General features: G+C 43.2%; 1 long non-coding RNA gene and 1 other non-coding gene across 2 annotated transcripts; one reads left to right on the forward strand and one right to left on the reverse strand.

Moving 5' to 3' along the window:
- Window positions 1–42598: 42598 nt before the first annotated feature.
- Window positions 42599–43205, reverse strand: LOC126425209 (uncharacterized). The gene is made up of 3 exons (XR_007576270.1): window positions 43125–43205; window positions 42858–42969; window positions 42599–42751 (listed from the first exon to the last, which is right to left on the reverse strand). It is a non-coding gene; the product is annotated as an uncharacterized LOC126425209 (long non-coding RNA).
- Window positions 43206–46435: 3230 nt separating this feature from the next.
- Window positions 46436–46508, forward strand: Trnaa-cgc (transfer RNA alanine (anticodon CGC)). Its single transcript has one exon. It is a non-coding gene; the product is annotated as a tRNA-Ala (tRNA).
- Window positions 46509–72089: the final 25581 nt, after the last annotated feature.

The following is a 72089-nucleotide window of genomic DNA, read 5'->3' on the forward strand; positions in this document are numbered from 1 at the left end:
TCGGCCTGCAAGGCCTTCGTCGGAGATAGAACACACACACACACACACGCTCGCACGCACGCACATTCACGTAAATGGAACTCAGACACTTGTGCTTATCTGCCTCTCAGCATCTCCGCTACATCGTGGGGAGCAACTATCATTTTCATAATATTGTTACATTCTATCCTGCATTCTCCATTGTTGAAATCTTTTGTTTGTTTGTAGGTAGATGTTTGCAGTCCTGGCACGATATCCCTTGGTGACATGTGAAAAATTGTCTCATACGGTAACATTCGTATGGGATACTAAGATGACCAAATTTTTCAAAGAATTTCCATTGTAGTGAATATCGAAAATAAATAATCTTGATGAAAAATTAATACTAATACTTTTATTGTCTTTCAATCACATTTTGCAATACGAAACGAAAAAACTATAAAATTAAGTACTAGTGCCTACATGAAATCTTTGCAAAAGTCACGAAATTTAATATTAATGTTTCAAATCAAGTAGTTTCTAAACTTGACATGTGTTATCTCAAATATCTTGATATACTTGCAAAGAAATGGAAAAAATTACAATTTTTCTACACAAATTTTACATATTTTTGTGCAGCCATGTAAGCAATTGGGTTTATCACATTTCACACACTTGCATGCCGTACTTCCGTTCAATGTGTAGGGACAATAACGACAGTTTTTTTGTCTTGTAGCTTGTCACTTGTTTTTCTTTTTGTTGGGCTCCTATCTGTGTGCTTTCCACCCAAAATACCTAAAATAATTTTCCTGACATCATCCGGTTAGTTTGGAATCTGGATCCTTCTCTGCATATGACGTCTGATTAAGTTCATTCCTATGTTCTTCATGAACTCTAATCTTGACATCGTACCTTTATGAAGATACATAATATAGGCATTTGCGCAGCTCACAGGTATTAGGAGGTAAAATACTGCCAGTGGCCATCTCCTTGTTCCCCAGTTAGCTGAGTGGTTGCTTCACTTCATGTCTAGAGCGACTACACCACATTCAGTGGCATTGTAGAAAGTGATAATTTCTGGTTTGTTGCTACTTTCATCAGTATACGTAGTGTGGTGAATTGAAGAAAGCGCTAAAACTGCCTTAAAGTATTTTGTAAGAAAATATAACAGTGTAAGATCTCTAGTAAAACCATAAATACTGGAGCCCCCTTCTTTCTTTGGGTCGGGAAGAATCTCTTTTGGAACTTCTCTTGTGTTGGATTTTAGAGTTCCAACATGTGTCAGCCTGTTTTTCAGTAGACACTTACACAATTCAATGGAGGAAAACTACGCATTCTACACATTTTTTCGTGTGAAGCTTATTTTTCGAGTTATTCTGGTTTGTCAACTTAAAATTTACACCCTGTATATCCTTTATACTGCAGGACACTTAATACGTTGCCAGATGTAAACTCACCATCTTGTAAGAGATCAGTAAATAATCGTGAGAGCACGTCATATTTAGTAAAAACAGGCTTACGTCGGTAAATAAAAGATGAGCATATGTTCTTAAAACGTAATGATAGTGAAATCCAACTGATCACTGAAATGACAGATTGTGATAGATATTAGACTAGTACAGATAAATATCTTCAGACTATACATAGTTATCTTTGGGGTGATACTGTGGACCATCATCTTTGCAATAAACGTACTTACGTCATATCGTCAACAACTGTGAGTTAACCTACATTAAGTTGTAAGAGGAACTAAAGTCTAATAGGAACAAAACGGAATACAATTCAGTGAATCAGACACAATAATATAGTAAGTGCCATTGACAATACATAAACAATAGGAGCTAAGAAGGCTAGGGGGGGGGGGGGGGAGGGCAGGAAGGGGTAAATAGATGCTGCTAGAAGAAACATGGGAGAGATACAGGAATATACAGTTTTAAATCAAGACTTACAAAATTAAGAAAATTAAGATGGTTAACAGTGTACTGAGGAGAGAGGGAGAGAGGTGTGTTTTTCAATCCAACACAGGGGGATGGGGGGGGGGGCGGCAATGTCAAAGGACAATAGTGGGGTGGAAAAGTAGGTACGGATGTGTTAGGTTTGGTATGTGTATTGGAGTGGGGGCTGAATAAAAAGACACTAGGGATCGGAGTGCATATTGGACTAAATGTTGAAGCAGGAAAAAATCGAAATGAGAGCGAAGAGGTAGGAGAAATATGGGGTGGTGGAGGGGGGTAGAGCGGCAAGAAACTTCAACAGACCTCAAGCAAGTCAGAAAATTCTTATAGTCACTCTGTATTCAATCCTCTCGCTCTTGTCATCGACGTTGCCTCAAAGTAAGAGACAGGAGTGACAAGAGACTGTGATGTATAATGACAAAGCACTGAGGAAAGGAGGGAGGCGGGGGACTTGGTGGGGTAGGATAGTAATCCATTAGTTCAGGTTGGTATAGTAACACTGTCAGATAAGGCTTCATCCTACGGTCTGACACTTCTGACGACTGTTGTAGGGTTTTTGCCTTCAGTCCGATCTGAAAAGGCCTTACGTCGCCTCTCAGTGAACGTCCTGCTGTGGTACTGGAGTGCACATTGCAGCCTTGAGCGACGATGAACTGCAGTCAGCATGGGCGCATCACGCAGGAGCCTGCTGCAGACCCATATGCAGCAATGCCTGCTAAACAGTAGCTGAGGTGGCACTGTTGGTGGCCCCTTAGTTCCTATGGGCGGTCAGTTCCTCAGCAGTTGCCCATCTCTTCACCACTACATACTTCAGCAGCCGTCATTCACTCCTGTCATCTGTGCCCCATGGTGCACAACACTTGCCTCGATGCTGGTTTGGATAGCGCCATTATGCCAAGCACAGTGTACTGGGTGCTCAAAAAGTCGGTATAAATTTGAAAACTTAATAAACCACGACTAATGTTGATAGAGAGGTAAAAATTGACACAAATGCTTGGAATGACATGGGGTTTTATTAGAACAAAAAAAAAAGTGTTGCTAGATGCGTGAAAGATCTCTTGCGTGCGTCGTTTGGTGATGATAGTGTGCTCAGCCGCCACTTTGGTCATGCATGGCCTCCCAGGTCCCCAAACATCAGTCCGTGCGATTATTGGCTTTGGGGTTACTTACAGTCGCAAGTGTGTTGTGATCGACCGACATCTCTAGGAATGCTGAAAGACAACATCCGACGCCAATGACTCACCATAACTCCGGACATCCTTTACAGTGCTGTTCACAACATTATTCATCGACTACAGCTATTGTTGAGGAATGATAGTGGATACATTGAGCATTTCCTGTAAAGAACATCATCTTTGCTTTGTCTTACTTTGTTATGCTAATTATCGCTATTCTGATCAGACGAAGCGCCATCTGTCGGAAATTTTTTGAACGTTTGTATTTTTTTGGTTCTAATAAAACCCCATGTCATTCCAAGCATGTGTGTCAATTTGTACCTTTCTTTCTACATTATTCCGTGATTTATTCAGTTTTCAAATTTATACTGACTTTTTGATCACCCGGTACTTTAAGCATGGCGTCACGAAAAGAGTTTACAAATTTAGTCGTTTGGAAATGATTCCCCAGTTTCCCCGAGAGCCAATGATCGTCTGATAAATTGCTCCATTTCCACAATACGAGAACGACTGCAATGTTTTCAGCATCCCCCGACAAGCTTTATATACCCTCCACTGCCAGTACTGCCACATGCCTACTGTGAGTGGTTACTGAACGTTAACGTCAAACAAAGGCTGTGTTCACATTAATGGGACTGGACTGTGTGTATGTAATTCTCAAAATTGTTTCTGTAGTGAAGGGATGTACCATTTTTGAGATTTTATTTGACTCTGAGCACTATGGGACTTAGCTTCTGAGGTCATCAGTCTCCTAGAACTTAGAGCTACTTAGAGCTAATCTAAGGACATCACACACATCCATGCCCGAGGCAGGATTCGAACCTGCGACCGTAGCGGTCATGCGGTTCCAGACTGTAGCGCCTAGAACCGCTCGGCCACTCCGGCTGGCGATATTTTATTTCTTAGAGCTTAAACGATAAGCAACAAAATTGTTTAAATAACACACCTTAGACAGTATGAAGTTGTTTTTTGCATCTTACTTAAGGAATGAAGATTCTGAGAAAGTGAAACGTCCCCTTTGAAAAATTAGTGAACTACTGTGCTGATAAACCTCTTACGTTATTTGATTTTCAAACAGCTGAGTAAAACTGAACGTACTCAGACATTTCTCTCTTTACTTATTCTGATCATCACTAAACTGACACACAATATTTTTAGCGCAACGCAATCTGCCTTTCAATAATCCCTACAAAAGAATGGCCCTGACTAACAATTACCCATACCTTTCATGAATCACTTCGTTACTCGAACTACTGCAGTAAAGCGAGCGCCAAAACTGCCAGCTAAATAAAAGATTCTATTGAAGGCACTAACTACTGATAGGCATAGTTAGCAAATGAAAGATTTGGAACAAACAATGTATTTACCTTAATAATGTTCAAAAGTCATCATATATATCCGTTCATGATAGACAGTATTGCAACTTCTCTTTCTGATGGACACATGTCCAGATCGTCCGCTCTTAAAATTCTGCATCTTTCTCCCCACATCCACCACTGTTGGCGGCTCACCTCCAACTGCGCAATGCTACGCGCTGTTCTCATCCAACTGCCCAACACTACAATAGCAAATATTCCAACAATGCAAATCAGCCACAGACTGCACACAGCACAGTCAGTGATTTTTATACAGAGTGCTATGTGGCGTTACCAACATAAAAACCTAAACAGCCTACTTACAAAAGATAAAGACACTTAACTTTCTAAACATGTGCAAGCGGAACGAATTAGAAGTTCATTCTGTAATTAGTGCCATTATATATTTTTTTCGTTATTGTTATTTAAACACCTTACATAATGTGGGCTGGCAGCAGCATACTACGCTGCTCTTCAGCCTCAAGTTGTACAAATAAAATACAAAGGAGACACAGAAGATACAGAAAAAAGTGATGGGCAAAAACAAAAAAAACAGTAGACACAGAAACAAATAACACGAAGCCATTCACACTCGACGAAAAAACACTAAAAACTGTCGGCACTGCGCACAGACACTGACGACTTGAACAGTACAGGTGAACGAAGGAGCATGATGGCAAAAAACACTAAACCACAAACACAATGGCACACACACGAGAAACTGATGGCGATGCTCTCCGGCACGCGAATGTCCACTGAATGTGTGCGAGTCCGGGGACTTGACAAGTGTGGAAGAAGGGGGTGGGGGAGGGAGAGGGGAGAGCAAAGATGCCAATGGCAGAGGAGACGGTAGGAGTAATGAAGGTATGGGGGTAAGGTAGGCCTGGGGGAGGAGGGTGGAGAGACGGAGGAGGGGAGAGTAGGGAGAGAGAAGGGAGATAGAAGGGAGAGAGGGTGCCCATAGGAAAAAACACAGGAAGAGCAAGGGAGTATCAAAGGAGGGGTAGATGAAGGGGTAGATGGAGGGGTGGAGGGCATCATCAGGGAGGGGGAGCTGGGGGAAGCCACCTTGGGAGAGGGTATCGAGACTGGAGAGATGGAGAGCAGGTGGGACGTGGAAATACAGGCACGGCAGTGGATGGGGGTGGGACAGGATGGGAGAGACAAGCGTGTGAGGAGGATCGAGTTTACAGGAGGTGTAGAGGATCCATATCCGTTCGAGGAAAAGGAGGAGGTGGGGGAATGGAATAAGGTCGTACAGGATCCGCGTGGGGGAGGGGAGACGGATGCGATAGGTGAGGCGAAGAGCATGGCGTTCTAGGATCTGAAGGGATTTGTAAAAGATAGGGGGAGCGGAGATTCAGGCAGGGTGGGTGTAGCAAAGGATAGGGTAGGTCGGATGAGGTATTTATAGGTATGGAGGGTAGTGGAGGGATCCAGACCCCAAGTACAGCCAGAAAGGAGCTTGAGGAGATGGAGTCGGGAGCGTGCTTTGGCTTGGATTGTTCATAGGTGGGGGGTCCAGGAGAGGCGACGGTCAAGGGTGACGCCAAGGTACTTAAGCCATTATATTATTTATATCATTATTAAATATATCCTGGAGCTTAAAGATAGTCTAACTTCAAGAAAATATTCCACATCTCATTTGTTACATCAGTGTTTGCAGGCATTGCAGTTGAAGTTTTCCACTCCTTTCCCCACCCTTGCTCATTTTGCATGAATATACATTTCACATTTCTTGCGTCTGACCATTTCATCCAGTTGCTCTTCCTCCTCCCAGCTGCTCTTCCTCGCAGTTCTCACTATTGGGGGGGTGGAGGGAGGCGGGGGGGGGGGGGGGAGGGGGGGGGGCGCAGCACACAGTCACTGCGTCTGAGCTCCCTTCACCGTTATGTTCCACATTTTCTGAGTAAGCTTTTGTGCACTCTGGAAGCCACTCTGATCTGCTCTGAAATTCCTAATGGCGTTTAAGTTGCATTCATCCCATAGGCTCTCAAGCAAGTCAGAAAATTCTTATAGTCGTTCTCTATTGAATCCACTGACTCTTGCCATCGACGTTGCCTCTGACTATTGGTATACTTTCCGATGCCTCTACATAAATGTATAGAACCACTTTTTGCCTGTCATGGCTTCTTCTGAGCTGAAATTAGGGAGCAACACGTTTCGTTCTTCCATGTCGACTGCATGTGTTCTTCAAAACTAAGAAAATTTTCTTCAAATTCGGTTTTAACTTCTTTGGAAACCACCTTGTTGTTGTTGTGGTCTTCAGTCCTGAGACTGGTTTGATGCAGCTCTCCGTGCTACCCTATCCTGTGCAAGCTTCTTCATCTCTCAGTACTTACTGCAACCTACATCCTTCTGAATGTGCTTAGTGTATTCATCTCTTGGTCTCCCTCTACGATTTTTACTCTCCACGCTGCCCTCCAATGCTAAATTTGTGATCCCTTGATGCCTCAGAACATGTCCTACTAACTGGTCTCTTTCTTTTGTCAAGTTGTGCCACGAACTCCTCTTCTCCCCAATTCTATTTAAAACCTCCTCCTTTCTACTAGCCCTCGACAAGGTTTCAAGTAGGTGACAAGACGAGAAAACCACCTTACTGTGGGGAAAAACTTTCATATTCCCGTTTGCATTTTGTTTTTATTTTCAGCAAAGCGCTTAGATGCGGTACGTTGTATATGTGGGCTCTTTCATTTAACCCACGATTCCAATTTAAATATGCTGTTACAGCTAAACGTGGTTCATTTCAGTACCACTTCCTGTGACGAATTTCTGTTGCCACACTGTAATACGAAGTATAGGAAGGTTCTAAAGTAGTTACACCTAACCTTAAATTGTAAAAATGGCATATAGCTTCCAGGAACGCAGTATATCTTCAAGATTCTTTTACAAATGTGCAGTGTGACTACGTTCTGTAACACGACAAATGTTTCCTGCCAAATCCTACAAGGGAACTCTTGATCTGTGGTGGCAGCTGCTTGTGTTACCCATTTCCGCTGCTCCTCGACGTTTCCCGGGAACGGAGGAACAAACAATCTGTCTTTAATGTAACCCCACACACAGAAGCCCTTTGTGGTTAAATCAGCAGATCGTGGTGGCCACGATATTGTTCCACACCTCTAATCCAAGTCGGCACATACCTACGGAAATGCGCGAATACTGCACGATGTTACCGTGATGGCGTGCCAGAATACTTCACGATGTTACCGTGATGGCGTGCCATCTTCCTGGTGTGACGCTACAACGCAGTCCTTGCTATTAATTTTTTCGCTTACTTAGCACATGGAACTGTTTGTATACGATGTATTGTCTAGTGCAAATATGTATTGTAATTACTATGTTTAAATTATGTAATATTTAGCACTGGCAAGTCAGGGCATATTTAGTTAACGTTGAAGTATGAGAGATTGTCTTGTCGTGCCGCTGGGCGCGGGAGCGCGCCAGCGGGCAGTAGTAGGAGTGACGCCGTGCTCGGAGTAAGGAGTAAGTCGAGTGCTGCTAGTCCTAGCTGTGTTACATCTAACGGCTAGTGTGTGGACCTAAGTACGATGGGAAAGTAATGGTCGGCATATCTGGAAACATGGCCGGGCAAGTTATTATGGATTAATGGGCATAGTGCTGAAGAAACGAGGACTTAAATGTGAAGCGCACTGTGGGCCCAAGTCGCAACAGTAAAAGCCCGCTGCCACATTGTGTCGCTGCCGTGGACTTCCGCCGATCCACCGACAACGAGGGAAGTAAGATCTACCTAATTTTCGTAGGATAAAATTGTAGAAGGCTTGCCAGTGACTGTGCTTTTCTCTGAAGTTGAACAATTAATAACAAGCACTTTATAATCGAAGTGTTGCAGTTACAGTCCACCCGACAATAACACCAAGTAGGTTCCTTCCAATCCTTAGGTAATTGAACCGAGTGTGTCACGCCATTATCAAGAGAAAATATGTTAATTATCAAATTATTTGCATAGACGGTGAAGAGTAAATTTCAGACTGGTTATCGTAGTTAATTGTTGCACTTAATAAGCTTACGCCAACCGCAGTAACTCAATAATAGACTGAAGTAATAAATTTGATTATTAAGATTTATTTCAATGCATATTCAGCTGAAGTTAGTTCAAGGATATTTCATGAAACTATAAAGCTTATTCCACCTGACAATCCCCCAATTAATGAATTATCATTATTCAAAACATTATTAATCAATTATTGGCAATATATTTCATTATCAGTAGATTAAACTGTGCAAAGCACCTAATTTTAAAGACAGAATAACAGTCCATTATTCAAATTCTCGATAGATAATTATCTCTGTTGTCAGCATTGCACATAGCTGACAAATTATGAACAAAATAATTATCAAAATACTTATTCAAAGTTAACCATTAATGTTTAAGTGTAGTTAGATTGTTATGACATTGTTTTATATGACTACTGAGCCTGACACAGCACTTACGTAAAAGTTCCCGTTCCACCTGCTGCGCCACAAACAGGTAAACTTTATTTTTGACACAATTATTCACGTACTTAACAGTAATGTCGCTCATCAGTTGAGCTGGCGACCGATTTTTTAATTGTTTTTACAACTTAATCATTCCTTTCGGCAATATTTCCACTGGCAAAATTTATTTCCAAATTATTTCCATTAATTCATTTACCGATCGTTATTGAATGAAATTACTCATTCAATAACGATCAAGTTATAACGTCTCCTGTTTCCCGCGGAATAATCATTATTTACTTCGGATTCGGATGCCTTATCCCGCCACGGGTAAAAATTCATAATTCACGGTCATTGACAACTTGTAATTTCGCAAATCCCGGGAAGCAGGGGGCAGGGGGTGTTATACTGGAAAATAAATTCTGTGCCCATACCCTGTTCTAATTGAGGCATTAGATAACGTTCAAGCATGTCCAAGTACAATATGCTAGTTAAAGTTCACTCGGGAAAAGGGAGACTGCCGTCCGTATTCAAATACGTTGGTATTTTAATAGGCATAATATGGCGCTGCGGTCGGCATCGCCTATATAAGACAACAAGTGTCTGGCGCAGTTGTTAGATCGACTACTGCTGCTACAATGGCAGGTTATCAAGATTTAAGTGTGTCTGAACGTTGTGTTACGACGGCGCACCAGCGATGGAACACAGTAGTTACGAGATAGCGATGAAGTGGGGATTTTCCCGTACGACCATTTCACGAGTGCGCCGTGAATATCATGAAACCGGTAAAACATCGAATCTCTGACATCGCTGTGGCTGGAAAAAGATCCTGCAGGACTCGGACCAACGACGATTGAAGAGAACCGTTCGGCGTGACAGAAGTGTAGCCCTTCCGAAAAGTGCTGAAGATTTCAATGCTGGGCCATTATCAAGTGACGGCATGCGAAATCTCATCGATATGGGCTTTGAAAGACGAAGGCCCACTCGTGTACCCTTGACGAAAATAATCTTTACGCCTCGCCTGGGCCCATCAACGGCGACAATGGACTGTTGATGACTGGAAACATGTTGACTGATTGGACGAGTCTCGTTTCATATTGTATCGAGAAGATGGACGTGTACGGGTATGGAGACAAGCTCATGAATTCATGGACTCTGCATGTAAGAAGGGAACTCTTCAGGCTCCTGCAGGCCTCTGTAATGGTGTCGGGCGTGTGCACTTTGAGCTGTATGGAACTCCTGATACGTCTAGATGTGACTCTGACACGTGACACGTACGTAAGCATTCTGTCTGATCACCTGCATCAATGTCCATCGTGCATTCCGGCGGACTTGGGCAACTCCAGCAGGACAATGCGACACCCCAGACGTCCCGAATTGCTAAAGAGTGGCTCCAAGGACACTCCTGTGAGTTTAAACACTTCCGCGGGCCACCAAACTCCCCAGACATGAACATTATTGAGCATATCTGGGATGCTTTGCAACGTGCTGTTTGGAAGAGATCACCATTCCCTCGTACTGTTACGGATTTATGGACAGTGCTGCAGGATTCATGGTGTCAATTTCCTCCAGCACTACTTCAGACATTAGTCGAATCCATACCACGTCGTGTTGCGGCACTTCTGCACGCTCGCGGGTGCACTACACCATATCAGGCAGGTGTACCAGTTCTTTTGGCTCTTCAGCGTATGCTGGCTGAAGTGACGTGGTTCGTCCTATCTATGGCGATTCCTTACTTGAAATGCCTCTGACTGTCGTAGCGGATTTGGATTCATAAACATAAACAAAACCGCTCGCTTCACCGTTATGCGATTCCAGGAGGACTATTGGAATAACTCATTCGTGCATACTGTCTAGAGCGAACGTCGGGAATTAACAGTTTTAGGCGGGAGTACAGATATTTTCTGTACGTTATGTGCCCTTTCCTCAATTAAAGGTTACTTTTGTATGACGAATTTATAAATACCCCGTAAGTATTGAAATAATAATTTAGGATAAAAAAACTTACCAGAAGATTCTCCACATCATTTCTAAATGTTGTGTGGGACTAATAATTACAATGCATGTTTTAAAGCTCATCAGAAAAAAAGGGCAACATCGTCATTTTCTCTCTGTCAGCTTCTTAGTAACAAACAACAACGAATTCAACGTTGTTATGGTGTATATTCACTAAAGAACAAACCATTAGGCGGCCATTTCTATTTTCTCTTCGCCACCTACATAAAAAATTACGTGAAAACTACTACAAAATCAACGCTCTCTTCAAGCTGTTCCTCTAAACACGGAACTCTTAGCTGACAATATGGCTTCAAGAAGCAAATATCTCGATCTGTGCTGAGATGCTGGGGGAGGAACGACATAAGGTAGCTTATTTTCTTTATTTTGGCTGCTATCCTGTTAGCAATTGGCAGAAAAAGTTCAACCCCTACCCTCCACATCCCTCCGTCTCCCCTTCCCTAACCCCCTTCTCGTCCCCCACCCCTCCCCCTCCCTCCCTCCCCAACGGCTCGAGTGCACTTTTTGAACTTCGTGCGCGACCTGGAGGTTTCTGGTGCAATTTCTTTGTCACCTTCCTTTACGTATTGTTCTGCACCATATGACTACTTTTGATGTCAAACTACTTGACTAATTAACTAAATTGATATAAAAAATTGGCAGGAAATAGCTCAATTGGTGTACCTTGTGTCCCCTTAATCTACTGTACTACTTTCGGTATTGTCGTTGAACACAAGCTGTTTCAAATCAGGCCTGTGTTATTCGAGTAGCCCCACTCCATCAAATTGATTGACTAATTAATTAAATTGATATCCTTTTGTGTGGGAGTGTCTGCAATTCGCGATTCACACTCCATCCATCTGGAGTCCCATCATGCATGAAACACACGTTTCTTCTTCTTAACCGTCAGTTATATCACCACATCAGTGTCAAATATTTTGGTCTCATACAGGGTGACAATGATTGAACTGTATGAAACAAAACTGTCATAACATTTAATAGTTTGCGTTCGGACGCTCAAACTACACGAATGGCCTCGGAACTTGATGGGAATTAGTATGCTCATGCATGGTTTCATTTAGCGACGAAACCCACTTTCGTTTGGACGGGGGTGGTGGTGGTTAGTGTTTAACGTCCCGTCGACAACGAAGTCATTAGAGACGGAGCGCAAGCTCGGGTTAGGGAAGGATTGGGAAGGAAATCGGCCGTGCCCTTTCAAAGGAACCATCCCGGTATTTGCCTGAAACGATTTAGGGAAATCACGGAAAACCTAAATTTGGATGGCTGGAGACGGGGTTGAACCGTCGTCCTCCCGAATGCGAGTCCAGTGTGCTAACCACTGCGCCACCTCGCTCGATTCGTTTGGACGTATCCACATTTTACCAATAAGAAACGTTGCCTCTCTCTTTGTTCTCTACCAACCTGTGTATGTTGTGGGAGCAGCGTACCTTACACCGTGCGATATCTAGCGTTCTGTTACAGCCAGTGGATCAAAATGTGTTAATGTCGGTGTAACACCTTACACAGACGTCGAAGCTATATATACAGGGTGAGTCACCTAACATTACCGCTGGATATATTTCGTAATCCACATCAAATACTTACGAATCGATTTCACAAACCGAACGTGAGGAGAGGGGCTAGTGTAATTGGTTAATACAAACCATAAAAAAATGCACGGAAGTATGTTTTGTAACACAAACCTACGTTTTTTTAAATGGAACCCCGTTAGTTTTGTTAGCACATCTGAACACATAAATCAGTGCCGTTCGTTGCATTGTAAAATGTTAATTACATCCGGAGATATTGTAACCTAAAGTTGACGCTTGAGTACCACTCCTCCGCTGTTCGATCGTGTGAATCGGAGAGCACCGTATTACGTAGGGATCCAAAGGGAACGGTGATGGAACTTAGGTACAGAAGAGACTGGAACAGCACATTACGTCCACATGCTAACACCTTTTTAATGGTCTTTTTCACTGATGCACATGTTCATTACTATGAGGAGTGAGGTACACGTACACACGTGGTTTCCGTTTTCAGTTACGGAGTGGAATAGAGTGTGTCCCGACATGTCAGGCCAATAGATGTTCAATGTAGTGGCCATCATTTGCTGCACACAATTGCAATCTCTGGCGTAATGAATGTCGTACACGCCGCAGTACATCTGGTGTAATGTCGCCGCAGGCTGCCACAATACGTTGTTTCATATCCTTCGGGGTTGTAGGCACATCACGGTACACATTCTCCTTTAACGCACCCCACAGAATGAAGTCCAGAGGTGTAAGAGCAGGAGAACGGGCTGGCCAATTTATGCGTCCTCCACGTCCTATGAAACCCCCGTCGAACATCCTGTCAAGGGTCAGCCTAGTCTTAATGGCGGAATGTGCACGTGCACCATCATGCTGATACCACATACGTCGACGCGTTTCCAGTGGGACATTTTCGAGTAACGTTGGCAGATCATTCTGTAGAAACGCGATGTATGTTGCAGCTGTTTGGGCCCCTGCAATGAAGTGAGGACCAATGATGTGGTGGCCAATGATTCCGCACCATTCATTTACAGTCCACGATCGCTGTCGCTCTACCTCTCTGAGCCAGCGAGGATTGTCCACGGGCCAGTAATGCATGTTCCGTAGATTCACTGCCCCGTGGTTTGTGAAACCCGCTTCATCGGTAAACGGGTAGAACTGCAACGCATCCTCTGTTAATGCCCATTGACAGAATTGCACTCGATGATTAAAGTCATCACCATGTAATTGCTGATGTAGCGACACATGAAACGGGTGAAAACGGTGACGATGCAGTATGCGCATGACACTACTTTGACTCAGTCCACCGGCTCTCGCAATGTCCCGTGTACTCATGTGTGGTTTCATGGCAACAGCAGCTAACACACCAGCTGCAGCCGCTTCTCCTGTGACGGGCCTGTTACGGATCCGTTTGCGTGCTACGACCATACCTGTTGCATACAGTTGGCGGTAGATGTTTTGCAATGTGCGGCACGTTGGATGCTCTCTGTCCGGGTACCGTTCTGCATACACCCTGCAGGTTTCAGCTGCATTTCGTCAACACTCGCCATAGATGAGTATCATCTCCGCCTTTTCAGAGTTCGAATACACCATGGTCACAGTTCCTACAACACTACACTATCTCAGACGTCTGGCAACACGGTGTACTATAGTTGGTCTGCGTGCGGAGACGAATGCAGAATAAAAATAGCGCCGGCCGCGGTGGTCTAGCGGTTCTAGGCGCTCAGTCCGGAGCCGCGCGACGGCTACGGTCGCAGGTTCGAATCCTGCCTCGGACATGGATGTGTGTGATGTCCTTAGGTTAGTTAGGTTTAAGTAGTTCTAAGTTCTAGGGGACTGATGACCACCGCAGTTGAGTCCCATAGTGCTCAGAGCCATTTGAACCATTTTGAATAACAATAGCAGCAAGCGCTACATGCGGACACTGCGACAGCTAGACCAAACCACAACAGTGCACTACAGCCACACTCGTAAACACGGTCGTCATCGTAAACATGTCCCTGCAGATGCTGCTCGCCGACCGTGGCCCGTGTTTGTTACAACACGCAACTGAACGTCGGAGGATTCAAGCGTCAACTTTAGGTTACAATATCTCCGGATGTAATTAACATTTTACAATGCAACAAACGGCACTGATTACGTATTTGTTTATATGTTCAGATGTGCTAATAAAACTAACGGGGTTCCATTTTAAAAAACAGTGAAGCAGTATGTGTATATTTAATGTTGTTATCACATATGCTCGATGCCGACACGCAGACGGAATTTGTTTCCGAGATAACAGAACAGAGAGAGATGTTACAATCTTATCGAGTTCTCTACCAGACGATGTTCGCGAAGTCCGATTACAGTGCCGGGTATGGTGCTTAAAAGTTATCTGCTATACGGGGTAAAATAATGAGGAAATAGAGAGAGACGCTTGGGTAACAAATATGAATGCACCCTGAGAGACGTAAGTCTCCTACAGACTGCAGTACGTGTATGTATGTATGTATGTATGTATGTACACTATATAATTGAAAGTATCATTACACCTCCAAAACCATACGGTTTTGGTATTAGGTGACTTTTACTGACACTTGCTGCCAGGTAGTACACATCAGCGACCTCAGCAGTCATTAGACTTCGTGAGAGAGCAGAATAGTGCGATCCGCGGAACTCGCGTACTTCAAATGTGGTCAGGTGATTGGGTGTCGCAAGATTTTCACAGTCCTTAATATCCCTAGGTCCACAGTTTTCGATGTCATAGTGAACTGGAAACATGAAGGGAGACGTACAGCACAAAATCATACCGGCCGACCTTGTCTGTTGACTGAAAGAGACCGCCGACAGTTGAAGAGGGTCGTAAAGTGTAATAAGCAGACATCTATCCAGACTATCACACAGTAATTCCAAATTGCATCATGATCCACTGCAAGTACTGTGACAGTTAGGCGGGATGTGAGAAAACTTGGATTTCATGGTCGAGCGGCTGCTCATAAACCACACATCATGCCGATATTTGCCAAACGACGCTTCGCTTGGTGTAAGGAGCGTAAACATTGGACGAATGAACAGTGGAATAACGTTGTGTGGAGTGACGAATCACGGTACGCAATGTGTCGATTAGATGACAGGGCGTGGATATGGCCAATGGTCAGTGAACGTCATCTGCCAGCGTGTGTAGTGCCAACAGTAAAATTCGGAGGTGGTTGTGTTATGGTGAGGTCGTGTTTTTCATGGAGGGGGTTTGCACCCCATGTTGTTTGACGTGCAACTATCACAGAACAGATCTACGCTGATATTTTAAGCACTTTCTTGCTTCCCGCTGTTTGAAGAGCAATTTGGGGATGGCGATTGCATCTTTCAACACGATCGAGCGCTTGTTCATAATGCACGGCATGTGGCGGAGTGGTTACACGACAATAACATCCCTGTAACGGACTGGCCTGCACAGAGTCCTGACCTGAACCCTACAGAACACATTTGGGATGTTTTCGAACGCCGTGCCAGGCCTCACCGACCGACATCGACACATCTCCTCACAGCAGCACTCCGTGAACAATGGGCTGCCATACCCCAAGAAACCTTCCAGCACATAATTGAACGTAGGCCCGCGAAAGTGGTAGCTGTCATCAAGGCTAAGGGTGGGCCAGCACCGTATTAAATTCCAGCATTACCGATGGAGGGCGCCACGCACTTTAAGTCATTTTCAGCCAGGTGTCCGGGTACTTTTGATTACATAGTTTACAGGTACATGAAAAGCTTTATTGGTAACAGGTACAGCAATAACTGCGCTTTTTTTGACCTAGTCACAAGAAGAATAGAGACACCTGTCATATCAAGGGGTCAGCTTTTGTATTCGTGTATCTTAGAAGTCTGTCAGTGGGACCAGCATGTCTCAGTCGTCTTTAGCTCTTTATCGTTGTCAAAATGCTGATCGGAGGACATGAATCTCTTGAGGTGCAAAAATGGATCAAATGGCTCTGAGCAGTATGGGACATAACATCTTAGGTCATCAGTCCCCTAGAGCTTAGAACTATTTAAACCTAACTAACCTAAGAACATCACACACATCCATACCTGTGGCAGGATTCGAACCTGCGATCGTAGCAGTCCCGCGGTTCCGGACTGCAGCGCCTAGAACCGCACGGCCACCGCGGTCGGCTCTTGAGGTGCAAGGACAGATGGAAATCACTGGGACCAAGAGCAGTACTATATGCGCGATGATCAAACAGCTCAACCAGGTGAGCACTGCTGAGGTACGGTCGCCCACTGCGCTCTTAGTCATGGACACCTCGAAGACCGCCGGAAAGAAGGTTACATCAGCGGCACAGCATCTGTTTGCTCATGATGTTCTGTCCATAGACAGGATAGAGCAGACGATGTGTTTGGACGTGTGCTGTGCTTTGTTCGTTAAGGAACTTTATTAGTGACTGATCTCCGTAGGCGGTGAGAGGACGAATAAGAGACGCCATTTCAGGACACTGCTGCCCCGGTACTGGCACTTGCCCGGCCGGCATTCGATTTTCACGCCATACATGTGTTCCGCATGCACAATTTCCCTGGCAAAATTCGTCAACTTTACAGGAAATAGTATTGAGAAACTTACACTCAGCATGCACCTCGGAGTTCAGAAATGCACCGCAACGCAGTAGCAAAATCCCCATCATTCTTCCAGTTCCTGTATGATGTGAACTGTTCCTAATTTTCCCGATAACACCACCATAGCTGCTCGTACTGTCTTTTCTAGTACCATGTGTAGTTTTTAACTAGATATAGTTAGCGATACTTGAGTGTGCCTGTAGAACCAAGTATGCTATTTATGCAGGGTGAAAGTAACTGTTGGGCCTTGCTCATTCGCCTCGTATAGGGTGCCTTAAGGGATGCTGCGTTCTCGGAATGGTATACATCAATTCAAGCAAATAACATTACTAGTTTTACTTCAACAAAGCAAAAAAATGGTTCAAATGGCACTGAGCACTATGGAACTTAACTTCTTAGGTCATCAGTCCCCTAGAACTTAGAACTACTCAAACCTAACTAACCTAAAGACATCACACACATTCATGGCCGAAGCAGGATTCGAACCTGCGACCGTAGCGGTCGCGCGGTTCCAGACTTAAGCGCCTAGAACCGCTCGGCCACTCCGGCCGGCATCAACAAAGCAGATTGGCAACACTTAACTTTGGAATTACATCTGTGTCGCAAGTCACATGCAAACAGTAATATTCTTCGCTATAGGCAAAGTCCAAACAAGCAACGGATGTCAATCACTAAGCAATCTCTGCTAGGATCTGCTATGTTTCACAGAGGAAGACTGCACTGTAGTTCCTCCTCTAGATTGTCGCACAGATGACAAAATGGTAGATATCGAAATAGACGACAGAAAGATAGAGAAGCAATTAAAATCGCTCAAAAGAGAAAAGGCCGCTGGACCTGATGGGATACCAGTTCGAATTTACACAGAGTACGCAAAGGAACTTGCCCCCCTTCTTGCAGCGGGTACCGTAGGTCTCTAGAAGAGCGTAGCGTTCCAAAGGATTGGAAAAGGGCACAGGTCATCCCCGTTTTCAAGAAGGGACGTCGAGCAGATATGAAGAACTATAGACCTATATTTCTAACGCCCATCAGGTGTAGAATTTTGCAACACTTATTGTGTTCGAGTATAATGAATTTTCTGGAGACTAGAAAACTATTCTGTAGGAATCAGCATGGGTTTCGAAAAAGACGGTCGTGTGAAACCCAGCTCGCGCTATTCGTCCACGAGACTCAGACGGCCATTGACACGGGTTCCCAGGTAGATGCCGTGTTTCTTCCGCAAGGCGTTCGATACGGTTCCCCACAGTCGCTTAATGAACAAAGTAAGAGCATATGGACTATCAGACTAATAGTGTGATTGGATTGAAGAGTTCCTAGATAACAGAACGCACCATGGGATTCTCAATGGAGAGAAGTCTTCTGAAGTAGGAGTGATTTCGGATGTGCCGCAGGGGAGTGTCGTAGGACCGTTGCTATTCGCAATGTACATAAATGACCTTGCGGATGACATCGGATGTTCACTGAGGCTTTTTTCGGATGATGCTATGGTATATCGAGAGGTTGTAACAATGGAAAATTGTACTGAAGTGCAGGAGGATCTGCAGCGAATTGAGGCATGGTGCAGGGAATGGCAATTAAATCTCAATGTAGACAAGTGTAATGTGCTGCGAATACATAGAAAGAAAGATCCCTTATCATTTAGCGCAATATAGGAGATCAGCAACTGGAAGCAGTTAATTCCATAAATTATCTTGGAGTACGCATTGTTGTTGTTGTGGTCTTCAGTCCTGAGACTGGTTTGATGCAGCTCTCCATGCTACTCTATCCTGTGCAAGCTTCTTCATCTCCCAGTACCTACTGCAACCTACATCCTTCTGAATCTGCTTAGTGTATTCATCTCTTGGTCTCCCTCTACGATTTTTACCCTCCACGCTGCCCTCCAATACTAAATTGGTGATCCCTTGATGCCTCAGAACATGTCCTACCAACCGATCCCTTCTTATGCTCAAGTTGTGCCACAAACTTCTCTTCTCCCCAATCCTATTCAATACTTCCTCATTAGTTATGTGATCTACCCATCTAATCTTCAGCATTCTTCTGTAGCTGTAGTACGCATTAGGAGATTTAAAATGGAATGATCATATAAAGTTGATCGTCGGTAAAGCAGATGCCAGACTGAGATTCATTGGAAGAATCCTAAGGAAATGCAATCCGAAAACAAAGGAAGTAGGTTAAAGTACGCTTGTTCGCTCACTGCTTGAATACTGCTCAGCAGTGTGGGATCCGTACCAGATAGGGTTGATAGAAGAGTTAGAGAAGATCCATCGGAGAGCAGTGCGCTTCGTTACAGGATCATTTACTAATCGCGAAAGCTTTACGGAGATGATAGATAAACTCCAGTGTAAGACTCTGCAGGAGAGACGCTGAGTAGCTCGGTACGGGCTTTTGTTGAAGTTTCGAGAACATACCTTCACCGAGGAGTCAAGCAGTATATTGCTCCCTCCTCTCGCGAAGAGACCATGAGGATAAAATCAGAGAGATTAGAGCCCACACAGAGGCATACTGACAGTCCTTCTTTCCACGAGAAATACGAGACTGGAATAGAAGGGTGAACCGATAGAGGTACTCAAGGTACCCTCCGCCACACACACCGTCAGGTGGCTTGCGGAGCATGGATGTAGATGTAGATTAATGTCCGGCCGAGGCTGGCTTATACTCACATTGGCTTGAGGGCGCTCCAGTCCTATTCCGCGCACCATTGACCGACGTCGTTTCACCGCATTATCTGACCTTGTGTTCTGCGAAGTCCTTTCGGCGCATGTGGTTACGCTACAACATTCATCGCCCATAAAGCAATGGACCGTGTGGACGTAACGTCGGGATGGAAGTTGTGGCTGCAGGAGACGCAAAGCCTCCGGCTGTACCATACCATCTTGCCTGTGCTCTGCTCAAACGTCCCCCGGAAAATGACCAGAAGAGTACACCTCCTGCTGCCATGAACAAGATGAAGAAGGTCACGACTGCTGCGGTTTGGGCTGGTCCAGCTCCAGTGGAAGCACGAGAGGAGGTGGAGGAGGCGAAGTCTCTGTCTCCATACGGTCATCCCGCGGTGTCTTGATGACACCCTCTGGCGGTTGCTGTGGCCACGCTGTTGGACCCGTAAATCTGGGGGAAGATAGAGTGATAGATCATAGTGCTCATGACAGAAGCGAAGTTGATTTGGATGGTGGCGCTGCAACCCATCTGGACCTGAAAGAAGATAGATTAAAGTGCCAAGTCGACGGACGATCTCGCCTCGCACCCACCGTCTGCTGCCACAAAAAACGCTGTAAAAGACAATACCATGCGGCGGCAGGCGATACTTGCTGCCTTTATGCGGCGCCGGATGCTGATGAGCAGATGGAGCAGGCGGAGCCGTGTCTGATGGCGCGGCCGTGAAGCAATTCCCCCGCCGATGGTCCATCTCGTGGGTGCGAACGATTTTGTTGTTCTTGTGGTCTTCAGTCCTAAGACTGGTTTGATGCAGCTCTCCATCCTACTCTACCCCGTGCAAGCTTCTTCATCTCCCAGTACCTACTGCAGCCTACATCCTTCTGAATCTGCTTAGTGCATTCATCTCCTGGTCTCCCTCTACGATTTTAACACTCTACGCTGCCCTCCAGAACTAAATTGGTGATCCCTTGATGCTTCAGAACATGTCCTACCAACCGATCCCTTCTTCTAGTCAAGTTGTACCACCAATTCCTCTCCTCCCCAATTCTATTGAATACCTCATCATTAGTTATGTCATCTATCCATCTAATCTTCAGCATTCTTCTGTAGCACCACATTTCGAAATCTTCTAATCTCTTCTTGTCTAAACTATTTATCGTCCATGTTTCACTTCCATACATGGCTACACTCCATACAAATAATTTCAGAAACGACTTCCTGACACTTAAATCTATACTCGATGTTAACAAATTTCTCTTCTTCAGAAATGCTTTCCTTGCCATTGCCCGTCTACATTTTATATCCTCTCTACTTCGACCATCATCAGATATTTTGATCCCCAAATAGCAAAACTCCTTTACTACTTTAAGTGTCTCATTTCCTAATGTAATTCCCTCAGCATCACCCGACCTAAATCGACTACATTCCATTATCCTCGTTTTGCTGTTGTTGATGTTCATCTTATACCCTCCTTTCAAGACACTGTCCATTCCGTTCAACTGCTTTTCCAAGTCCTTTGCTGTCTCTGACAGAATTACAATGTCATCGGCGAACTTCAAAGTACAGCCAAGAAATAGTTGCAATGTTTGATCCCTAGTATACGCGGAGCGAAGTTTGGCCATCTGCTCCTCGAATATTCTGACAAAACGTTCCACTTCGCCGTTTGACGGTGGATGGAAAGGTGCACTAGTTAGGTGCTGCATGCCATTGCATTCACAAATTGTTTCAAATTCGTTTGACGTGAACTATGGGCCGTTGGCTGACACTATTACTTCAGGTAAACCTTCTAGGCAAAAAACCGATGACAACACCTGAATTTTGATTTTATCCATACTGGATGAGACGGCGTGGTTGTGAATGTCAATTTTTAAGGTACATAAGGAAAATTGTCCTGCAAGAATAATTTACTGGATGAGACGGCGTGGTTGTGAATGTCAATTTTTAAGGTACATAAGGAAAATTGTCCTGCAAGAATAATTGTGAATTCTAGAACAGGCCTTTATGCAATATTACTAAAATGCTCGATAAAATTTTAAAAGAATCTTTCGTGTTCGAGGATAAGTTTTGAATCACTAATAATTCAGCTTTGATAAATGAAATTAAGGATAAGCCTATCGCTGACACGGCCCGCCTAGTATCTCTGGACACTAAAAAGCTTTATGCGAACGTGCCGGTAAATGACACCGTTAAGGTGATCAAGGAAAATTTGCTTAAGTACAAAACACTGTCTCAGCAAGAAATAGTCGAATTCATCGAACTGTTAGAATTCGTTCTGAAATATAATTATTTTTCTTTTAACAATAAATTTTATGTACAAAAAGATGGATTGGCTATGATTTCCAGTATATCCGGAACCATAGCAGACATCTTTATAAATCATTTGGAAAAAAGACTCCTCTTTAACCCGAAACATCCCGTGGATAAAGTTGTATATTACGAGCGCTATGTAGATGATACACTGCTTCTTATTGATGGACAAGAAAAAGAAGTTGCAGAAATAGTAAATAAATTTAACGAGTTACAAGGTAAAATTGAATTCACTGTCGAAGAAGAGAAAAATAGTTAACTGCAATTTCTCGACCTAAGTATTAGGAAACAAAATGGTAGGGATGTTTTTTAATATATTTAGGAAACCAACCACAACTGATGTGTTGATACAAAATAATTCCTGCCATCCTAATAGCCAGAAACTTTCTGCTTTTAGATCTTTGATAGATAGAGCCTTTAGAGTCCCTATGAATGGAGAAGACAGAATGACTGAGCTGAACATCGTGAAACAACTAGCCAGAGCTAACGGATATCACCAAAACGTTGTCAATAAATTAATATGACAGACACAGCGCGCGAATGCAAGGAAGAATATCGCAAATAATATTACATGAGTCACAATACCATATTTCGGTGATATTTCCAAAAAGTGGCTAACATTTTCAAACCTTTTAAAATTAATACCGCTTTTCAGACCAATAATACGCTGCGGTTTAAACTAAGAAATAATTTACAGCAGGAATACGATAATTATGAGAGAGCTGGTGTCTATAAAATTCAGTGTAACACGTGCAAGGCAAGCTATGTAGGCCAAACTGGTAAGTCCTTTAAAGTACGTTACAATGAACATATCGATGCTTTCCGCCTTAATAATTTCGAAAAGTCGGCTGCAGCCACGCATATTTCGGAAACGGGACACCCCATGTTGGGAATATATCAGGATGTCGTTATCTTACATAGACAGGACAAAGGCAAAAAGCTGTATCTACTAGAACAGCTGGAAATTACGATCCATAGCGTGGATAATCAGAACACACTGAATGAACAGCTAACTGGTGATACAAATAACTTTTTCAAACATTTCACTGGTTTCTTTTAGTAACTAAATTTTTAGCAATTGGCAAGATACCATCATTTTATGAGGTCCTTGGAACATGTATACGTTATCTGTTTGTATAGACATGTCTGTGACTTCCTTGTTTACTTGCGCGTGAGCTCACTCGCGTTTCAGTGTCGTGTTTGGCTACGTGGTGTGTGGTATCAACGAAGACGCACGGCGGCTTACGACGATAGAGGAGAGAGCCATGTGGTTAGATGTTGAACACCATAGGCGACACCATTTTAGAGTTTTGATGACAATGTGGAGATGCACCTTGGAAGATACGGCTGCAACAAGGGAAGTAGCCACGATGTTTTAATTTTATCCAAAAAAAATGGCTCTTAGCACTATGGGACTCAACATCTTACGTCATAAGTTCCATAGAACTTAGAACTACTTAAACCTAACTGACCTAAGGACATCACACACACCCATGCCCGAGGCAGGATTCGAACCTGCGACCGTAGCAGTCCCGCGGTTCCGGACTGGAGCGCCAGAACCGCATGGCCACCGCGGCCGGCTTTTAATTTTATCATCAATTTTATTGTGCCTGGTGCAGGTTTCATTTTAGCGAGTTTTAACAGGTTCTTTTACTTCTTATTATTGTTCTGATGATGGAGGCTTGACTTCCCAAACGCGTCAATCTTAGTGTTTTACACATAAACAAGTGGTTGAGCCGATATATTTTTTAACATTAACACCTGAATTGTACTACTTGACGTAGTCGATTTCGTTGGCACAGGGAAAGGAAACTTTCTATATGAGTCAATCACAATCAACCAACGAGTGTTCCAAAAAGGTCCTGCAAAGTCTATGTAAACACATTGCCATTGCGATTGCGACTTACGCCAGGTAGAGAAATTTTGTGGCGGAGCGGACTGATTTTCCGCACATGCGTGACACTGTGACGTCATCTGTTCTATTTGAGCGTCCATACCCTGCCAAGTATAGTGTCGACGCGCCAATCGTTTCGTATGAACAATCCCCCAGTGTCCTCGCTGAAGTAACTGCAACACTTTTTTTTGCACAGCTTTAGGGATCAACAACACACGTGACTTTCCACTGTCATTTTGAACAAGAATTACACCCGTCTGTACAGCGAGGCTATGCCGAAGTGCAAAGTATCGGCGCAGTACAGAGTTCTTTATGCTGTTCATGAAATGAGGCCAAGATGTGCGAATATATTTGACCAAAATGTTCAAAGCTGAATCAGCTTCCGTGGCCTGTGCACATTTCCTATAGTTCAGAAGAGAAGATTAAAGCAATTCAGAATCCTGAGCAGCGATGTGACAATAAGATGCAGCAGAAGTGCCAAAATCTGTGTCAGGGCCAATCGGAAGACGTGAAAGTAAGTTGCGTTACCATGTTGAGCTGTCGGACCATAAACTATCTCGTACTGGTATTGAAACAACAAAGCCCATCTTTGCAATTTTTGGGCGGTACGTACAGAACCCGTTTTCGTCGGATGAAACAAGAATTGCAAAGGCATGTGATCCGTTACTAAGTAGAATTTTCTATCACACAAATAATGGTGAAATTTTGTGACGCTACACAAAATAGCCAAAGCCTCTTTCTCAGTTTGTGAATGGTTACACTGAGCTTTCGATGCAAAAGCCGCCTAAGAGGAAGCGTCTACTTGCAATACACCTGCTTTGTCATGATCGAAGGGAACTAAGCATCGATCACTGAGAAATGCATCTTTAAGTTTTTGGAAAACTGCTTGGCACTCATCTGTCCAAACAAAGAGGACATTCTTGCGACGTAAGCGATGCAATGGAGTTACGATTTGTGTAGCAATCAGTATGAACTGAAGATAATAGTTCATTTTCCCTAAAACTGACAGCAATTCAGTGATATCACGAGGAAGTGGCAAGTCTCGTACTAACAAATGTGACTAAAGAGGATGTACCCCTTGGCTGTTTATTACAAGACCAAGATACTGCAACTCAGGTTTAAAAATATCACACTTTTCCAGTCTACACTTCAGCCCTGCTTCATATAACACACGAAACAAAGCACGTAAATTTGCAATATGTTCTTCAGGTGTACGACCTGCTACTACAATATCATCCAAATAGTTTGAACAGTTTGGTACTTCTGCAGTAAGCTGTTCCAAATACCGTCGAAAAATGGTGGGTGCGGAAGCACTGCCAAAAGGTAAACGCCAATATTTAAACAAGCCCAAATAAGTACACACGCTTTTTGAGATTCTTCATCGAGAGGTTTTTGAAGATAACGCGTCGCGCAAATCAATTTTTGAAAAGTATCGTCCAGCACCTAATGTGTCCATGAGCTCCTCTGGGCGTGGCAATGGATAAGTATCAATGACAGTTTGTGGGTTGACTGTAGGCTTAAATTCAGCACAGAAGCGAATGCGACATGAAGGTTATGGGAACAAAACCAGTGGATTTGCCCAGTAACTAGCGCGTATGGGCGCAATAGCTCCGCTAATCTGTAATTCTTAAAGTTCAGCAGCGACTTTGTCCTTTAATGCAATGGGAACAGTTCTGGCTCGGTAATATATCGGCTGAGCATTGTCTTTCAGAGTAATATGTGCAACGAAGTTATTAGCTTTTTCTAAACCTTCAGAAAACAGTGCCGGGAATTCTTTTAGCAAGCTAGCTACATTGTCTTTTGCATTGAATGCAGACTCTGACAACACATTGTCCTGAATGTTAAAGCCAAACAAAAGAATCAAGACCAAATATGTTCTCACACTCGCGTGATTGTAGCGCGATAAGAGTCACTGTTCGCCTATGCGAGCGATACATAGCAGGCGAAGTACACTTTCAGAGAACTGGAATACCTTGTCCATTATTAGCCGTCAGTTACGTGCTAGTTTTCGATAGGCGTAGGGAGCCTAACACTTCATATGTGTGACGATTGATCAATGTGACAGAGACACCGGTGCCCAACTGAAATTTCACACGTTTCCCACAAATAAGTAAGGGAACAAAAAGTTTGTTTGTCTGACGCATCACTGACGAAACCACACGCCTGCTAGTTTTGGTAGAGAAACTTGCAGACTTTGCAGCATTAAAGACATGGGCCTTGTGAATATAATTTTGTGATTGGGCCGAACTCTTACGTTTGTTCTGTTGGAAACATACGCACATGTCCTCTCCTACTACAAGTGTAACACTGAACTTGTCGGGAGGGGCAGTCTTGGCGTTTGTGCCGTGAATAACACCTAGGGCAAGACTTAATTATGTTCATCTGTGTAACCTCCTGTTTAGCGAACTGCTTACACGACGTAGAAAGGTGTTGTTTACTCAGCTTGGCTAGCGCACGGTGCCGGTTCAGAATAGGGCGTTCGCAAGCAAGGAACTCAACCCGACAAATAGTTGGCTGCTCAAATGTACGAGCCGACAAGGGACCGGAATCGTACGGATATAATATTTACACCACCTGCTGAAATGATGGATCGGACTGTTTCAAAATTTGTTTTCTGAGGTACATTGTACACAGTTGCATCTCGCAACACAACATCTGAATATAAAGCACCGCAAACACATTTGAATTAGCATTTCCTTGTAAGACCCTGCAAATCCATTACCTACTCGCAATAAGTTTCTGACCGTTTTTTGTAACGGAAGAATTGATTTCTAGCTGCTACCACATTCAATTGTTGTTCATAATAGTGGGTCTGTCACTACAATATAAGTAAGTTCACTCGCAGTGGCGCTAGGACAAAGTTTTTCAGTTAATGTGAACACTGCACTTCCTACCGTGGATAAAAGATATGGAAGTTTCACAGTACCTGGAACGTTGTGAGTATCCATATGGGCCTTGAGCTGGTGCAGCTACTCGACCCATTCCTTGCCTTGTCCTCTAAACTGTCGAAAAGTTACACTACTCTCCATTAAAATTGCTACACCACGAAGATGACGTCCGACAGACTCGAAATTTAACCGATAGGAAGAAGATGCTGTGATATGCAAATGATTAACTTTTCAAAGCATTCACACAAGGCTGGCGCCGGTGGCGACACCCACAACGTGCTGACATGAGGAATGTATCCAACCAATTTCTCATACACAAACAGCAGTTGACCGGCGTTGCCTGGTGAAGCGTTGTTGTGATACCGCGTATAAGGAGCATAAATGCGTAGCATCACGTTTCCGACTTTGATAAAGGTCGGATTGTAGCCTATCGCGATTGCGGTTTATCGTATCTCGACATTGCTGCTCGCGTTGGTCGAGATGCAATGACTGTTAGCAGAATATGGAATCGGTGGGTTCAGTAGGGTAATATGGAACGCCGTGCTGGATCTCAACGGCCTCGTATCACTAGCAGTCGAGATGACAGGCATCTTATCCGCATGGCTGTAACGGATCGTGCAGCCACGTCTCGATCCCTGAGTCAACAGATGGGGACGTTTGCAAGACAACAACCATCTGCAGGAACAGTTCGATGACGTTTGCGGCAGCATGGACTATCAGCTCGGAGACCATGCTGCAGTTACCCTTGACGCTGCATCACAGACAGGAGAGCCTGCGATGGTGTACTCAACGGCGAACCTGGGTGCACGAATGGCAAAACGTCATTTTTTTGGATGAATCCATGTTCTGTTTACAGCATCATGATGGTCGCATCCGTGTTTGGCGACATCGCGGTTAACGCACATTGGAAGCGTGTATTCGTCTTCGCCATACTGGCGTATCACCTGGCGTGATGGTACGGGGTGCCATTCGTTACACGTCTCGGTCACCTCTTGTTTCCATTGACTGCACTTTCAACAGTGGGCAATACATTTCAGATGTGTTACGACCCGTGGCTCTAGCCTTCATTCGATCCCTGCGAAATCCTACATTTCAGCAGGATAATGCATGACCGCATGTTACAGGTCCTGTACGGGCCTTTCTGGATACAGAAAATGTTCGACTGCTGCCCTAGGCATCACATTATCCAGATCTCTCAGCAATTGAAAACGTCTGGTCAATGGTGGCCGAGCAACTGGCCTGTCGCAATACACCAGTCACTACTCTTGATGAATTGTGGTACCGTGTTGAAGCTGCATGGGCAGCTGTACCTGTACACGCCATCCAAGCTGTGACTCATTGCCCAGGCGTATCGAGCGGTTATTATGGCCAGAGGTGGTTGTTCTGGGTACTGATTTCTCAGGATCTATGCACCCAAATTGCGTGAAAATGTAATGACATGTCAGTTGAAGTATAATATATTTCTCCAACGAATACCCATTTATCATCTGCATTTGTTCTTGGTGTAGCAATTTTAATGGGGAGTACTGTAGTATAGCAGCTGTAGTAGGCAGTGCTTGTTCCTTAGGGCGGGCAGCATTGGCCAGTAGCTGCTGCACTGTGTTGAGTAATGGTGACACCTGCTACATCTGAAACTGATGCAGCAGTATTACCTGTGTGGCATCTAACGCTTGCGGCTGCAGCGCCTCAGCAGGGGTTGGGACAGGTGACGTTGGCATTTTGGAAGACACAAATGTAACAGACAGACAAGAAAAGCAACGCCCACCTGAAAACACTGATTAGCAAAAACGACAAGAAACTGTTAAAGTAATGAGCGTCCCAGAAAAGTAAAGACAAGAGAGAACTAAGGCGCCAGCACAATGTAACAGACAAATTTCCTTGCCCATCAGCACGGAATTCGAAGAATTCTCGTGGCCAGTTGTTGAGCTTGCCCATTCGTCTCGTATAGGGTGACTTAAAGGATGCTGCATTCTCGGAATGCCATACAACAATTCACGCAAATAACATTCGTACTTTTATTTCAATAAAGCAGATTGAAAATACTTAACTTCTGAGTTACATCAGTGTCGCAAATGGCATATTCTTCGCTCTAGACATAGTCTAAACAAGGAATGGATGTGTATAGCTCAGCACTCTCTGCTAGGCCGGTTTTTTTTTCCTTTATTGTATTTTAATTTCCCATCAGGGCAGGCTGGCAGCAGCATATGCGCTGCTCTTCAGCCGAAAGATATAGAACAAACAATAGAAGACATTTAAAAATATACAAAGGAGAAAACATGGTGAACATAGATATAACAAAAGGGGAACATCATGGAAGGCAATAGAGAAAAAAGGGGGCGACTGTAAAATGGAGATAAAAACCACAAAAAAATAGCACACACAAAAAGCCACACACTGGGACAGTTAAAAGAACACAAGGCACAGTATGACCGGAGCATAAAAGTATCGATGGATGGCGTAGCACATAAAAACTGACAGTGACACTAAGTACAAGGCCAGCACACAATTAAAATCACACCTCTTGAGTCACAGGAAAAACAGCACTAAACACAACACTGACGTGGCACACTGACAATGATCAAAATGGAGGATCTGCCAGGTGCAGGGAGATGAGGGAGACCGGACGAAGGGAGGGGAAGGGAGGGGGGAGATAGGTGGGGGGCGCGCTGAAGAGGGCCATGTAGGGAGGGATGTGGGAAGGAAAGAGGCAAGGATGGGGTGCAGGGTCTCAGGGGGGGGGGGGGGCAAGGAGGAAAATCCACTCTGGGGGAAGGAGGGGAAAAAAGGAGGCCCTGGGGAGGGGAGGAACAAGGCCAGGTTATAGTTGGAAGGAAGGGTAGATGTCATGGCGAAGTTCATCATCCAGGAGGGGGAGGCGCTGGAAATTGCCCTGATGAAGGAGATGGAGGGTGTGGAGGTGGAGAGAGAGGGGATACAGGGATAGAGGCGTGACAACGGGTGGGGGGTGGAGAGGAAGGAGGAAACCAGAGGGTGGGGGGATCAAGCCTGCAGACAATGTAAAGGATGCGGAGATGTTGGAGGAACAGGAGGAGGTGGGGGACGGGGATGAGTTCATACAGGAGCCGTGTGGGGGAAGGAAGGCGGATACGGAAGGCAAGACGGAGTGCATGGCGCTCGAGGATTTAGAGGGCCTTATTGCTAGGCCATACAAATACTGCATTAATGTATGGCTGAGACTGGCAGGGGCGGCGCTTATATCGGTTTGAGGGCGCTCCTGTCGCCGTGTGGTGCTATTCTGCGCACCATTGGCCAACGTCGTTTCACCGCCTTCTCTAGTCTTGCGTCCTTCGTCTTCTTTCCGGCGCTTGTGGTTACGCCAGAACAGTAACATAGTCGTTGCAATCGTGTTTTTAATGGCTAGTCGCTTATAAGATGATTACATGTCTCTTCCTAAGGCACACTGGTACCACTAGCAAGAGAAACAAATGGAGCATGTCCATCCATCCCGGAATTTTCGCTCTGTATTGTCTGGTGCCACCAGTTGCAGTTATTGGCGAAAAATTATACCTAGCAGGGGTTTTGTGATACATTCACTGTGATCAACAGGCTTATAAGGTGTTGGGATCTAAAGTTACGGTGGTCAGTGTACCGACATGAGAATGACGATAGTGGTGCTACGTCTTCTCTTCTACAGAGCGCGTTCTTGCTACCCGACATAAAACAGTTGACTGTGCTTGTGCTGAAAATGTTAGCATGTCTGTAACTTCTTTGAATCCTCTTGAAAATAATTATAAATGTGTTTCATGCTCAGACATTGTTGCTGCATAAGCTCTGCATGTAGACCTCTGTTTTGACAGGTGTGTCTGATCTAAGTGTTAGTGACACCTCATCTTCTCCTTTCACAGTTCTTCATTTCTGCTGAAATTTTACAAAAACACGGATTCCTTTTTGTTGTGGCGTAACAAGTGTGCTACGCCACACTGGGAAGGGAGCCGAAAGAAAGGCACGCGTACACACACGCCGACTGGCGTCAAGTCTGGAACAGGATAACTATTGAATGGTAGCAAGAAAAGTACGTAGCTGCTTTATACTTAACTTTTATTCTTTGATGAATACAGCTTTCTTCTTGAGACCTTTATACGATAACTCTCAAACTAGGTAAGGCTAATGGCGCCTTGCTAGGTCGTAGCCATGGACTTAGCAGAAGGCTATTCTAACTGTCTCTCGGCAAATGAGAGGAAGGCTTCGTCCGTATTGTCGCTAGCAATGTCGTCCGTACAACTGGGGCGAGTGCTCTATCGTATATCGAGACCTGCCTTGTGGTGGCGCTAGGTCTGCGATCACACAGTGGCGACACGCGGGTCCGACATGTACTAAATGGACCGCGGCCGATTTAAGCTACCACCTAGCAAGTGTGGTGTCTGGCGGTGACACCACACTTTTTTGTGGTTATATACTACTATCTCATACCTGTACCAGTTTCAGTTCACCGTCTCGCTAGCTATAGTACTACTACAACACCTTACCCATTAATTGAGTTAAAATATAAAGATATCATTGACACGAATCCCATACTCCATTCTTCCACGCCATCACAGGACCAGTCGCTTACAGCAAAGTCCCCATGACGCTTATGTTTCACTCTCCCCGCCACGATGCTGGCTACATCACTTATTGGCATCCAATGGGCGTCTATAGGGAAAAACACGCTTGTAATAATATTTGTAGCCACCACAGCGCAATCATCTCATCTACTGAGTTACGTTAAATGAGAGGGTTATGAAGTAAGAAATAACATACGGTTTGCCATTATAGATATTTTATTTACACCTCGGCTTTGCTGGCGTAAGCTGTCACCGGCACACTGGTTGGCAAAGAGGTTGCAAAGAGATCGACAACAGGCACTGAATCAAGTGCGCATACCAGCAGAGAGGCCAAAGACACTCACAATCAACGCGCCACAAACCCCCTCTCTACCACCAGTATTTAGATCGCCACCGCGGACTGGAGGACCCAGTCAGTCACAGTTCCAGGAAATCACCCAGGCGCAGTCTGTCGCTGACAGTAGCGTTTATAGCGGGACTTATACTTCACCAGCACTGAGGCTAATGTGGACTACTACGAGAGAGCTTGTACCACAACAACTTGAGTAGATATAGAATGTAGGTCCTGGCGCTATGTCTAATATTGACCCTTTTTAGCTCTAAAATGGCTACTTTATTAGACATGTCTCATCGATTTTAAAAACTTGCGTCATTTTCAAGGTAAATTTAGCTTTTCAAGTGAGAATCTCTTATATTTACAAAATTACATTAGCTTTTGTAAATTTGCTTAAAAATTACGAACACAAAGTTTCAGAAGTTTGCACAATTGAAATAAAGTGCAAAACAGCCCTCACTCTGTCCTACACACAACTTCATGTTTCGGACTCCTCTGACCCTATGTAAACGGCGCTGCATAGAAAACTGCCTCTAACTTAAAAGAGTGCTCCTTATTTTGGGTTGCATTAAAGTACATAGGCGAGGATGTTGGATTGTTTAGCCAAATGGCAGCACTCTTTACACATTGTGTTTTCATGATCTCCAGTAATGCGCATTCCCTTTGGTCAATGCTTGTGTGAAGTTTGACTAATGTAGCTATGTACGAAAGTTGGTATTCGAGTGAATGAAATGATTCAGATTAAGTCATTTTCAACAGTTTATTTCGGACGCAAACACGTTATTTCCTTTACATTATTTCATTTGTTTGAAGTGACGAAGTCTAAACAGCATGTAAATGTTAAAGTATACAGTCAAATTACGATTAAAAAGGAATAATTTACGTGAAAAGCGAAGTATATTCCCGTAATTTACGAATGGACGCAACCACAGTACCATCTGTCAGTTAAGCTAGCAACTACTTCCTGCTAATGTGCGAGCAGTACAGCGAGATTATGAAATGAGACAGAGATAAGAGTTGGAGCCTACAGGAAGGCGGAATTTGCACTGCTAGTTATATCATCAGCTGCATTTCCCGCGGCAGCCAATCGAGTGCGTGCTCTCATCGAAGCAAGAGCTCCACTGTTTTGTTCAGGTAAGACCCATACAGTATACAGAAACGTATTCTTACAAACAGATGATTCATTTTCTATTAGTTTTTTGCCCCGTATTGCACTTCAGAAAGAAGTATCAGTGTGCTGGTAGTACTTTTTCTAATTCTTCATTTATTTATTTATCGATAAAAATAATGACATCAAATTTTTAATTTTTTTTATATAATAAATGGAGAAGTTTCAGAAAGCAATTGTGATTGACCTACCTGATATACCTAAATCCAGACAACCAGATTTTTGTCAAAATTGTGCATGGTGGTGTATTGATGGAAATTGATATTATTGCTGTCCTGATAAACAAAGCGCACATAACAATCGTAAATACCGAGAAAAATATTTTATTGTTTAACTAACTACATTAATGAAGATTGATTGCAGTGGTGCAATTCTGTCTACATTTACTGCTTATGAAATGGATCATATAGAGGTATTTGAGGTATCTAACAAACATTACAAAGGTAAACCTTTACCAACGAAGTATTTCATTGCAAAGATAGCAAAGTTGGTGAAACATCTTCCACACAGGGACTCTGCTGTAAGCGACTGATCCTGTGATGATGTGGAAGAATGGAATACAGGACTTACACGATCAGGAACTTTGTAGTTTAACACAAATAACAGATATGGTGCCAAGGTAATCTGAAACAGGTTCTAGACTGTATAAAAAGAGGACACAAAAGGAATTCATGCGTTTGTAAAATATCTGCACAAACGATAAGTTGTGAGTGCAGAAAGTGGTGTCAATTATGCATAGACATACATGGATTTTTTTTTCTTTATTGTAATTTCATTCCCCAGCCCATATGGGGAGGGGAGGGCTGTCAGCGGCACAATCCGCCACTCTTCAGCTGAGAGACTATAGAGTGATTACAAAAGATGAAACAACCTGAAAGACAATGCACCACCTAATTTCCTCACAGAAGTTCGAGGTTTCCTCGAAAATTAATCGCCTCCCAGATAGGTGGATTGGCAGTGAAGAGCCAATTGAATGCCCACCTCGCTCTCCAGACTTGACACATGTCGATTTCGTTCTCTGAGCTTTCACTAAAGACCGTGTGTATGTTCCTTCCCTACCAAACAATTTAGCCGACTTGAAGAATCGAAAATATGGCACTGTTGCACAAGTTAAGCCACGAGTGTGGGAAGAAACTGATTACCGATGGAATAATTGCATCATCACAAACGGTAGTCACATCGAACCAAACTGACACTTGACACTTTATGTGAAACTTGAGGCTGATTGCTACAAAAGACGCGTCTACCGTTTCTGTAATTTATCTCAATTCATCCTGTATAGACAAGTAGCGACACGTACGAAAGTGTGAGGCGTTACAAAAATAAAATGGCGGGACTGGGAGTGAGAAGGTCAGACAGAACTTGTGTTCCGCCACCTTAGCTGGTTGCCCTTACGCCGTTTCCCCACAGCTGGTGCGCAGTTCTGAACCTCAACCTTTTGGATGTGCTTCTGATTCGCTTGATACTAAGTAGCTATAACACAGAAAAACTTTTCCCTTCACTCTCTTATTTTCTCTCTCTCTCTCTCTCTCTGATATTATATCTTTTCCCTGCTAAACAACTCTTCTTCCCAAATAAACTGTTGTATCTCCACAGCTAACCCGATCAATATCCACATCTTCGAGCTTAATCTAACATTGCCAGAATTTAACTACTTATCACAGAAATCCAGTGTGGCTCAACTAATTAACGCTCTGTTAGAGCGATGCCCCAATTCGCACTATAATTTAATCATATGGTAATATAGGCAGCAAATGATTGTATAAACTGAAAATTAACGCTATTGTGTCCGAGGCTAATGGTTCGTGAAGAATTCTGGTAACACCTGAATCTGCTTATTATTCGCATTTACACATTAAACCAATCCCAATTTTACAAAATTAGAGCACAGAAATGTTGGTACAGAAATTTCTATTAATCCAGTGAAGAATTACGTCCGGAATTCTCCCGAGAGATGGTGAATGTTGCTGAGACCGTATGCGGTTACTGTACAGAGGGTGGTCGTAGCGGAACTTTCGCTACTTGAACCATGAAAAACTAGGTACCGCAGGACAATGCCTCTTTGTGAAAGTATGTGTAAAGATATGCAGAAGAGAAACAACAAATAAACCAGTAAAAGAAACACAGTTTACTGTCAATATAAAAGGTTGAAATCTGATCACCTCGATAACCACACAGTTTGAAACGATCGGCCAATGATTCGGTTTTCTCCAAAGGTGTTACGGAGTAACCGAGATAGAGATACACTTTGTGATCAAAAGTATCCAGAAACCTGGGTGAAAAAGATTTACAAGTACGTGGCGCCCTCCATCGGTAATATTGGAATTCACTACGGTGTTGGCCCATCCTTAGCCTTGATGACAGCTTCCACTCTCGCAGGCGTACATTCAATCAGGTGCTGGAAGGTTTCTTGGGGAATGGCAACCCATTCTTCAAGGAATGCTGCTCTGAGGAGAGGTATCGACGTCGGTCGGTGAGACCAGACGAAGTCGGCGTTCCAAAACATCTTATAGGAATCAGGTGAGGACCCGGTGCAGGCCAGACCATTACAGGGATGTTACTGTCGTGTAACCACTCCGCCACAGGCCGTGCATTATGAACAGGTGCTCGATCGTATTGAAAGATTTAATCCCCATCCCCGAATTGCTCTTCAACAGCGGGAAGCAAGAAGGTGGTTAAAATATCAATGTAGGCCTGTGTTGTGATAGTGCCACGCAAAACAATAACGCGTGAGTATCACGACCACACCATAACACCACCGCCTCCGAATTTTACTGTTAGCACTACACACGCTGGCAGACGACGTTCACCGGGCGTTCACCATACCCACTCCATGTCATCGGACCGCCGCATTGTGTACCGTGATTCGTCACTCCACACAACATTTTTCCACTGTTTAATCGTCAATGTTTACGCTCCTTACACCAAGCGAGGCGACCTTTGGCATTTATCGCCGTGATGTGTGGTTTATGAGCAGCTCCTTGACCATGAAATCCAAGTTTTCTCACCTCCCGCCTAACTGCAGTGGATCCTTATTCGGTTTGGAATTACTGTGTGATGGTCTGGACAGATGTCTGACTATTATACGTTAGGACCCTATTCAAATGTCGGCAGTCTCTGTCAGTCAACAGACGAGGTCGGCCTGTACGCTTTTGTGCTATACGTGTCTCTTCACGTTTCCACTTATCACACCGGAAACAGTGGGCCTAGGGATGTTAGGAGTGAGGAGTGTGGAAATCTCGCTTACAGACGTATGACACAAGTGACACCCAATCACCCGACCATGTTCCAAGTCCGTGAGTTCCGTGGAGCGCCCCATTCTGCTCTTTCAGGAAGCCCAGTGACTCCTGAGGTCGCTGGTATGGAGTACCGGGCAGTAGGAGTCAGCACAATGCACCTGATATGGAAAACGTATGTTTTTGGGGGTGTCCGGATACTTTTGATCACATAGTGTACGTCACGAGCAGTGTGAGGTGGAGCTGCATCGTGCATTAGAACAGCTCAGTTCAAAGTACCTTTCTGCCACAGAGCAGGGATCACAATCGACGAAGCAGTTCTTTGCCGGCCCTAGGTGGTCGAGCGGTTCTAGGCGCTTCAAATGGTTCAAATGACTCTGAGCACTATGGGACTTACCGTCTGAGGTAATCAGTCCCCTAAACGTACAACTACTTAAACCTATCTAACCTAAAGACATCACACACATCCATGCCCTTCGCAGGATTCCAACCTGCGGCCGTAGCAGCAGCGCGGTTCCGGACTGAAGCGCCTAGAACCGGTCGGCTACAACGTAGGCGCTTCAGTCTGGAGCCGCGCGACCGCTACGGTCGCAGGTTCGAATCCGGCCTCGGGCATGGATGTGTGTGATGTCCTTAGGTTAGTTAGGTTTAAGTAGTTCTAAGTTCTGGGGCACTGATGACCTCAATTGTTTAGTCCCATAGTGCTCTGAGCCATTTGAACCACTTTTGAAGAGTTCTTCAAAGAAAAATGGACAAATCATCAACTGTTACGTGAAGCCATAGAACATAATGACGAGTTCACAGTACAGGGGAACTCCATCAACATTGATTGAAGTTTTTAGTGATACCATTTGACAATTGTTCGCAGCACTTTTCAAATGGTGCACTATGAACATGTTCAGCTGTTCAGCTGCCGTCACACGGCCTGTGCCACGGTTCAGCCCCCCCCCCCCCCCTTTCCCCGCCGTATATCTCAGGGAGAGAAAAATATAACACAGTCGGATGTTACTCTGTTAAGAAAATGACATTTAAGTCGATATTAAGCAGGTTTGTAACAGAGTCAGGAATGGAACTCTTTATGGCTGCTTAAAAATCACCATTCGTATTCCAAAACATTCGAAATATTCCGTACCCCTACGACTGCTGACCCCCTCCCCCCTTCTCCCTACAAATTATCGTATGGGCGCTCTTGCGCTTGAGATCGTATTAGCCCGGATCAGACGATGTTTACAGCGCTCGGTTGTTATTGTCACGCGTCCGGGACTATCCATGAATTTAAAGGTGCTGACGTCACAGGCTGCGGTGGAGCGTGACATTAAGTCTCACTCCAGATCGTCGTCCGATGAAAAACAAGTTTTAAACAGCACACAACAAAACTCCAACACGAAATTACTCGTCTTAGCAGGAGACAGTATGTTAATGGCAACAGTACACGCTACACGCAGTATTAGATTCGTTTGTTTGCTTGTATGCACATTGAAAGGTGGCTACACTGAGTCACAGCGCCAGAGATTGCGCCAAAGAGTTTTATTCCGCCGCCTCCACTGGCAGTGCTTGTTCAGAAGTTGCTGTGCGAAGTAGTAGTTCTGAAGTTGCCGTCACTAGTTGTGAGCATGTCGTGTGCAGTTGTTCTGATGGGCTAGACAGCCGATGCTGTTCGAATGGGGATGTTGTAATGATCAGAGTGTATTTTCATCAGTATATATGAAGGTAAAAAAAACATTTTTTTTTAATTTCAAGTTTCCTAACTAACAATGTCTCTTGGTCACAGGTTCAGTCAACAAAGCATCTGGCTTGTGCTTATGTATTAGAGTGTAATTCTGGTTTCTATGTGCAATTATAGTATTTCTGTTTTTCTTTAATCACTTCAGTGTAAATGGTCCTTAAAATACCTTGTCTTATTGAGGAAGTACCGTGCCACATGTGTACGTTGAATCACACTTCCACTCACAGAACAGTTACACTTGTGCTTTGTTCTTTCGTAGTTTTTGTTTCGTAGCTTTTATAGTTGCTGGGGACTTAATTATTTAATTGTGTTAACACATCCCCATTCGAACAGCATCGGCTGTCTAGCCCATCAGAACAACTGCACACGACATGCTCACGACTAGTCACGGCAACTTCAGAACTACTACTTCCCACAGCAACTTCTGAACAAGCACTGCCAGTGGAGGCAACGCCACCTAGGAACAAGGCCTCACAGCGCGACTAGTGACGTCACGACTAGGGGTCTGAAATACCGAGCGGCTTGTTAGGCTCTGCGCCACGTATATGAAAACATTAAACAGTTTCCTGGTAGACTACTCATAGTGTTTTATACACAAATCTGTAAACAAACGCTAATCCTTCTCACTGGAGAATAAAATAGTTCAAATTTCGTAAACTATAGCTCCAAAGGTGAAAATACTTTTTCGTAATTTCCGTCACTCGCGTTTTGAAAATGCGAATTTCTAATTCCATAACTCTGACAGCACTATTTTCACAGTGTAAGTCACCTTGCATAATTTAATTGAAAATGAGGTACCGTAATTGGAAAGGCTGACAATGAATCGAAGCAGGTACTCAGGGACTTGTATCTATGTCAAATTCTAGTTTCGTATGATAGATACCTCATTTGGCAGTCATCTACAGTTTTATACTTAAGAAAACATTACCGTACAGAAACTTGTGCAAACTTCACTGAACCTTCTACATACTACTTAGTTTAAGAGATCTGCCAGTAGAAGACTAGGTAGTGTTAAGTTATTAGGTATTATAAATTGACATGGGAACCACACATTAGAATTATTACAAACTCTGACAAACTTGCCCACTGTAAGCCATTGTTTATCAGCTTGAAAACATTAACTGTTATAAACTTGCACATTTACACTGTTCTACTGTATACAAAGACTAACTTAGCAGAATACCAGCTTAGGCAGGATTTACACTCTCATGGAACTGGGGTTTAACTGAAGAATGGGACACCACCCATCAGCTACATGTAATGACACATCTTAAGAACCTGTTATTACTTTTTATTGTACAAACTGATCCATTTATATTCATCCATTCACATACTGATCCCCATCTTTTAATTAAAATACTTGTCATTTGATATACTGATCATTGGCAATGGGTATTACAGCGTTGTAAAAATTTAAAATGTCATCTATAGTGCCATTTGTGAAAGCAGATGAGTGGTATCCCAATCTTCAGTAATGCCAGAACTAGAAATAGTAGGCATCTTCACATACCTTACTGCAGATTATCTAAATCATAGAACAGCAATGTAGTGAGTATGAAGCTGTTTAACAAACTGCCTCTAGAATGGGTAGAAGCTTTATTTGATTTATTCAACCACAAGTAGTACAGTTGGTTATCGGTAAATCCTCCCTACTCACTTGAATGTATGAGTGTAAATATCACAGTGATAACTGCTCAGTGAGTGTACCATAATTTCCTTAATGATTTCAATTTAAGATGTACTACACAAATCGTTTTAGCTTGAATATTTTACTTTATGGAAAATCTGTTGTAACATTGTTTTTTAATTTGTGTAAAGTAATTTTTGTATACATGCTGTATACTTTTTAAACATTTGTAATTTGACTGTCTATTGCTGCAATAGCTAAATGACAATTAAATTCTTTTACTATTCACTATTTAATGTTGTCCCAGAGGAAAAAAAGCACTGCTATTCCAAACTCCAAAAACTTTATCAATTTCTCTCAAATGAAGAATGGCTTAAGTTATGTATTGTCCTCCCCCCCTCCTCCCCGAAATATTGGTTGTATTGACAGACTGGACCTGTTCTGCAGATTAATTTTTACTTATGATGATGGCAGACTAGCATGCTAATACTAGCAATGAATTGTTCTCCTTGTGAGAATAATTAATTTACTGACTGGACAAAAATATATAGAAAAACTTGTCAACCACAGAGCAGGAGCAGCATTAATTATATATTTACTGATGAACAGAAAAGACTATTCCCCTAATTCTCTGAGATTGGGGTTTCACAGAGAATTTGTGGTAACAAAGTAATCTGTAGCAAAGCCTCATGTTTACGGCTGCACCATATCGAAGAGAGCAGAATACATAACATTTACCAACAAGATGTATGGGATACAGTGCATGAAATAAAAACAGAAAATAGAAATAAACATTTATTTCACATCATCTTCCCAAGCCCCCAAACAGTATAATTTAACATTTTTTCAATCTTTTGTACACAGTTACATTTTTAACAGTAGTTTCATCATTTCTCCTCTTGGTGTAATTGTTTAGCAAAACATTTGCACAGCAAAACAGTATGCAATTCATGACTGAATCAATTGGGTGTTTATTTTTACAGTGAAACCCATAAAAAAGATTGCTGGGAATATTGTGGGATGCTACCTTCACAAGTACATTTCTCTGATTTGCCTGTTCTAAAAATAAAATTTCCTGGTCTTTCAGAATTTTCTGTAGAGTTAAATAGACATATGTCACACACACTACTACATCATCTGCAGGATATGTCAACCCTCCTCTGTCTTTTACCATAATCAAATCATCACCACTCTGCTTCATTTCATCTGTAGTAAGGAATACCTTACAATATTCACAATGGTTTTTTTTAATAGCTTGGTTTGAGCAGTAACCTGCTATGTAATGCAACAGTGGCCAAGTTTTCTCATCTATTCCATCAACATCATTTTCATCTACTGCTACATTTAAAAATTCTGGTATTGATGTTTCTTTTAATCCCTGAATTTCAGTATGAATAGAAAAAACATCAGTGGTCTTAATAACAACATCCCCAACTACTTTCGACCGAAGCACAAGGGAAAACATAGACTGTGCCCTTAGTTTTTGTTCAGTTTCAAAAACTTGTCTTAGAGAAACATGATAATTTCCCCCACATAGCTGGCGGTATTTGCTGAACCTGTCTTCTAAACTGTCTGTCTGTACTTTTCCTAACAGCAAATATGATCTGTTTTTCTCAGAAAGCCAGTAGTCACTGAAGTCTATCAAAGCAGCAGTTGTGTGTTTCAAAGCGTTATGTGTCTCCCGAGTAAGTTTTCTTTCATCACTACACTCTTCCCAAGAACATAACCATGAGATGAAGCACTGTAAGAATTCTTGTATGTGACGGGATTTACTAGTCACAGGTTCTTGGAAAATATTTCTTAACCTCTGTCCCTTGAGTAATGTTTTCACATTTACAATATCCCACCAACTATTTATTATTTTTATGAATGTTGCAGTACTTTCCCAGTTGCTAATTGCTTTCTTTGAACCAAATGTGTCCAAAGCAACAACTGTCGTATCACTGAAAATACGTAACACTAACTTGACATTTTGGCGCTCAATTGAGTTAGGAAATAGAGACTTCAAGGTTAAGGAACTGCCATATTGCAATAGTTCATCTTTTTCTATCAAGTGCAATTCTTTCAGTGCTCCAACAGAAGACAAACCTCCCTTCAAACTGTCACTGAAGTCAGGAAAACACAAGATCTGCTCCTTTTGGTTAAACCAGTTATTGCGGATACATTTCAAAATATGGACAGTGTCCACAAAATAATACAATGGGCGATTTGGAGAAGACTGTACAGGGTGATCATACTTTATTTTCACATCTGGAGGAGTAGAAAACTTAGACATTGCTTTCTTATTAATTGCATTATTGTCTGCTACTATACCAACCACCTCAAATCCAATTGCTTCTAATTTAACAATGACTGCTTTAATGTAAGAGAACAGAACATCACCCTGAATAGTATGAACTGGCAGAACAGATACCACATCCTTGCAAGGTGATTCCATAGGCGCTGGTTACACACAAAAATTTTTCAGTGTTAAAGGCACATCCTACAACATTTCCAGCTTTGTAATCAAGCTGAGACTTTAGATGAATTTCATCCATCAACAGGAGCACAGTTTTATCATCTGAGGATAAAGTACCTACTTTATTTGTGATGTAGCTCATAAACTGATGACCCTGTTGCTCAATGACAGGATTTGTTGAGAGTTTACTACAAAGCCTTGAAAGGGTGTTAGGACTAGGCATAGAAAAACTGTCAGTGTTACTCAAAAATTTGTAAGCATGTGGGCTTATAGAATGTACTAATGACCACATTATCATAGAGTTAGTATCATACCTAAATTGAGTTGAACTTCTGCACTTCAAAAATGAAATCTGTTCCTTCAAAAATGTAATTTTACTTTCGTTTCCTGGTAACTTTTCTAAAAAATTTTGCAATAACTGGTCAATTAAAGACAAAATGTTATCTACAGGAGCCTCAGAACTATTATACAGAAGATAAATGTTCTTAAGAACATCACTTACCACCTGTATGTTGTTTACTTTCATGGGAAATTTCATGTTTCCAATACATTTCACTTCAATATCATTATTGAAGACACTGAGTAATAAACCACTGCTTATAACTACGTGGCAAAAAATTCTTGGGTAAGGATTATGCTTTAGTAACATTAGGCTCACACTGTCAGATTTGTTTACCACTACCCAGTCACTGTGCTTTTCACATTCACTCAACTTTGTTTTCATTTGTTCTAAACTATGAACGATATCGCATCAATCATTTTCGCATGTGTGTCCACACTTTCTTGGATAGCAATTTGAAGAGCACGATTTTCTAAACGCCCCCTACGAATTTCTGGATCCTCTCGTACTGCAATTTGATGACTCGACAAGTAAGATGGACATCCAGGCAACTTCGATGGGATTGCATCTGAAAAATTAATAACGAAGTATGAAACCGATCTCACAGCATATAAGTGAAATAAAGATAGTTCTTATGCCACTGTACTTTACTAAGAGCGTGTTTCGTAACTCACCTTTTCTCAAGCGTCGACGATCCAACGGTGCTGTCAAGAGTATACCAGTTTTCGGGTCATACATGCTGGTACTGTTTAAAATATCGTCCTTGTTGAAATGCGGTTCACATATCTAAAAACAAGCATACAGTTCTCTTTAAAACATATAACGAAAATTAATGAGGTATGAGATTATAAATACGTTCTTCTGTTTACTGTATGTTGTTTAGCTGTACTACATTTCAAGTAACTACGACACACTAACCAAACAAATACACTGATACTTACAACAGAGTGCTTACTCGGTGTCCAGTCTTGTCTGTGAACAGCCGATAACCATTTTCGTCTTAAATTCTCGTCAGATGGAAAACAAAATACACTGACTTTAGGTCCATTATCGTAATTGCCCCTGCAATTCAGCATACAACACCTTCGGGGCATCGTAACTGAGTATAGATCAAATAACCACTCGGCACTCACGAACAGCACAAAGTACAATATGGAAACGCTACGAATCACGTGTGTCGGTAGTCGGTACCTAGCTTCTCAGACCCCTACCCGTGACGTCACAGGCTCCTTAGACTCACGATGTGAGGCCTTGTTCCTAGGTGGCGTTGGTGGAGGCGGCGAAATAAAACTCTTTGGCGCAATCTCTGGCGCTGTGACTCAGTGTAGCCACCTTTCAACATTTATCATTTCATTTCGTGCTATGCCCTTCGCACTCAGTTGTCAAATTCGAATGCACACATTTTATTGATTACTTGTATACTAATTTCATTCACGAGCCACGATCCGTGTGCACGGTGTCCATAAATGAAGTTTCAGTTTCAAAACGCTGTAGCAAGAGAACCATTCCTCTGAATGACGTCAAATTGCAACAGCATGTTACTGACGTAGGAGGGAACATCGTGGAACAAAAAAATATAAATAAATAAAAAATAAAAAATCAACGAAAATTTGGCCAGCGGATGGCGCTGTGCTGATCAACAGACGCGGAGCGCGCGGCTGTTACACAGTCCGTCCGAGACTCTCTCCATGAACGACAGCGTGCTGTTAATGAAGTTCTGTTACAGTAACGGTGACTGTGCTCCATTGGCCCCGTAGATGTTCTGGGCACTCAAGGATGTGAACGAACGCACTGACGTCTGGTAAGAGCCTGGAGAAAATTTTCACAAGATTCGAAGAGATACATTCTTTTGAACTGCAATGCGGCAGAGGCCAAGCAGTTGATTCGACGTCTGTCGATGTGGCCACAGCACTATTGGAGGGGTCGCATGGTTGTATACAAACATGTAGTGCACGGGGAATTGCCCGAACGTTGAACACGCCTGTGAGCATGGTGCCAAATATCCTACAGTGCTATCCACACGCAATCACCCATGTTCAAGAGTCTCTTCCTGTTGATCTGCCACCAAGACAGACGTTCGCTCTGGAATTTCTCCCACGGAAGGGGACAACGAATGGCTACGGAACATTCTGTGTACAAATTAAGCAAATAGCCCCAGGACAGTTAAAAGCCGACGTCATTTTGCTTTTTGTGGTTTTTCGCCCAATTAAAAACTGATGTCTTTTCTGTTTTATGCAGTCTTTGGCTTAGGACAACTGAAACCCGTTTTTTCCCAAAAAAATGGTTCAAATGGCTCTGAGCACTATGGGACTCAACTGCTGAGGTCATTAGTCCCCTAGAACTTAGAACTAGTTAAACCTAACTAACCTAAGGACATCACAAACATCCATGCCCGAGGCAGGATTCGAACCTGCGACCGTAGCGGTCTTGCGGTTCCAGACTTCAGCGCCTTTAACCGCACGGCCACTTCGGCCGGCGTTTTTTCCCATCCGATGTGCCATGACGGATGGGCTTACCTAATTAATAGTGCCGGAACTGTGGGCTTCCGAATCCGTGCACTCATGCACATTGAACAGTGCAGATGGTATAATATGCAGCTCAGATCATCAGCCATCATATAGCGATTCATCTGTCATTTATATAGCCAACCCCATTTACTTTAAGACACCTACTCCGCCATCTGTTGGCAAAATTTTCCTCAATAATTTTTTTTTTTTTTCATGACGTTTCTCCCTACGTCAATAATATGCTGTTCAATCTGACATCATACTGAGCAGTGGTTCTACTTCTTTTTCGTTTTGAAACTGGAACTTAAATTATGGACACCGTATATACAGGGTGTAAGTTTTAAGTTTACAAACCAGAATAACTCGAAAAATAAGCTTCACACGAAAAAATGTGTAGAATCCAAAGTTGATTACTTTCGAGAGGGACATCTTCTGGTGCTAAAATTAGCCCACCACCCCAGCCCCTTGGGGGTGGCGCGAGAGGCAACTTTAAAATTTCAACTGGGAACCCCCATTTTTTATTGTAGAATCAGATTCTACATAAAAAAACTACGTACATTTTGTCTTAAACATTTGTTTGGATTCTTGGTAGCTGGCGCTGTAATTCAAGAGAATCCATGTTCTCATTTTTGCTTGGAAAATGGTTACGAATAGATAAAAGATACTTATTTAGTTCATAAATTCTGATTCGCTAAAAGAGACGAATTAGAGTTTTACTAATGTTGACCGGAATATTAATTTTTTCCGCAGATTCGGGTAAGTTTAGTTTGTTCCGTGGTCATGAGGCCACACAGCTTTTATCAAACAAATGGGTAGAGAGGGAGCGGGTTACTTTTAGCACCAGCAGATGTCCCCCTCTAAAACAATCAACTTTGGATTCTACACATTTTTTCGTGAGAAGCATGTTTTTCGAGTTATTCTGGTTTGTCAACTTAAAATTCACACCCTGTATACAGAGGATAACAGTCGCGTGTCGGCGCAACGCTAGTGATTTTGTGTTACCGAATACTTTCTTTAGGATCCAATGAGAAAGATTGCATAGAGGAGAACAGTTGCGTCTCTAAAACTCGTGGTTTTTAATGTATTACGCAAAAAGTAAATTCTTTACTGGTACCTATGTAAAAAGACAGACGTGCTTGTCGTTCATTTATATAAAACAATTTTTTGAGATACATGTGATGACTCGATGTTTCCATCATATGTTACAGCTGCTTCTTGTAACTGGCTCTCCACGTTGTGCCAGCCGATAAGACAGATGTATATGTCGATGTCGTAATGCTGTCGTCCCAGTGAGAACCAGTTAGGTCGCTTCATCTGCTTTTCCATCAATCCTGACACTTCTACAACATATCGTGAGTCACATCACGTATCATGCGTCATATTGCCTCGGTGGGAACTGCACCTAACGTTTGATGTTAAATGTTTCTTCACACATCTCCCACTCACTCATAGTGGAGAACATTTGCGTCTTTAAAAATCGTGGTGGTGAGTGTCCGGATATTCTGCATTGCTACTGGAGCACAGTTATCGTTCCTCTAAGAGAAGTTTGCTAGCAGCATGTGATCGTTCATGGAGAAAGTTTCGGATGCAAACTGAGAAAAAGCTGTGTGTGGTCCCCATCTGTTCGTAAACACAGCGCTATCTACTTGCCAAATTTTTGTTTAATTTTTTTTCTTTGGCTCTTGATGTTTTCCTCCCACATCAATAATATGCTACTTGACATCTCTAATGCCTTCAGATGACCGAGCGAGGTGGTGCAGTGGTTAGCACACTGGACTCGCATTCGGGAGGACGACGGTTCAATCCCGTCTCCGGCCATCCTGATTTAGGTTTTCCGTGATTTCCCTAAATCGTTTCAGGCAAATGCCGGGATGGTTCCTTTGAAAGGGCACGGCCGATTTCCATCCCAATCCATCCCTAACCCGAGCTTGCGCTCCGTCTCTAATGACCTCGTTGTCGACGGGAAGTTAAACACTAACCACCACCACCACCTTCAGATGATGTTGTCCATTAACAAATTATAGAATATCTTCTTTTCTTGTTCAGGAGTATTTACCAGAGAAACATTTCCGTCCATTCCATTTTCGCAGGCATCTATTCTGGCTTCCTTTAGTATAGGGCCAGCCAAGATTTTGTCTCAAAGGCTGTGCCGTTGTATGAATGCCATAGCGCTCAGCCTCGCTGCACATTTTTCCCACCGCCACACCACACTGCCTGAGCGCTTGGAGGGTGGACTGAGAATGCGCCGCATTTAACTGTAGGTATAGTCGCACTACATAGGACTTAGTTTTATATTGCACATTTCTCTATGACATATGTCACAAAGAAAACAAACTTTCAGTATTATTTAACTGTTTTTGACCCATTTAAGATATAATAGAATTCTTGTCTCGTATGAACTGTCAGCATAAAGACAGATGCAGACAATTTCAAACATTTGAGCACTCATGTTGCCACATAATTGTGACTTATTTAGTTTGATAATCAGAAACAGATATTTCACGCAAATATGTCGATTGAAATATTGTAGCACTTTTGAAGCTAATTATGAAGACATGGAGGCTACTGAAGAAAGCAATGTAGATATCCTGGACAGTTTTAATGTAAAATTTGTCGTTAAAAAGAGAGTTACCTTCCTGGTGTACCAGTTAATCTGCACATGCGCAGGGATGCTTTCAGCAGGAACGGTAAACGGTCTCGAAATGAGCCAGAAAACAGTTTTAATATGGGTTGTGTCCTCAGAACGTTTAGGAAAATATCCTTGCAATTCTTTCAAGACCTCAATGGATTCTTCTAACCTCCATTCATTTTAAATGCATCTCCATCAAAACAGAAAGATGTTGTTTGTCACATTACAGTGTCTTATTGTATGTAGGCAGTGTGCGGTCAAGTCGACTTAAAATGTGAGGTCTCATTTTTGTTCATGCAGTTTTTTTCCTTCATGAATTCAACAATACCGAGTTTAAACGCTAAAAATCGTTCCAGGAATGCCACTTGACCAAACCAATGTACTTTTCAGTAATATATAAAGTCTCCATGCTCTTCGTTCAGTGCTACCGTAAACTGTTGTAACTGAGAGTGCAATAACTCTTGTGACTTCAGAAATTTAACTACTGATACCACCAATTTCTTCGTGTGCTGCATCTCTGCGAATTTAGCACGAATCGCTTGTTGATGTCTCAGTAGTGAATCCAATCTTCCAATCGTTGTTACTTTTTGCTGTTTCATTGTCAACTACATCTTTAAATTTTTTCTGCACGTTATTGTATTATTGTTTCCCAGCAAATTAGCACTTCTTGCCGCTTATGCGACTGTATAACAAATGTTGAGAGTTCTCATCCTTCTCTTCTGTAATTTCTCATTCGTTTTTAAAGTCTGGTGCTGATAGATCGCTTGACTGCCTTTTTTATTTTGGGGGAGGGGGTGGGGTGAGGGGGGGGGGCATAGAGCCACTGAACCTGTGAACGACCTTCATGCCACGAATAAATAGCGTGGGTAAACAGCACTAACATCACGATTATGCCGAAATGAAGAGAATAGTGCCGACTGAAAAATACCACAGCGGACTACAGGGTGTCCGAAAAGTCTTTCCCTGATTACATAAATTGATGACTCGGGCTTGAAGTAAGATACAAATATGTAACTGGTGTCTAATTGTTTACAAAGTATCAAAGTTTTTTTCACACATCAGTAAACCTCCACTTCCATTGTTGCCCAATGACAGTACACGTCGATATGACTTTGCGGTCGGAATGCTATCACATATTGAGGACGATGATGGTTGTATCAGACGAATTGCCTTTTCCGACGAAGCGACCTTTTTTGTCAGTGGAGTAGTGAATCGCCATAATGTGCGCCTTTGGGGTTCACAACCCCCTGGCGAGGTCATGGAGTGCACCAGAGACAGTCCAAAGCTGAATGTTTGGTGCGCGCTATTATACGATCGAATTATCGGGCCATTCTTCTTCGCTGAGGCTACCGTCACATCTGCAGTGTATCTGGACATGTTGCAACTGTATGCTGTTCCTCAGCTGCTTCAGTATCACCCCGATGTCTTGTTTCAGCAAGATGGTGAACCACCTCATTGGGGTTTGGACGTCCGTGCCTATCTCGATATGACCTTTCCTGGGCGATGTATTGGTCGTGATGGCCAACGGTTTGGCCTCCACGCTCTCCTGACATAACCCCATTAGACTTCTTTTTATGGGATTATGTCAAGGACGAGGTCTACCGAACACGTGTACCAGATCGTGAAACCCTGTGGCAACCGATAACCACAGTCGTTGAATCGATCCCTCCAGTGATGTTGGCTAATGTGTGGACGGAAACTGAATGTCGCCTAAATGTGCTACGTGCTACCAAGGGTGCTCATGTGGTAGTTTACTGATGTGTGAAAAAAACTTTGATAGTTTTTAACAATTAGATACCAGTTTCATATTTGAATCTTACTTCTAGCCTGAGTTATCAATTTATGTAATCAGGGAAAGACTTTTCGGACACCCTGTACTAAATGAACCCGAGACAAGCCGAGCAACAGCTCACACGAGGGCCGCACGCTCGGCATGGTGTGAAGTGTGGCACGCTGCGGCCGGCCCTGCTTTCGTATGTCCACCCTCCTTGTGTACAATGAGTAACTGATGACTTAGTTCAATGTTCATCAAGAGCCAAAGATTACACCACCTACACGATGACAATTTTCAATACGTGACAGTATCTCTGAAATGCACTCGCTTTTTACTGTATCCGCAAATGCTTCTTTTAAAACGCGTTTTGGAAAGACGCAGATCACATTACTACTCTGCCCCCTTCCTTCTTTACCGACTTCCATAAAACTGTGAACTCTAGCATACTGCAGTTCCAACTACCTGTCAACTGTCAGCTGTCATTGTCTTCCTCCTTGCTTAGAATCAAAGAAGTTACTTTACTCCTAATCGGGCATAGCATGCAAATTGACTAACAATAAGTTCTTAAATTTCACAAACATTCATAATAAGAACATTTCACAAACAACAGTTTTCCGTTATAAAATACATTTAAGAATAATTCACATGTGTATGAAGAGCAAGTAGGACAATCAATGCGAAAATAATTTGCATCCAAAACAAATAACAATTACTGAATCAATGAGAACAGATAGTTACAAATTAGTAAAATCTCTGACACACAGCATTTATTACCTCTAACTAGTTGGGACCTTACGCACTGCCCTGCCCTCTTAATTTTTCGTCATGGTCATTGCATTTTCTGGATGTTACATGGTCACCAATTAACAAAAGAATGGCGATGCATTTCTGAAATGCACTAGGAAAACAATGAATTCGAAGATTTCCGAGTGTTGTTAAGTAGCACAGTAAAAACATTTTCTAAAAAAAAAAGTGGAGTGCTTGTGTTCTAGTCTCTCAACGTGAGGTTACTGTTTCGATTGTCGATGTATGCAATTTTTATTTTACTTTTACTGGTATTGTATATTTGTTATCCAAATTGAAATGATAATTAACAAATGTTGAATGATTATTTCACGTTACAACAGGACATTTCGCAAGGTCGATAGTAATAGACACTGAAGAACCAAAGAAACTGGTTCACCTGCCAAATATCAGGTAGGGACCTGGCGAGCAAGCAGAAGTGCCGCAACACAACGTGGCATGCGTTCGACTGATGTCTGAAGCAGCGCTGGAGGGAATGACACCTTGAATCCGGCAGGGCTGTCCATAAATACCTAAGAGTACGAGTGGGTGGAGATGACTTCGCAACACGTTGCAAGGCATCCCAGATATGATCAATAATGTTCATGTCTGGGGAGTTTGGTGGCCAGCGAAAGTGTTTAAACTCAGAAGAGTGTTCCTGGAGGCACTCTATAGCAATTCTGGAGGCGTGGGGTGTCGCATTGTGCTGCTGGCATTCCCAATTCCGTTGGAATGTGCAATGGACATGAATGGGTGCGATCAGACAGGATGCTTACAGACGTGTCACCTGTCAGAGTCGTATCTAGACGTATCAGGGGTCCCATATAACCCCACACCATCACAGAGCCCCCACCAGCTTAAACAGCCCCCTGCTGACATGCAGGGTCCATCGATTCGTGAGGTTGTCCTAATACTCATACACGTCCATCTGCTCGATACAATTTCAAACGAGATTCGTCTAGTTCAAAATGGCTCTGAGCACTATGGGACTTAACTTCTGAGGTCTTCAGTCCCCTAGAACTTAGAACTACTTAAACCTAACTAACCTAAGGACATCACAAACATCCTTGCGGCAGCGCGGTTTCAGAATGTAGCGCCTAGAGCCGCTGGGTCACCCCGGCCGGCAGACTCGTCTGACCAGGCAACATCTTTCGAGTCATGAACAGTCCATTGTTGCTCCTGAGGGCCCAGGCGAGGGTAAAGCTTTGTGTCATGTGGGTAGCAACGGTACGCGAGGGGGCCTTTTGGTCCGAAAGCCAATATCGATGATGTTTCATTGAATGGTTTGAACGCTGTGTAAGGTGTCAGACAAATAACATACCCTGCACAGAATTTCCTGATACAGTTCTGGCTAATTTGATATGTCCCACGAAATAGTTAGGTGAAAATGTACGAATTTTATTGATATGCAAATCCAATAAACAAGGCGACATTTCATGATTATAAAACACTAACACTGCCACTAGTAATTGCACACAAGTAATTTCCCAAAACAGACCTACGAGGCGCAGTTCTGAGGAAAGGAGAATTTTACAATGGCGACCTCCACCACCCCATGCTAGGCCGAGACGTTCACAGCAAGACATCTAGAGGACACAATGCGACACGAAAGCCACTGCGCAGGCTGGCGGCAAAAGCTGCTCTTGCTGTTTTTTAATGACGACACTTCGGAAAGCCTTTCTGCAGGAACATGGTGTGTGAATTCCTAAGGGACCGAACAACTGAGGTCATCTGTCCCTACACTTACACAATACTTAACGGGGGTAGGACGTCAAAAGGGGGTGCCTTGGAGCAGGAGAGCCACCACAGGACATTTTAATTGCCACTGTCTATACTTTTACAAATAAATTCATAAAACTTTGTCAGCGTGACCAGAAAGGATTCAGGATTCATACCCCTAGCAGTGGAAGATCAAAAACATAGCAAAATATTTTTTTTACACGTTCAATTTCATCATTTGTTGCTGTAGGTACACTTTTCTTCACAAGTAAGAGAGATTCTTCGATGAATTTTGCACAACATACAAATCATACCTACAGGTGTATGGGACTCTAAATTTTATTTAATTTATGAAAAAATCAATCAGCTGTTACATTTTAAACTTCATATTTAGAAAAAACTAAAATTTTATAGTTAATTATCTCAATTATTACCACGGTTTGTAATAGATTTGGAAAATTCTAGAGTTTCATGCAGCTGTAAGTATGGTTTGTATGCTGTGCAAAATTCATCGAAGAATCTCTCTTACTTGTGAAGAAAAGCGTACCTACAGGAACAAATGCAGCCAGTAGTAAGTGAAAAGACACGTTGAACTTCACAGCTTTCATGCAAGATGGGGCCCCATTGCATATAGCTCGAGAAGGCCATCTGCTTTTCCGAAACACATTTGGAAACGACTTAATTATCAGCCAATCGTTTCCAAATGCTCCTTCAGCAAGATCACTTGATCTTACTACCTAAGATTTCTGGTTGTGGGGGTACCTAAAGGACAGAGTTTCCCAGGGGAAAATGCGCACATGTGCTCACCTGAAGCGAAGCGTCTCAAGAGAGGTAGCCAGCATACCTACAGACATGCTTCGTTCTGCTATGCAGAATGCAATCCTGCGCTTTCAGACTCTTCTGTACAGTGGGCGCCATATTGAGTCCCTTTTGTAGCAGTAATGGTACCGGTATGTAATGGTATGAAGTACCGCAGCAGCGCATTAGAAATGTTTCAATTCAATTGATTCTGCATTATTTCTCTTCCTCATGTCCTTCGCATGAATGCTACCAAGTTTGGTCCCCGTACAGTAATTATTTTCCATGTTATAACCTGTTAAGTAGGGAAAGTTTAATTATATCCACGCGGTAGAACGAGAGTAAGGACCGTGAGACAAGATAAGAAAATTAAGGTTTGTGCGGAGGTATATAGATAGTCGTTTTCCCCTTGATCTACGGGGGTCGTCCACAAAGTAAGTTCCGTTTCTATTTCTATCAGCGGCAGCTCTACGATCGCAGTTCCGAGCACGCGCGGCAGTTACTCTGGCTCAAGCAGAAGGCATGTAGTCCATTTTCAGACCGCTGCTGTCGGTGTGTGTTTCTTAATGCTTCTTTATAATGTCGGCCGTAATTGAAAATTCCGCCGCGTGTGAAATCAGATCTGTGATTCGTTTACTAAATGCAAAGAATGTTAAACCAAAGGAATGAGTGATTCAATGGTTAGAAGATGGGTCAGACTGTTCAATGAAGGACGTGATCAAGTGTACGAAGAAGAACGAAGTGGACGCCCGTCTGTGGTTACTGATGAACTGGTTCACACAATTGAAGAGAAAAACACGCACAACCGTAGGTTTACACATAGTGCTCTTGCTATGGAAGTTCCGCAAATCTGACGATCACTAATTCGTGAAATTGTTACTGAAAAGCTCAAATTTCGAAAACTTTGCTCACGTTGGGTACCCAAAACTCTTACTGAACAACACAAAAAAACAACGGATGGGCAGTGCACTTCAGTTTTTGACACGCTACAATGAAGCAGGCGATGGTTTTCTTTCTCGGATAGTCACGGGGAATGAAACTTGGGTATCGTACGACACACCGGAAACAAAACGACAATCAATGGAATGGGGGGTACTTCATCCCCAACGAAGGTTAAGCCTAAGCAAATCTTGGCACCTCGAAAAGTCATGTGCACCGTTTTTTGGGACAAAAAAGCATATTGCTGATTGATTTCTTACCACGAGGCCAAACAATCAATGCACATGGTTACTGCGAGACCATTAAGAAATTGCGCCGCGCAATACAGAACAAGCGCCGACGTGTTGTTTCTTTTTCCCACGATAATGCCCGACTTCACACGGCGAATGTGACCAAATAACTCTTAACGGGAATTTCACTGGGACGCGTTTGATCATCCACCGTACAGCCGGGATCTCGCTCCTAGCGACTTTCATCTCTTCTTACTCCTAACATCTGTCCTCGGTCGTCAACACTTCTAACGATAATGACGAGCTGAAAGAACATGTAACCACATGGTTGAATACACAGGCGGCAACCTTCTACGAAGAAGGTGTACAAAAACTTGTGCCGCGCTGTGACAAGTGCCTACAAATTTTCGGAAGCTATGTAGAAAAGTAGTTTAACAGTTGTAGATTTTTGTACAATATTTATTTTTTTTGTATCTTTAGACGTTTGTTTTATATAACTAAACGGAACTTACTTTGTGGACTTATCTTGTATTTGCAAGCCTAATAGGAAAGGGAATGACCCTGCGTCAAGCACCGTATTATATCTTGCGGAGTGGCTATCTATGTAGATCAGGGTAGGCTACTGCCTGCAAAACTTCACGCTTGCGCAATTTGGTGCCGGCCTGCGGGCCGAGGCTCGGCTTGTTTCGGTTTTATTCGGTACTTCTCGGTGCAGCGCGATATTTCATTTACCAGTGCGATGCGATACTTTCTTCTAGCACTTGGTACGGAGTGTTTTGGTCCGCACGACCAGTTCACCAGAATTGTGGTGTAGGCGATGTTTATTCTTCGCTTTTTACTCGTAGCATTGAAAGGGGTGGTGGGAAATAAAGACAGAAAAGAATTTATGTATAACTACGTACAAAATTTATTGTCAAAATCATTTTTTTTATTCAAGTAAAAGTTTCGATTTGCAAGAATATCTCCCATCCTTATCTCTCTGAGTTGGACCTGGCATTAATTCGTATTGAAATTGTCGTCCTCTTAAATAAATTATGCAACATGACCTGACCAAGTGCTGACGAAAAGGGATGTGGTAGAGGCATAGCAAGGAAAGTAACCAAGTCCCGAATGAATCTGACAGCTTTTGAACATAGCAAAATACATGGAACTCATGGAATACATGGAATTAAGGCCCTTTATTCCGTCGAGCTGCGGTACGACCGTATCCAAAATGACAGTGCAAGCGACTGCTGCTGCCTGACTGATTGCGGCTCCCACACCGTCGCCAAACGCTCTCTGCTGCTCTTAAACTTGCCTCTTCATTTAGCCTAGCATTGCCCGTAATACCACAATCTGTGAATTTCTCTGGTATGGTACCCTGTGCGAATGAGACCAGCTGCTTGCCTCCTTGCCCCCTGACCAGAGAAAGACAGAGTCTCACTACAAGAGTACTCCTGATGCCCAAATGCTCACAGAGACCCTTAATTTGACGAATATACAGGTCACAGAGGTGCGGTGGTACACCTACTCATATATCAGTCGTGAGGTGTCACGTCAGAGGGGTGTTCTGAACACAATTTCGACACAAAGCAGCTTAATAGGCTGTGGAGTGGGTTAGGCTAGCTATAGAACAGTGCATCACCATTGTCTAGACACTCATTTATTGGACGCATAAGTGGTATTACCCAAAAGGAACAATCGGTACAAATTAGCAAATAATATTCTTTTCTTCTAATAATTTCCGGGTATGCAGCCGGATCCCGGTGACATTCTGCCACGATATTTCGGCCCAGAGACGTCCGGCCATCATCAGGTGAGTACACAACTACTGAAGAGCCCAGGTGCAGTCGCGGTATTTATGCCGAATCTCGCGCATGCGAAATGTACTGGCATCCTACAGCGCATGCGTCAGGTGTTGACATGCGCAGCATAGCCGAGTTGATTTATTGTCAGCTAAATGATTCTACGTACCGTAGAATTGAAAAGGACCCAACAAGCCGAATATCAAGGAAAACTACTACCCTTCTGAACGACTGTTCTCTACCTGAACAAGTTATCAAGAGATTGAGACCACACAATGCAGTACCACCAAGACTCTACGGTCTTCCGAAGATACACAAGGATGGTGCCCCACTACGATTAATAGTGAGTAATATTGGTGCTACGACCTATTCTACAGCAAAATATCTGGCCTCATTACTAAAGCCGTATGTGGGTAAGTGTTGCCACCATATACGTAATTCTGAGGATTTTGTCAGTCGCTTGAAGGCAGTTAAGCTTAGCAGCTCGGATTTATTAGTCAGTTTTGATGTGGTCTCACTTTTTAGCAAAGTGCCTTTAATGGAATCACTACATCTTATTGGTAACTTATTCAGTGCAGAAATGACGGCCTTGTTTGAACATATACTCTCCTCAACGTACTTTTTATTCAATGACGAATTCTTTGAACAAACAGACGGCGTCGCCATGGAGAGCCCTTTGTCGCCTGTGGTAGCTAATCTCTTTATGGAGGACTTTGAGGAGAAAGCACTTGAGTCTGCTGTTTTAAAGCCTACGGTCTTCTGGCGGTACGTAGATGACACTTTTGCTGTATGGCCTCATGGCAGACAGGAACTGGAGAAATTCCTTCATCACTTAAACTCATTACATGAGAACATCAAATTTACGATGGAGACTGAAAAAGAGGGCACTTTACCATTTCTAGACGTGCTAGTACGCCGTAAAATTGATGGGTCATTAGGGCATTCTGTGTACAGGAAACCGACTCATACAGATCTGTATCTCCAGGCGTCAAGCTGCCAACAGCCGGTGTTCTCAGTACCTTAATACATCGAGCGCATATAATATCGGATGATAAAACCTCCACGCAGAATTAGAACATTTGGAGAAGGTTTTCAAAGAGAATGGCTACACTTCTCGCCAAATAAGGAAGGCCATGCGCAACTATCATAACAAGAAGCAACGCACTGTGGACGCTGATGACGACTTTTAATCAACTGCGTTCCTTCCATACGCCGGGAATGTGTCTTCGAAATAGGCCGATTACTGAAGAAAAATAAAATCAAGGTTATCTTCCGTCCACCAGCAAAGAACCGGGCCCTGGGTGGATCCGTTAAAGACGATTTACAACTGAAGAAAGCAGGCGTCTACAAAATTCCCTGTGAATGTGGCTCTGCATATATTGGCCAGACGACAAGAACTGTCCATGAACGATGCACAGAACATGAAAGATACACCCGTCTGCGGCAACCGTCAAAATCGACAGTAGCAGAGCACTGTATTGCATTGGGACATTCAATGGAATACATGGAACAAAAATTTTAGCCCCGGTTTCCGGATTTTGGGATTCCGTAATCAAGGAATCAGTGGAAATACGTCTTGCCAATAATCTTATAAATCGTGACAACGGCTTTCAGCTGGATAAAAATTGGAATCCTGTTATTAAAATTATACAATCACAGCGGAATCGACAGTGTCATTCGATACTCAATGACTAGATGAACCTTTTTTTTCACCACCGAGGGCAGCACGTACAACTCGGCTATGCTGCGCATGTCAACACCTGACGCATGCGCTGTAGGATGCCAGTACATTTCGCATGAGCGAGATTCGGCATAAATACCGCGACTGCACCTGGGCTCTTCAGTAGTTGTGTACTCACCTGATGATGGCCGGACGTCTCTGGGCCGAAATATCGTGGCAGAATGTCAACGGGATCCGGCTGCATACCCGGAAATTATTAGAAGAAGAAATACGCCGGGAAAATTTCAGAAATATTCTTTTCCTTTAAGTCACTCAAAGATTTAAAAAGGCAAATAGCAATCATTTAACTGAAAGCCTTTCAAGAAAGCAAGACTAGAAAATTTGAATGATGAGTTAAAAACATATTTGAATAGGCTCTGACCGAGCATATATTTTAAAAAGAAATACTTCCTTTAAGGAACCAGCGATCAAAATTAATTACATAATCCTCAACAACCATATTACATACAAGACATTTAAGATTAAACAGTAATATATAACATCAGAGAGCTGCAGTCCCAAGTTTTAAGCAGCACGTTTCAGATGGACTGCACTGCAACAGTACAATACAAGTCCCTCAGAGGATCTCCCCACACAGGAAGTTATTGCTGCAATCGACAAAATATCAACCTCATTCCATGTACAGACCTAAAACAAACTAAAAGCTTTCTTAAGTTTGGTACAGTTAATTCCCTTTCAACATAACATACATCACAAGTGTAGCCCTAGGACGGCACCGACACCCCGCAATTTAGCACGCGAAAAACTACAGCGATGCACTCATCACGTATCCTTACAAAATCCAAGAACAGAGAGCCGGCTCCCCAATAGCGGAACATTTAACCACGCGCAGCGTGCGGGTTTGCGGGATGCTGATCTCGCCCTTAACCTCAACACCAGTTCAAATACTAGTCAGCCTACAATCTTGAACCACCATACACATTCGTTCAGTTACTGCATAGAAAGCCAATGTGATAGGCAAACAGACCAGCATATGATAAAAGCTTAAGCAATTTCCTTACTAGACAACCCTTATGAATAGCAGCCGTAATTTTTTTTTTTTTTTTTTTTGTAAGCGTGAGCACACCCACAATCAAAAGACAAACAACGTCAATCATAAGTACAGTAGCACATAAGAAAGTAGCAATGGTAACTTCTGCTTAGATTGGCTACAAATCAGCGCGTGATTTAACACACCAGAGAACAGTCTTTACAATACAACCATCAATACAATAGCAAATTACTCACACGTGTACTCCCCCACGATTTCGATTCGTAAAGCCAAAGACAAAACGTGGAGAACGTATCACTTAGACCAACATAATGGTGCTCCCTCAGTTACCCCAAATAACTGACTCCCTTAGTTGCACAGCAAAGAACCAGACCTCATGAAACCACCACAGTTTTCGCCTCTAAATTGTCACAGTACAAGTGATGGTTGGTTGGTGTTAAGGATGAAAGGGACCAAACTGCAGAGGCCATCGGTCCCCAGTACAAGTGAGACTCAAACACAAATGCAATTTTGCATCACCAGTTCCCGTATAGTGAATACAAGCGCCTGATTTCACCCGTTTATAACGGCAGGCAGCAACATCGTACGGAAAAGAGCGTAGACACAAGCTCTTACCAATTCTCTTCTCCGAAAGCAGCCACCGCAACTCTCGGGCACCACTGGGACATCCAATGCAAAAATCGTTACTCCTTCACACAAATTACAGGACGCCTGCTTCCCGCTGCTTGCTACGGCGCCTTCCGTTCAGAGCGATCTTGTATATCTCCATGCGATAGGTCCGGTGCCACACTCGCTAGCCGGCCGCGGTGGTCTCGCGGTTCTAGGCGCTCAGTCCGGTGCCGCGCGACTGCTACGGTCGCAAGTTCGAATCCTGCCTCGGGCATGGATGTGTGTGATGTCGTTAGGTTATTTAGGTTTAAGTAGTTCTAAGTTCTAGGGGACTGATGACCACAGATGTTAAGTCCCATAGTGCTCAGTGCCATTTGAACCATTTTGAACCACACTCGCTGCGTCAACCCGACAACCGTCTTCCACCACGTCCCGGAGCACACGCCCCACAGGACCTCGCCTCGTTACTCCTCGCCTAAGCCCTGGAGGGCGCTGCTTACCGCCCTGACCGTGGCCCCGAACGATAAACCACCAGAGTGGCGCTACCGATATGAGCCGCCACGGCTCAAGTCGGAGTCTAGCTGCCTCTCTACTGTGCCCAAGATGGCCCGCGCAGATACAAGTCCTCTCCGCTCATGGAGGAGGCTCAGACCTAACAGCCTTTTACACAAAAGTCACACCTCCGCTATCGTAAAAGAACAGCAGAAGGACCGCACTTACCTGTCAAGTCACAGGGCCCGTCTCTAAAAGAGTGCCCCCTCCCCATTTACTGCTACGGTCGCAGGTTCGAATCCTGCCTCGGGCATGGATGTGTGTGCTGTCCTTAGGTTAGTTAGGTTTAATTAGTTCTAAGTTCTAGGCGACTGATGACCTCAGAAGTTAAGTCGCATAGTGCTCAGAGCCATTTGAACCATTTTGAACCTTCCCATTTCGAGTCATGCAATCTTCAGCCAGTCCATGCCAGTCCACGTAGCAGCTGAGTGTAAAACTCCCACTCCTTCCGTAGTTTTTCAGATGAGAAAATGGTTGCTTTTTTTAAAATATGGGCTTCACTTACCACTCCAACTTCCAGAAAATCTCACAGCTATAGCCCGTATAAACGTGAGATGCTAAGAGATGGCTTTCAGCCGACATGTCTGCGTCCCCTATTGTGCCTGCGGTCGCCCCAACGACACCGCACTGAGGAAGCCCGTGCCAGAACGCTGTTCCGTCCCTGACACACACCGCGGAGCGGTCCGCTAGTTCGCAATGTCTGTATTCGGTTCCTCTGGTTTCTCAGTAACAGTATTCTGCCGTGTTATGACTGCCAGTTATCCTTGAGGATGCAATTCAGGCGATTAGTAACGTCATCCTGGTTGCCCGCATATGTCCGTGTTCCAAATAACTCGTACTGGATCTCTCACTGCAATTACAATAAAAGTGCTGTAAGCCAACCATTACCATGTGCACTAGCATCAACATTAGTAAGTGTAAAATTCAGTACGCATCCACAGAACACTGAAGGACCATGAAGAATAACTTCCACACCTACTCCGCTCTTCGTAGTAATAGATATACCGGGTGATCAAAAAGTCAGTATACATTTGAAAATTTAATAAACCACGGAATAATGTAGATAGAGAGGTAAAAATTGACACACATGCTTGGAATATCATGGGGTTTTATTAGAACAAAAAAATTTCACAATATGTCCGACAAATGGCGCTGGACAGCAAAACGGCAGTGACTGCGCATGGGAATCGTGTATAAAAGGAGCTGTAATAAGAGAGAGAATCAGATGCGCCAGCAGTCGCAGCATGTTGACGTTACCTGAAAAGGCGCTTTTACTGAAGCAGTATTATCAGAATGTGCTAGTTAAGCGTTACGATCCTATCGCCATATGAAGGGGATTCGAACGGGTAAAGGTCCGTTGAGACGTGCAGCTGTGGCGAGAATGATTTCGAAGTTCGAAGCCACGGGTTGTTTAGACTATAGACCCCGAAGTGGCCGACCGAGCACAAGGCGTAATGCTGCTGAGACGGTTTAGGAAGAAATGGAGACTGTAGCGGGTTCGTCTATGCACGGGGAAGTCCTCGTGCAGTCGCACGTCGTACCGGCATTCCATACGCTACAGTTTGGTTGGCACTGTGGCGTACCCTCCGATGCTATCCGCACAAAATACATCGGCATCATGATCTGTTACCTGGCGATTTAGTGAAGCGGAGGGCATTTGCGGTGTGAGCGTTTCAAAAGATGGCGGAAGATGACGCTGCGAGGGTCTGTCAACGCCCACAACTGCAGAATTTGGGCTACCGAAAATCCTAGAACTGTCGTGGAAACTCCATTGCACGACGAGAAAGTCAAGGTATGGGTTGGATTTACCACATCTACCGTTATAGGGCCTTTTTTCTTCGAGTAAATGCGTGATTTTGGTTTTGTAACTGCTACCGTGACGGGTGAGAGGTACGCTGATATGTTACAGAATCGCATCATCCCCAGCCTGGCTGATAAACACCTGCTGGAACGTACGTTTTTTATGCAGGGTGGCGCTCCACCCCATATTGCTAGATTCGTGAAAGATCCCTTGCGCGCGTCGTTTGGTGATGATCGTGTGCTCAGCAGCCACTTTCGTCATGCATGGCCTCCCAGGTCCCCAGACGTCAGTCCGTGCGATTATTGGCTTTGGGGTTACCTGAAGTCGCAAGTTTATCGTGATCGACCGACATCTCTAGGGATGCTGAAAGACAACATCCGACGCCAATGCCTCACCATAACTCCGGACATGCTCTACAGTGCTGTTCACAAAATTATTCCTCGACTACAGCTATTGTTGAGGAATGATGGTGGACATATTGAGCATTCCCTGTAAAGAACGACATCTTTGCTTTGTCTTACTTTGTTATGGTAATTATTGCTATTCTGATCAGATGAAGCGCCATCTGTCGGACTTTTTTTGAACTTTTGTATTTTTTTGGTTCTAATAAAACCCCATGTCATTCCAAGCATGTGTGTCAATTTGTAGCTCTCTATCTACATTATTCCGTGATTTATTCAGTTTTCAAATTTATACCGACTTTTTGATCACCCGGTATCATCAATAGCTTTATGAATGTTTATATAAACAAAGATGGGAGCAGAGCTCACACTTCCTCCCCCCCTCCCCATTTCCATGGTTCCCCCCTCTGAGATGTCAGTGCCCGTTGGTGAATCAGTATGACTTGGGATGGATCGTTTACCACATTTACCAACACCAAAAGATTTCTTTTTTGCTGTCGTGTAACGTTTATTTTTTTTTAATATTTTCTCAAGGAAAGGACAGGTACAGGCATCTCAGAGGGGGGAACCATGGCAATGGGGGGAGCTGTGCTCTCATCTTATATATATAAAGTGGAGACTGCATCACCGCAATTAAAATAAAAGTGCTGTTCTAATTACTTTGTGTAAGACTTCCATAAAACCCGACGCCTTACAGTATAAAGGAAGCTCACATGTTCATGGGTGTTTACACGAAGAGAGGCAGTTCAGCGACGTATCGTCGCAATCCTTTAAAAATGAATGCGAGTCACAGAGAAGAAAGATGAGAATTTCCAATATCTATGCTGCAGTCGCATAATCGACTGAAGCGGCAAAATTGCTATGAAACAGTTTTACGACACAACGCAGAAAGAATTTAAAGATTTAAGCCAAAGGGACTGGTATAGGCATACATACTCAAATACAGAGATATGTAAACAGGCGAAATACGGCTCTGCGGTCGGCAACGCTTTTATAAAACAAGTGTCTGACGCAGTTGTCAGATCAGTTACTGCTGCTACAGGGGCAGGTTGTCAAGATTTAAGTGAGTCTGAACGTGGTGTTATAGTCGGTGCACGAGCGCTGGAATATAGCAACTCCGAGGTAGCACTACTACCATTTCACGAGTGTACCGTGAATATCAGGAATCCGGTAAACCAAAAAATCTCCAATATCGCTGCGGCTGGAAAAAGATCCTGCAAAAACGGCACCAAGGACGACTGAAGAAAATTGTTGAACGTCACGGAAGTGCAAGTTCAAATACTTCCGCTGTTTGTTCACGTATCTCTGTATTCGAGTACGCATGCTTATAGCAGTTTCTTTGGCGCTTCAGCTTAGATACAGCTGTAAATGTACTTCAGTCGTGCGAAGTATGATCAAATTCGTCGACCCTTTGTTCGTTTGCCTCTCTGGTTAGTGGTCACCGATGCCAGACGAGTGGCTGGTTGTGGTCTGCTGCAGACACTGATAAAGGAACCTCCCCATCGCGCCCCCATCAGATTTAGTTATAAGTTGGCACAGTGGATAGGCCTTGAAAAGCTGAACACAGATTAATCGAGAAAGCAGGAAGAAGTTGTGTGGAACTATGGAAAAAATAAGCAACTGAGTAGTCCATGCGCAAGACAGGCAACATCAAGGGTAGTGTGAGCTCAGGAGCGCCGTGCTCCCGTGGTTAGCGTTAGCAGCTGTGGAGGGCAAGGTCCTTGGTTCAAGTCTTCCCTCGAGTGAAAAGTTTACTTTCTTTATTTTCGCAAAGTTATGATCTGTCCGTTCGTTCATTGACGTCTCTGTTCACTGTAATAAATTTAGTGTCTGTGTTTTGCGACCGAACCGCACCGCAAAGCCGTGCGATTAGTAGACGAAAGGACGTGCCTCTCCAATGGGAACCGAAAACATTTGATCGCAAGGTCATAGGTCAACCGATTCCTCCACAGGAAAACACGTCTGTAAAGTTTTGAAGGTAGGAGGCGAGGTACTGGCAGAAGCAAAGTTGTGGGGACGGGGCGTGAGTCGTGCCTTGGTAGCTCAGTTGGTAGAGCACTTGCCCGCGAATGGCAAAGGTCCCGAGTTCGAGTCTCGGTCCGGCACACAGTTTTAATATGCCAGGAAGTTTCACGTCTGATATATTCTATACGAAACTGGTGACGGCATGTGCGTCACATGACAGGAATATGTTGTCGACCCTCGTAACTTGTACACTTGGCGAATGGGTAAAAAGTTTCTTCTACCTTGTCCGATTTAGGTTTTCTTGTGGATGTGATAATCACTCCCAAAAAAGTGATGAAAACATAAGAGTTTGTCACATAACCTGAAAATAAAAAATTAAGCTTTTCACTCGAGGGAAGACTTGAACCAAGGACCTATCGTTGCGCAGCTGCTCACGCTAACCACGAGACCACGGCGCCCCTGAGCTCACAGTAACCTTGACGTTACATATCTTGCGCATGAACTACTCAGTTTGTATATTTTGCTTATTTTTTTCATAGTTCCACACAACTTCTTCCAGTTTTCTCGATTGATCTGTGTTCAGTTTTTCAAGGCCTATCCACTGTACTACTACTACTACTACTACTACTACTACTACGTGATGAGGCCCAGTGGACCGCACGCATCTACACGTTTCCTCCTCCACTGTATTCTGTCCACTGCTGCTATCCGCCATCCGTCCACATCCATTGACACTTGGTTTAAATCTTCATGGAGTCCATCCCTCCAACGCTTCTTGGGCCTCGCTGGCGGTCTACTTCCTGTAGGTATGAAATCCAGGAGCTTCCGAGGCCATCTGTGATCCTCCATTGGGGCCACACGGCCGGCCTACTGCATTCGTTTGTCTTTGACAGTTCCTGCTATGTTGGGCTGCTGGTATAGTTCCTCAAGCTATTGGTTGTATCTGATCCTCCATTCCCCTGTATCTGCATCCAGAACCGGATCGAAGATCTTCCGAAGCACTTTTCTCTCAAAAACAAGGAGCTTATGGAAGTCCTGTTTCCGGATACTCCATGTCTCACAGCCATATAGAACAACAGGCTGGATCAGGGTTTTGTACAGTCGAATATTGAACTGTCAGGAGAGATATTTGGACCGAAGCAGTTGTGCTAGGCTGTAGTAAGATCGGTTTCCTGCTTGTATTCTGGCATTGATCTCTGCTTCACATGACGAATCCTCAGTGAAAAGTGCCCCTAGGTATTTGAATTCTTGCACCCTCTTGTAGGAATGGTCCCCAACCTGCAGTGATTGTAGATGATCAGCAGTCTGACAGTGACCACGCGTCATAACGAGGTACTCTGTCTTGGCTTCGTTTATGTTTAGCCCAAATATGCTGGCAGCCTCCTTTAGTGGTTTGGTCATTTGCTCCAACTCCTCTTCCGACCTAGAGAGTAAACAGATGTCGTCTGCATAGGCTAAGTATGCCAGTCTCTTTCCTTCAATTTCAATCCCTTCGTTCCCTTGGAAGGTCTCGCGTACGATCTACTCGAGGGCAAAGTTGAACAGGATAGGGGACAACCCATCTCCTTGCCTGAGTCCTGTCACAATTTCAAACTCCTCAGTTATGCGATTTCCCATCTTCACCTTTGCCCCTGTTTCGTTCAGACAGATCTTTATCAGATTGATGAGTATCTCTGCTATGCCAAACTCCCTTCAACAGTTGAGCAGGCTCTTGCGATGTTTGCAATCATAGGCATTCTTAAAATCAACGAATAAAATATGCAAATCTTTACCATATTCACCCAGTTTCTCAGTGAGCTGCCGGAGACTGAAGATGTGATCTACTGTTGACCGTCCTGGCCGGAAACCTCCCTGGTACTCCCCAATCACCGATTCTGCCACTGGCTGAATTCTATGTATGAGGCAATTGGACAGGATCTTATAGCAGACGTTAAGCAGGGCTATTCCTCGATAGTTGTCACATTTCAGTTTGTCGCCCTTCTTATGTATTGGACAAATCAGAGCTGTTTTCCATTCTCCTGGTAGTTCTTCTTTGGCCTATCCACTGTGCCAACTTAAAACTAAATCTGAGGGAGGTGCAATGGGGAAGTTCCCTTGTGAGCACTGACAGCTACCCAGTAAGTCCGACTCCCACGGTGTGGGCAGCAAACAGTGATTCCAGCGCGGAACCGGTCGGGCGTTAAGAGAAGAGAGCAGTGGTTAGCCGCGCAGAAGCAGCAACAGCAGCGGCTGCCGGGGATTACTGTGCGAGCTGCTGCGCGGCTAAACCAGATTTATGGTTTCCCGATCGCCGAACGCAGACACGCTCGCCAGCTACAGGGATAAGGGCTCGCGAGCGTGGCCGGCATTCTGAACGCATTTTCCGCCGGGAGGCGAGCTCCGCACACGCACAGAGCTGCCATTTCTCATCCAGTGGTCGCGTCTCGCCCCACAGCGGCAAGTGGCGTCTCGCGTTCGGCAGGGCACCGAGTCTGGACCAGTGCTGCCAACGGTCTCGGGTAGCGCTACTCGCGTTGAACGCTCATTATGATTAATATCAAAGCGCTTTTAGCGTTAGGGGACGGAGGTACGTAATTTGGTAGCTAAGGTGAAAGCTAGATACCAATGGCAATTTTCATTCTTGGGACTTCAAATTTATTTCAGTGAAAGATTAAAAAATATCTGCAGCGCCAAGAAGGAGTGTGCGACACAAACAATAGTTGGTAGGCATATTTCTACATCTTAGGCCGGTATTACACTATCCAATATCTATGTGAAAGATGTGATCAAATATTCCGTCAAATATATTTGACAAAGATCTTTGATGTAGCGCTAGAAGGGGTATTACACTGTCATCATATTTTTCGTCAAAGTTCAAGAAGTCTGACAACAACAACTTGTTATTAACCGCAGCAGTTGCATGTACCACAATTGCACTGTGTGCACATGTGGAAGAGAAGTGGGGAAAAAAAGGAAACATACCTGGGTGAAGCCGTGGGTCTTACGACGACACGATAAAAGCATTCAACAAAATAGGTTACGTGAGCTTATAGTGGAGAACATCAAGTCGTACATCAGTTACTTAAGAATGGATGAGCATACATTTCTGTATGTGCTCAGTGAAGTGTATCCTCACATCACAAAGCACAATATTCACTTAAGAACTGCTACATCTTCAGAACGCAGGCTCACTGTAACACTCCGATTCCTTGCTACAGGAGAGGGTTGGGTTAGGTTAGGTAAGGTTAGGTTAGGAAAGGAAGGTCAGGTCTCCAATCTTCTTAATCTATTTTTGTATTCAGCGTGCCTCAGGTTGTAAAGCGCCCCGTAAGCTTCATACATCTCTATTAATTTTGTAGCTGTCGGCAAACACCAGTTGTATTTACTGGCAATGTTTATAAAAACACTACAGACGACAGAATGCAGCGGTGCTAGCGCTCCATGTGGTATCATGTCACATTGCGGTGAACAGAAGACAAGCGACTTCTTTGATCAAATCTACAGCGAGGCTCTAGATTTGATCAAATATTGGACGACATTTGACAAAGTTCCCTATTACACCATCAAATATCTTTGACAGAGATATTGGTCAAAGATATTTGACAAAGAATTTTGATAGTGTAATACCGGCCTAATAAACATGGTGTCGATTCAGATTTCGCACCAGTCGCGTAACAGTGGCGCTGTTAGCACCACTATGAAGGTGAAAATCAGATTTACTTTAAATACAATCTGTAATGGTCGTGAGCGTTAGTTACCTGCGAGATTCGACGTTGTGAGTTGATGTTCTTCAAGAATACCTTTAAGGGGGGAGGAACGCCGTTATCAACACCTCACTAGCTTTAACGAGGTCGTGCAATAGTGCTGTTAGAAGCCTGCGGGCTTTCGAAACGACTACGCACCCTCCGAATCGACGTTGAAGTATTAAAAGTTTTGGTTGTGTTGTGTACATAGTTCCACGTAGTCAGCGCGAACACAACTTTCCCACTAGAGCGCGCCCCGCTAAGCACAACAGCGCAGGCGCAGCGCTCGTCCAGTCTCCGCACTACGAAATGGCGTTGCCATAGAGACAGACCAAATTCTGCTTCCGCCGATTCGCGTATTAATATGTAACGCAGCCAATGAGATTGCTAATAATGTAGAACCTTTTCTCCTCGCTGATCACACTCGCGCAGTGATACATAAACGCGCGAGGTATTATAACGAGTGTACAGACTTCTGATTAGTCAGTCTGCATGAGTCTGTACCACCCTGTACGAGTTCTACATCTGTCTGTACCAGTTTATAGTCAAGTTTCAGTCTGCACCTAATAAGATTACCATATTCCTGTACATAGCCATGAAGATAAATGTATAGACACTTATGTCAAGTATCAGAGATATATGTGAAAATAAGATTAACGTACCAATACCAAAGGAACTTCTGATTGTCAATTGTATATAGCATCCAGAACCAAGTTAAGTAATTTTTATGCTTGTTATTATTTAAATAAATGTGTGTGAAAATTAATCAAGTTCTGTTTAAAGTTGGTCACTGTCAATCTGCTACTCTTAAGCGTGCAAGTGGCATTTCTACCGTCTGACCTAATGGCAGAAGATAAACACGCCATGATAAGACCACGAGACATATTGCTGACACTCGACTACTTCGTTAGAGCGGCAAGTAAAATAATCTGATGGTGTGTGTACTGAAGGTCTTACAGTACACACACCACAATTAGATACATAAACAAATTAAATAAACATATATCAAAGGAATGGAACAAAAGGTAGGCCAGTAGCCTAATGTCTCTGTGCTTTCTAAAACACGGTAGATATTTAACCAGTTTCTTCATAAATAGTATATATCGGATATAAATAAAGACATACATGAATAAATATATTTATAAGCATGCTGCTGCCGTTTTTTCGTGTAACTGTGGAGTACTTATGGCCTGACGCGATGACAGTTATCGGCCACTTTGCCCTCCAATAACTCGTGTACTATTTACGTTGTTGTTGCTGTTGTGGTCTTCAGTCCTGAGACTGGTTTGATGCAGCTCTCCATGCTAGCCGGCCGGTGAGGCCGTGCGGTTCTAGGCGCTTTAGTCTGGAACCGCGTGACCGCTACGGTCGCAGGTTACAATCCTGCCTCGGGCATGGATGTGTGTGATGTACTTAGGTTAGTCAGGTTTAAGTAGTTCTAAGTTCTAGGTGACTGATGACCACAGATGTTAAGTCCCATAGTTCTCAGAGCCATTTGAACCATTTTGAACCGACACGCTATTGCTAATTAATGGCAGTCAATTTGATATTGACGAAGTCGTCAGTACATTTAATGGTTTACACAACAAAATTACTTTCACAGTTGAAAAAGAACAGAATGGAGTCATTAATTTTTTAGACCTAACCATTAGCAGAGAAAATGGAAAACATACATTTGACATTTACAGAAAATCAACATTCACAGACATCATCTTAGATTATGGTTCGCAACACCCTGACCAACTCAAAAAAGCGTTTTTCCATTTTGTATTTCATCGTATGTTCCGATTACCATTATCTAATGAAAACCATGAGAAAGAGTAAAACATAGTCAAACAAATTGCAAGAAATAATAATTACCCGTTGAAATACGTCATGGACATTTATGAGATGGTATCCAAAAAATATAGTAAAGATAACTTAAAGGGCTCCGGAAAGGCTCAAAATCATGAAAAGTTCAATTTTTACTTTTTTGCGTTTTCTGAATCTGCAGACTATTACCTTTTAATAGATATATAATTTATTCAATTCCGAAGACTACAGCTATTTTTAAATTTTTTTGAAATGTGTTCTACATGGGCGTGACCCACTGTGGCGCTGTTAAACTGCTGTCAAATGGTGTTATTATTAACGCCCGTGTTCATCAGGTACATTTTAGTGATGTGAGATAAAGTATGTGTTGTGGCTAACCTGTGATGGTTCAATATATATCGCTGGTGTGATTGTCGATTGTTTCATGTTTATTTACTCTGTCGTTATCTCGAAAATATTCGAAATTAATTCTGTTTCTTGAGTCTCTGTTTTGTTGAAGTATAATAATGAGTGAAAGTAAAGTTATTAGAAATCCTCTGAAGGCTTTTAAGAAAAGGAGAAATGTTGGAAAGCCAAAGGTATGTGTTATTACTGTAAACAATAAAGATGATAACCAAGTGAGTGAACCTAACCTCTCACGTACACCTGCCCATAGCAGTCAAAGTGGGAAAGAAAATACTTCACAGAAGAAGCTTGGTTCAATGAGTGAAAACTATGAATGTTTTATGGGCGAATCGGATGTGAATGAAATATTTGATATGTCGGTTCTCAAAGGAATTTTTTCAAACTGTGTAAGATGTATTCATTGTAGTGAAGTTGGTCTGGAACTCTCCATAATAAAGCACGTAGGACTTGCTAGTGAAATACAACTGAAATGTGATAAGTGTTCATATATGACCACCTTTTGGAACAGTGTTGCAGTAACTGCAACTGAAGAAAATGGTAGCAAAATCTACGAACACAACATTAGATTTGGTTATTCCTTGCTACTACAGGTGCAATTTTCTGTGCCATCATGAATCTTCCAAATCCCCCAACCAAGTTTACGACTTATAATAAATTAATAGGGTCTAAAGTAGAAGATGTCTGTATAGAATCTATGAAGAACGCTGTGGAAGAGGCAGTAATGGAAAATAATGGTAACAGAGATTTGACTGCAGCGTTCGATGGTACCTGGCATAAACGGGGACACACATTTCTTCATGGTGTAGTATCTGCCACCAGTATGTATACAGGGAAAGTTTTAGATGTAGCAGTAATATCAAAGTATTGTAGATGTCCACAAAAATATAAAGGTATACATGAAAATAATTGCAAAGCTAACTATAGTGGCAGTAGTGGAGGAATGGAAGTGGCTGGTGTTGCCAGTATATTCCAGCGTTCTGAGGCGTGTGATAAAGTGCGATATGTTAATTACCTTGGTGACGGTGATTCTAAAAGTTTCAAACATGATCAAGGACTGAAGCCCTATGGTGATGATGTTGTAGTGCAGAAATTTGAGAGTATTGGACAAGTACAGAAGCGAATGGGAACAAGACTTCGGCGACTGAAAGCTTCGAAAAAAAAACAAAAACTCAGTGATGGTAAAGGGTTGGATGGGAAGGGAAGGTTAACTGACAGTGTAATTGACAAAATACAGAACTATTATGGAACGGCTATTAGGTAAAATACACAAAGTGTCGACGAAATGAAGAAGGCTGTTTGGGCTCTTTTTTTTTCATACTTCTTCAACCGATGAAAATCCCCAACATAGCTTGTGTCCCAAAGAAGAAGACAGTTGGTGTAAATATAACAAAGGATTGCTAACTGGTGAAGTGTACACTCATAAGCATAGTCTGCCTCATGCAATAATGGAGGTGATAAAACCTATTTTCAGAGACTTAGCAGCACCTGAACTGTTGAAAAAGTGTATTCACGGAAAAACTCAAAACACCAATGAAAGTGTAAATAGTGTTATGTGGTCGAGAATCCCCAAGACTCTATTTGTTGGAATAGAAACACTTCACTTTGGTGTGTATGATGCTGTTGCGACTTTCAATGATGGCAACATTGTAAGGTGCAAGGTATTTAGAAATATGGGAATGAAGATAGGTTCTAACATGGTACGAGCGATGCTTGCTTTAGACAAGGAATGCCTTCGGGCTGCAGACAGGGTTGTAAAGAGTCTAGAAATACAAGCAAGAGTAAACAGGAGGAGGAACAAGAGGAAGCTGGAGGAGGAGTTTGCAGAGGGTGAAGATAATCCATCCTATGGACCTGGAATGCATTAAAAAGTTAATCCAATCTTTGTCGCTCGATTCCCAAAACTTTTATTTTCTCATACTAATTACATGTTTTCTAAGGATCTTCCAAACATATTTGTTTCCAACTTTCAGTAAATGTTACACAGTACCTTCTGCATAATTTAACATAGCCTTTTTCCTAAAAACTGTATATTTTTGAATATATAAATAAAAAATTGCAAAAAAATGTTGTGAATTTTCATTACAATTGAAAAAAAATCATCTTTAATAACTGAACTAAAATTTTGTAAAATCCCTGTGTTAAGTTGTAGCCCATATTCCAATAAATAATCTGTAAAAATTTCAACTTCCTACCTCAAATACTTTGTGAGGAAAGATGTAATTTATAAGCGTTATTTTAACATTGCAAGTATAGGGCGTTCCGGAGCCCCTTAAGTCAGAATGAGACAAGCGAAACTAAATATCAAAAATATATCACTTTGCCTTTCTATGGTCCCATTAGCAATAAAATTGCCAGAGTATTCAAGAAGAGGAATATTAATGTAGGTTTCTCAACGACGAACAGACTAGGCGTGCTTTTAAGGAATAACAGTCATGTACGCAATGTCTTACATGAATCAGGTTTTTACAAACTTCTGTGTGCCACGTGTAATGCAGGTTACATAGGGCAAACCGGAAGAAAATTAGAAACAAGGTTCCGTGAGCTCGTTGCACTTGAGAGGAAAGATATTGCGGAAAAATCGAATTTCGCAGCCCACCTTGTAGCTACTGGTCATACAACTCCAGATTTGACATCAAAATTGAAGTTGTTGCACAAGGGTAAAAAAGGACGCTTTCTCGACCTTATGGAAGAGATGGACATCTTTTGCCATCATAAATCTCCAGATATCGCGCTACTTAACGAGC

The sequence above is a fragment of the Schistocerca serialis genome, chromosome 10 (genome assembly GCF_023864345.2).
Source record: "Schistocerca serialis cubense isolate TAMUIC-IGC-003099 chromosome 10, iqSchSeri2.2, whole genome shotgun sequence".
NCBI classification, from domain to species: Eukaryota; Metazoa; Arthropoda; class Insecta; order Orthoptera; family Acrididae; genus Schistocerca; species Schistocerca serialis.